A 72,089-nucleotide genomic window follows, 5' to 3' on the forward strand; every position below is an offset into this window, starting at 1 on the left:
CAAACGCAACATGAAGTCCTGTGACATTGACCACAAGTCGTGGGAGTCAGTTGCCAGTAATCGCCAGAGCTGACGGACAGCCATAAAGGCAGGGCTAAAGAGTGGCGAGTTGAAGAGACTTAGCAGTTGGCAGGAAAAAATATAGAAGCGCAAGGAGAGAGCCAACTGTGTAGCAGCCCCGATAACCAATTTTATCTGCAGCACCTGTGGAAGAGTCTGTCACTCTTGGATTGGCCTTTATAGCCACTCCAGGCACTGCTTCACAAACCACTGACCACCTCCAGGCACTTAGCCATTGTCTCTCAAGACAAAGAGGCCAAAGAAGAAGCGATAACTGTTAGCACAGTGGCATTCTATACCACTCAGGGCACTTTTTTCATTCATGGGATGTGAGCGGCGCTGGCAAGGCCATCCTAATTGCCCTTTCAGAGGCCATTTCAGAGGACAGTTAACCACATTGCTGTGGGTCTGGAGTCATATGTAAGCCAGACCAGGGAAGGATGGCAGATTTCCTTCTCTAAACGACATTCGTAAACCAGATGGGTTTTTACCATAATTAATGATAGGTTTATGGCACCATTACTGAGACGAGCTTTCAATTCCAGATTTTTATTAATTAATTGAACTTAAATTCCACCAGCTGCCTTGGTGGAATTTGAACCCATGTCCTCAGAGCATTAGCCTAGGCCTCTGGATTACTAGTTCCATGACATTACCACTGTGCCGCCATCTCCCGGTCAGATACAAGGATCCATGGAGAGGTTAGCAAAGGGACTTGTGGTGTGCTTACAGAAACTGTCTCTTTGCCACTAACACGAATGAAGTGTTGAGAGAAAACCTGAACTGAAACATAACAGTGATGACATTTTTGAAAAGAGCTTTATTGTATAAACTTATCACAGTCGAAAATTGAACTTTTCCCTCACTTTTCATCTACTGTTGCAGACATATACAGGAAATAACAAATGTTAAATCAATGAAAATACATTTCTCAAACACACAAAGACAAGTAACAAATAGACAACTTTTTTTTTTTAAATATTTCCACACAATGCTTTAAATGATCAACCAAAAAATAAACCCAGAACTGGAGAGCAACATTGGGGGAAATAGGATTTAGCAAAAGATCACATTTTGGACAGTTCATTTCTCTGCTGGAAGAGTCTACTTTATAAAAATAAATTAAAATAGTCTCCTTATATTCCAGAGTCCCTATTAAGTACAGAGAATTTTCTTATCATTCTCCCCTCTTCCTTTAATTCATGCAGCTACCATCAGCAGGTGGGTTAGATGCCCTTAACTGTCACCATTACCACTTTGTGCTTAGTTGACTGAAGGATGAAGCAACCTCAATCTCACTACTCAAAGTCCTTTGTTCTGTGAGATATCCTTTCCACTAAGCCCTTTGAAAGGTGGATGAAATGCTAACATTTGTTGATTCAAAGTTCATTCACTATTAAGCTCAAAACTGGATGAGAGGGAAGGAAGTCTGCAGCATTATTGTAACAGTGGGATACTCTCCATTTAGCAAAGTGTTCCAAACCATTACTGCTTTTGAAGGATTAATCTCTGAAGCATATTAGTAGATGGAATATGCAGATTAAGCACAGTCAAGGTCTTTACACACCTCAAATCAGAGCAAACTTAATTGGGTGCTACATTCAAAATTAGTTGATTGACCCACAAAGGAGAAGATAATTTCTTTTATAAAGTTTGCCAGATTTTAAAAACGTTATGTTTGGATGCCAACTCAAAACAATACCGTTGGCAGCATTCCAACTCTATCTCGTGATTTGACTAAAAAATGGATGAACACAAGAATTTTATGAATATGTTCAACTCTCCTCCAACTCTTTAGAATTTCTTCATTTGCATTACAGCTATAGCGAGCAAAACCGCAAGTGTACCACTTTTAAACATTGAGCGTCTGTCTACATTTTCTCAGCAAGTTTTCCATATACAAAGTCTAAGCTTTTGCTGCTGCATTTTTTCCATCCTCACTTGCCTGTACTAACCTTACAGTTCCATCATTAACTTTGGTAAGTAAGTTGTACTCCAGTTTCAAAAAAATGGCACTGGATTCCTTGCTTAGCGTAAATCTAAAAATGGAAAACAAGATAGATTTACTGCTAGACAGATATGGTATCAAAAACAAAGTCAAGTCTCAGCAGCCTTGTGATGCTTAACAGTTAAATTGTGTTTGACACATTAGACCAGGTATTTTGCTACTGCACTCCTCAAACCATCATTTTCTGCCCATTTAATCAGAGGAAAATCATGGGCTAATGAATGCAGAAGCAGAAAATCTGTACCCACTGGGTTTTCTTATGCTGAACATTTGGTTGTGCTGCGCTAAATAATACTTCATAAGATGGCACTTGTAACAAAGGCGACAAATGATGATCAGATGGTTTGAAAATTCCACTGAGAAAAAAAATTCTAACTGCAATAAGGGTTTCAATTTGGAAATCATTTTTTTGAAGATTTAGATGGACTGGCTAAATCTTCACCATATCTCTGTGGTTTTCTTTTACTAGTCTGGCATCTGTTAGTTGCTTTCAGCATTTTGTCATTTTCAGGCATTAAACAATTGTTCCATAAAGATGGTTTCTTATGATGCAGGCCAGATAAGTCAGAAGATACTGAAAGAAAAGGGGAACTAAAACTACTCTGGAAAGGCGTTTCCTCTTCTGAAGACAAGGATTCTTTTTTGATATTCAAAGCAACTGGAGGAACTATGGGCAATGAAACCGGACTTAGCCCATCATTATTTGCTATCTTATCTGTGGTATCCGAGGCAGGAGCACATAGCTGGTTTTGTCGCTTTTTTTGTTCTAGTCTTTTTTCAGCTTCATTCAAAAGTTCAGCGCACTGCACCAGATCCGACGTTAAAGACATGTCAAGGTCAGAGAGATCTTCAGATATTAGGGAGCATTGAGGATTCTTAAGGTTCTCTGTTTCATCTAACATGAAGTCCAGCTCAGATATCTTTTCCCGGTAGGCTGCATCCATTGACGTTTCACTGGATGTTCTTGAACGTACATTGCTGCTGCATTCAAGAAAACAAGAAACATCAGTAACTGGACCACCTATTAAACTTGGTATTTTGGCCTCTAATTCGGCCATGGGGTCTTCAGATTGAGAAGTCTGCAAGTTTTTCTTTAGGGTGCTTTTATGGCCACTTTCAGTAGGAAGAGGTTGACAAGTATCCCAAAATGTCAGGCCACTGGAGGTGAACTCTGCATTCGGCATACTATTGAAATCAACATTTTGCTTTGGTAATATTTGCTCTTCAGAACACACATTTCTCCAACCAGCATCATCAAAACAAAGCTTTCTTAAGTGGGTCAACTTCTTTCCTCCATTTCTCATTTTCATCAGGGGACTTACTTCATCATCTGTACTGTGAAGGTGGAGAGCACCAAGTGATGTGGATGGAGTACAAGGACTAGGAAGTTCAAATTGTATCTCACTCTCATCTTTGGGTGGGGAGTGTCGCTCTTCCTTCTCCTTAGTCTTCTGGAACACACACAAAGCATCATTCTCAACAGTTGCTGTTGTTAGAAGTCCATTATCAGCAGGGACCCTGCTTACTGGAACTGAATCAGACATTGTTCCACTTAAACTTTGCTGACAAGAGAAGCTAAAAGAGGTTGATACAGCATCATCTAACTGGTTGACTAATGGCTGCTCAATATTACTGAGGCTTCTCCTCATGGCTGCGATCCTGTTCTCCTTGGCGTCATCACGATGATTCCGGAGTTCTCTCCTTCCATTTTCTCCATCCAGTAGCGAAACAGATGGTAATTCTGGGTGGAGTTTCCCACTTTCGTTCTCTTTTTCCTCACTCTTTCTCTTCAGTTGTTCAATCTGGAACTCCATATCTTCTATGTACTTGTCACTTCGTTCCAATGCCCTTTTTAGACGTTTCATCTCACGTTCATACTGTTCCACCTTTGACTGAAGAGCAGCCACTGTGAATCTTCCAAATCTGAAATCATACAGAATTTATAGATGCGTGAATTGGTAACAAGTAGAAGAATGGCTTTGTGAGCAACCAGTTCTGAGCTGATGTCCCTGACCAGGACCTCCAGTGTAAAAAGCAAAACACATATCGGGTAGTATTGCTTATAGTCTATTTAAAAAAATCAGTAACATCATTACTGCTATCATTCCTTGATGCAACATCGAAACAAAGCATCATCACATATTAGTTTGATTACAAGATCTATGAAAATCAAAACTTTGGGTAACTATATGAGCTCAGGTCATTTAACTGAGAAGAAAGGTTTATATTTGATTTAAAAACAAAACTAAATTCAGAGATCAGGATAGCATAGTTAATTTAACAGTAAAATCTAGCAACATGTGTCTCTCTGCCAACCATAGAGCTCCTAAGTGATACGAGTTTGGAAAGTTCCAGAAACAATGCTCATCAGGAGCGTGGATTTTTTTCCTGCTTTAATATTGGCTACAAGAGATATTTTGTTGGTGAAACTTCAAGTAATAAGGCTATTCTGGAGCATGTTTCTCTAATTGCAGAACTGATAATTAAGAGCAACTTATAAGTTTAGCAATAAAAGTCTTACAGCATAATTCAAACTACTGGACTGATCACTTTTTCTGATGTTAAATCTGCATCTCAATTTTCCACTTAAATAATCACGTTAGTTGTAGTGTACTCTTTGCTTAGGATAATGGTCATTAATTGCACATTCCATCAACAAACAATTACTGCTTTAAAATGCGGTTTATAAATCAGGCTTAATACTCCACTCTGAAAGCAGAACTCAAAATTTTACTAAGAGCATTGTAAATGATTGGCATATTGCTTCACTGTAAATTGATAAAAGCCTACTTTCCTAAGCGAAGAGATGTGAATACCACCCACAAAATGAGCTCCTTATTCGATGCATTAGTGCATCTTTCCAATCAACTTGACTGATAATGAAGAGTTGCTGGGAGATTATTTTTAAAAACTAAAATGGTTATTAAATTTAAACAACTACTTTAGGATATATGTCAACACATCAGAATTCCCCGTTAAAAACAAACCCCTTGTTACCCCAAACATTTTGCAAAATGTTTTTCACCCTTCACACAGCACAGAAGTATAGCCTGGCTTGATAAATTCTGAGAAAACCTAAGCATACAGATAAAAATGTCTTGATGATTCTTCAGATAGCCAGCTCTGGTATCTTACTCCTGCATTTATATAAAGTGCCACTGAGTCAATTCATTTTGGCCAAAGCAAAATTGAAACTAGCAAACCATTTTGCATGAAACCCCAAAATTATATCCATGCCATTCTGCAGGGTTGGATGGGTGAGTCTCTGGAGGATGCACATGATTCAAGGATGAAGACCACCCTACAAAGTGGCAAATTATCTTTCATCTTCATTCCGCACTGTTCACAAACTGAAGCAGCTTAGCAAAGTAGTAAAGCTTTAGGGGCACAGTCTTGAGTAGGAGCCTTGCAGTAGCTCTCAGGAGTAATCATTCAAAGGCCCTGTTAAGTGCTGCAGCTAAATTGAGAGAGTAATTGCCAGTATGTATGCGAGGATTGCTTCATCTGGCAGCCTTACGATATTTGCTATAAATTGAAACCCACTGGAGAGATGCAAAGAAGCAATAGCAGAACAGGTGGAACAAGTGCAGGATGTTAGCAGGGCAGAAAACACTGACTTATCAATTTGGCTATGTACTCCTTCATCACCAATTTGCCTTGGGTCCTTGTAACACAAGAAACAAATGGTCAAGACTGTCTAAATTGTTTTGAAAGACTTGGGACTCTGCAGGCATTTACATATTGGAAACAGTGGCCTGGGTTTTCCCAGCCCATGGACATGGGGTTAGAGGCTAGAGAGGTAGCCAGGAAAATGGGCGCAGGGTCGTTGGGGGGGTGGGGGGGGGGGGGGTGTTGGTGGGCGAGTGCGGTGTAAGACGAGTTGGGACAACTCCCTGACGTATTCCCACTGCCAGGGAACATTTCCTAGGGGTGGGCGGGGAACCAGATCGGCTGCCCACACCACAGAGCAGTAAGTGTTTGCAGCTCAGTCATTTTCAGAGCCAAAACAACATGAAGAGTGCCTTTTTCAAGTAAGTTCAAACATTCAAAGAGGTTTGAATAGTGGATATATTAACTTGTGAAGAACACAAAATTCCAGTTGAAAACTAATTATGACTGGTCATAACTAACAGCTTGGATAATGAGATATTAATAAGTGCCCTCTTAATGATCGTAACATAAATTGGTCATAAAAGACTGAACTAGCTGCAACATGAAACCTAAATAGGTTTTAAACTAAAAGATGGGGATAATGCAGTATGTGTGATATTATATGAGGTATATATAACTAGCTCGGAATACCAGTGCACAAACACTTTCCCTTTTGTGTTATAAGCTCTCGGAATAAAGCACTCTGTAAGAATGAGACACAGACGGGACACCCTGGTCTAAGAATTTTTATCCTTCAACAGCCAGGTCAATCATTTAGTCTGCCTTAATGTTTGCATACTATATTTTTCCTTATGTGAACTGCAGTTTTGAGGAAGTAATTCTGAATGCAGCCATGTTAGTCTGCAGATCAATATACCATTTAGTACATCGGCCTAGACCTTTGTATACTGTAATGTATAGGAATATGGACACGAGAAGTTATGTAAAATGTACTTACAATACATACGAACTAGGAGCTGAAGTAGGCCATTCGGCCCCTCTAGCCTGCTCTGCCATTCAATAAGATCATGGCTGATCTGTTTGTGTCTCGAATTCCACACTCCCATCTACCCCCGGTAACCTTGGATTCCCTTCCCTAATAAGAATCTATCTACCCCCGCCTTAAAAATATTCAATGTCCCTGCCTCCACCACCTTCTGATGTAGAGAGTTCCAACATCACATAACCCTCTCAGAGAAAAAAAATTCTCCTCATCTCTGTCCTAAAAGGGTGACCCCTAATTTTAAAATAGTGCCTCCTCGTTCTGGACTCCCCCACAAGAGGAAACATCTTTTCCACATCCACCTTACCTACCTGAAGGCTGTTGAAAGGAAAACTACTCTTGGTCACAGACCTCTAGAAATACTGCACTGAGGATTGGGCAATGCTAGTACAAACACTGCATATTTGGAGCTTTACTCTTTGAATTTGCCCTTGGGTAATTCCTCATGACCTCCCTATTGCTCCTTGAGGGAATCTGGTCCTCAACCTCCAGTGAAGAGGTGTAGATTCTGGAGCAAACCCATTGCTTTCCACCGATTATGGGGTTGCATTCTGCTCCACCATGGGCAGGAGCATGGCTCTTGTTGCTGCCACATCATGGACAATTTTGCTTAATAGGTCAAGTTGGCCAAATACTCGACTTTAATTCCCTGGCATATTCTCCAGGAATGGATGCCAGATTCGTTGTATTTTCCTCAAACTTTCTTAAATGGAGTCTGGTGGTCCCAAAAGTTTAACCCCAGTACACATTGAGAATAAAGTGGTCGTATCTGTGCAAGTGCAGAAACATTACTAGTTGTTCAGAGTACAGAGCTTGGGTTATAGTCTAGAAAACTTCCCAGCGTCCCTTAAAGGGGTATTTGCAGTTTATTTGGATGATCCTTGAAGGAGTATATACCAAAAGATGATCATTGTCAAACAGCATCAAAGTTTATCCTACAGTACAGTCCTGGACAGTGCAAAGAACTCTTAGCTGAGAGTTCCCTTTCTGAGGGGAGTCCCATGTTGCTGAACCAATAGTTACTTCCTAGAATGGGGTAGGTGTAATCTGCCAGAATTCAAATAGCATTCATTACGAATAACTTCCTGATGCAAAATAAGGCTTCTGCATTGTGCAGAGTGAATGGATACTGGCCGGTGCAATTACAACATCCGCTTTGTCAGACACTGATGAGCATCATGTCAACTGAAGTTGTCAAAGCTTCGGCATGTGATGCTAGTGATTTCTCAGCACAGATCTCTGTTCGCTAACACTCCCCTTAGCAGCGGAGTCTTACTGTACTTACCACTGTCCTGAACAATGCTGGCAACACGGTTAGCTGTTCCTTTCAGCTAGGAACAGGAGTAGGCCATTCAGCCCCTCGAGCCTTTTCCACCATTCAATTAGATCACGGTTAATCCGTAACTCAACCCCATTTGCCCATCTTAGCTCCATATCCCTTGATACCCTTACCATCAAAAATCTATCAATCTTCGGTCTTGGAAGTCCCAACTGTCCCAGCATCCACAGCTTTTTTATTTATTTATTTAGAGATACAGCACTAAAACAGGCCCTTCAGCCCACCGAATCTGTGCCGACCAACAACCACCCATTTATACTAACCCTGCAGTAATCCCATATTCCTTACCACCTACCTACACTGGGGGCAATTTACAATGGCCAATTTACCTATCACCTGCAAGTCTTTGGCTGTGGGAGGAAACCGGAGCACCTGGCGAAAACCCACGCGGTCACAGGGAGAACTTGCAAACTCCACACAGGCAGTACCCAGAATTGAACCCAGGTCCCTGGAGCTGTGAGGCTGCGATGCTAACCACTGCGCCACTGTGGTAGGGGAATTGAGGGGATGTGGTAGGAATATGGGATTAATGTAGGATTAGTATAAATGGGTGGTTGATGGTCGGCACAGACTCGGTGGGCCGAAGGGCCTGTTTCAGTGCTGTATCTCTAAATAAATAAACAAACTATGAAAACACAATTTGTTTTGATGCAGACATTGTATTGCATGGAACAATCCAAAGAAGATATTTATGGCCACAGCTCAGTTGGGGCACACACTGATCACCAGGTAACATTCCACGCCATCACATGCTAATTCTTATTGTTTTTAGTTGTTTCACTTATTTTCTACAGAGCCATCAATGGTGTCACCATTTGGGTTAAAAGCATAGCTTTTCTTGTAAGCTTGTCCTGAAGAAGACAGCCTAGTACAATATTCATTAGCCAGTGATAACCACTGCAGACAACTTAGGCCTCCTGGGAAACACAAAGACACAAAAGCCTCAGAGCGGGTCAGATAAATGAACAGAAAAGCTGAATCATCCAAGCCATACCTTAAGGAGGATTTAGACTTTATTCCAAATTTTTGACAAGAGATATCATGTAAGAGCAAAGAACCGTTAGCCGGGAGAAAAGCAACTGGTACCTTGGGCAGGTCCTTTATACAGGGGTAAGAGAGGACATGCAGCACTGCCAATTCTTTAAAGACATGACTATTTTTATGTGTGTAGTCAGTGTATGGCTTTTCAAAAATTTAGACTATAATCCTATAATGTGGAGAATGCAGAAGGTATGACAATCGCCATCAGGTAGTATGTCAATGCCTTAGAATTGCTTCCTATGCCTTGATTTTGGTTCAATAAATGCACTGGGCTGACGTGCCACTCAACAGCTACGAAGAACATGGCAGAGCTCCCAGATATCAGGGGAATTTCTGCGCGCACATAAAGACAGCAGTTTAAAATTTGTTTTGCATGGACTGCTGATCAGAATAGTTCTCTCAGCAGATGTGAGCACTCCAACTAAGGAGCTAATGGGCTAATGTCCAGCCCAGTAGGGATGAGCTTAGCAAATATAAAATGCTATGGATAATAACTAGCTGCAAAATAAGAGGCAATCACAATGATCTTATACATTTTAGAGCTGTGTTTATGTTTTGACAGTAAAATAAAAATAGTTAAAGCCACACAAGGGGGATCAGATAGCACATTATCATTTTATCCCCATCAGCAGTGCCCTTTTACAAGTCTGCCCAGGCTCAGGTAAGGGTCCGAGGGTCAGAGTTACAAGCCATGGCCAATGACAGAACCAGCGAATTTTCAGTGGTGATGGCGGAAGAGCTAGAACCTCAGGGTAAATGGCTGCTTACAGACAGAGGATCTTTCAGGAAGAGGACTTGTGTTTCCCTTAAAGCACACATAAGGAAGGCAAAGCGAAACCACCTCATGTACTTTTTCCCTCAACATATTACTAATTTTGCACTGAAGTTAAAAAATGGGAAGCTCTTACAAGCAACTGAAGAGGAAAGCGCAGGACTGTGAGGCATGGAGAAAAGAGCAGAGAAACTGCCCTTGGGCACATCACCAATGCTACTCCAGGTGAAGCTCCACACGTGGGTACAAACATATAGAATGACCCTACAAATTCCATACAATTTTTTTGTGGCATCCGTCAACTAATTGTTTCCAGTGAAGCCAAAAATTTAGTCAGCTGCAGTTTCAACTGAATAAATTGAGCGACATTGGTCAGGATAGCTGAAGTACGTATGACACCTGAACTTTATGTAACTGCAGTTTCAAGGTATTTAATAGGCACTTTTTTACTGCAATCTCAGTTATGAGTTTTGGTGGTCAGGACAAAGAAGAGGGTCCCCCAATAAATATGCAGCACAAAGATTTTGGGATTATTGGTAGCATCATATTGAGAATTTAAACATTTTAAAGATTACATATTTAATTAAACTTGCTAAGCCTACATCCACACAAAATACCTCCATCCATGTTCTGCTTACTTCCATTTCACCTTAAATTACACGTTTGCTATGCTCAAATCAGGCTTAGCAAGTTGGTTTATTGGTCCCAAATTTGCTTAAGAGTTTTAGCAAACGGAACCGCTATCAGGGTGAGTAGGGTAGAGACTGGTTGGAAACCCTTTTGGCCAAGTGTCTACTCTCTTTCAGCTGCAACAGTGCTTACTACAGCAGAGGAGTTGGGTGGTTCTTGCACCAATCCCTTCAATGGTGACATCAGGGGAAGGGATGTGACTGGTGGGATGATGCCATCTGGAATTCCCACTAACTCTACTACCCGTAATGACTGTAAAGCAGCATAAAGCAGCCATGTAGTTCTTGCCAGATTACAGAAGTGGGGACCAACAAATCTGGAATGGTAGCTATCATTTTACAACAGCCTACTGTAAGGAAAGCAGCTTTCTTGAAAGAGAGTCAGTTCTTTCACATGAAGATTCTTTGGCAGAACCCAAGTCCACAGTGGCTGGCCTACACAATTTCCTTGCACCCCACCTGGTGGATATCTCCCTTGCACTGATAATGTGTAGGCTTCTTGCAAAAATCCAATACTGTGGGAATTCTAATGAACTTAGGAGTGCCTGGGGCCAGTGAGCATTAAGTCCTGGTTATGATGGCCATGCAAGCCTCAAGAGAATTCAAAGCCATTAGTTTGCAAATATTAAGTTAACTATTTAAATTTCCTAATTTCCAACTTTCCTGTTTGAAGCCTTAACCGATCAAAAACAACACATATAAAATGTGTTAAGATGATTAATGGTCACAGTCACCTTGCTAACAATTTCCATGGGATTAGAGAAAGTAGATACAGGTCACATTGTTACTTGTCTTGCTCTTTTAACACAGTAATTGTACATACTTTTGTGGAGATCTGCTAACAACCTCAGCCTTCAGATGCAAATTCTCTCTCACAAGATCACCATTTTGAACACGAAGCTTTTGGTGTGCCTGAGGAAGAAAAAAAATGTTTGAAGGCTTCAACGGTTATTATTAACGCTCAAGGGGTCTATCAAAGCAGAGCTTTTGTACTAAACATTTCAATATCAAAATAAAATTACCATGTTCGATGCCAGTGACATGCACGCACACCTTTCCAAATGTTTTTAAGACTCAATACAAGAGGCTCTGTGCCAGTAACAAAGGGACAGGATGTACTTTTAAGGCAGACTCAAAAATCACCATTTTAATTTGAACTAATTAGATTTTACAAATGAATATTTTACAGCAAGATGCAGAATATATTTTTAATACTCTATTGGTGGCTGAGAGCCAGTAGCTAGACATTAAGGGAATACTCTAATGCTGAAATCATGTTTCTTGCACAACTAACTGATTTGAGAATAGTACGCAATGACAATGCACATGCATCAACAGAATTGCTCCTCGGCAGCTATTAGGAAAGGAGGAGAAGCATTAATTTAGGTTTCATGTCACATTAGACTGAAGTTTATGCCAAAAGACAATCCCTGAAGTGTAAATACAAGTTGCACAACAGACAACCACCTTCCTTCATAAAAAGAGATGATATGTAAAGGACTTCTCAAAAGAAAATACATGTTCTAGGTCTTATTCTGAGGGTGTTTCAACTCTGGCTTAAATCTCTGCATTCCTTTATGGGCTAATAAAGATCAGCTACAAAACACCACTATTATGTGGTCCCCTTAGGATCATCAGCATTTTTCAATATCTTGGGTGGAATCTCACCATATCCACCTCTCGTTAGAAAGGAACAATGATTAACACAGTTAATGCATTTATTGATTTCTTGAATATTTTTAAACTTCTTTACTGGAATGACGTGAATTAGGTGGAAGCCTGTCAGAGTGAGCGAGATTGACTAAAGTCAGCACAACAATTGTGACTGGTTCAGCTCCCAGGTAATTTCAACTGTTTACATTTTAATGAGGATACCCTTCAACATTTGGTGCAGTTACTTCTTTCAGGCAGTGCCCTAAATAATGACCTCAACCAAGTAAAAACAGGTTTAAAATGTACACACACAAATCAAGAAGGAAAATGGCAGCTGTGTAAACTGATCGAATCTAAGATTCAACAACAGATTGCTTCAAATGCACAAAATCAAGCAGTCACCATTTGAGAAAGAGGTTAATGCTTCTTGTGGTCCAGGAACACACTCCAGTTTTTCAATAAAAGTTGGTGCAGAATTCAGTTTTCATCAACAGAACCGGATGAAAGGACAGCACAATTTACTCACTTTCTGAGAAAGCTCTAATGCTTACTTTAGAATAGAATCCTATAGGATTGTGTACTAGAAGTTTGCATGTTGTGAAACGCAATTAATCCTGGCTTTCCTGGGACCCGAACCTTGGTACCAAGGATTTTCCACATCTTAAAACCATGATGCTATAAAAGGAGAGGCTAAGAGAGGTCAAGACTATTCACATTAGAACAACAGATGACGGAGGGGAGATTTTAACTTCATGAAAAGAATCGATACAGAGTGGATGTGGAAAATCTCTGCAAGCGAAAAGACAATCAGGGGAAAAAAAATAAGCTATGGTAATTCTGATCTAAATACAACTTAAGTAACCACTTCACTCCTGGGAGTTACGAAGTTGTGAGACACAGTGCCACCTGGCGCATTCACTCAACCGAAGTGTTCAAAAGGCAAATTAATTTCCAGTTTTCATTAAGTTCTATAGGGATAAAAGCTAGGTACAGCCAGGAAAAGAAAAAGATGAGAATGGGTCTGTGCAGATACTAAACAAGGAACTAACTAATCCAGTGAATTAAAGCTCTTTCAGTGGGGGAACAATGGGCCAATTGACCACCTTCTCTGCTGTATGATTATATAATTGCTTGAATTTTGCAATAGTAATGAGAGTGAAACGTCAGTGTTTTTCCTCATTACTCCTCTGAAATTGACAGAACCTTCCGGAATCTGCACAAGTGCACTTAAACATGGAAATCCAGAAGCTGGTGTCAGTGATTTCTACAGAGGGTGCGCTGTTGCGTCCACTCCCCCAACACTTCAATCAATGGGAAATCATTAAACTGGCGAGAACGCCTACCCTTAGTCTCGCTAAAAACCTTGAAAAAGTTACTTCTTGTTGAAAGAGGTGTAACTGGGTTTTTAATGGTGCCAAAGACTTGCAGGTTGTTAGGTAAATTGGCCATTAGCAATTACCCCTAGTGTAGGTAGGTGGGAAGGAAATATAGGGACAGGTGGGGATGTGGTAGGAATATGGGATTAGCGACGCATTAGTATAAATGGGTGGTTGATGGTCGGCACAGACTCGGTGGGCCGAAGGGCCTGTTTCAGTGCTGTATCTCTAAACTAAACTAAACTACTAAGTTCAGAATTACTGATTAATAGCCTCACTAATCGTGAAAGAGTAATTTCATATTTGTTGAATATCATCTTTCTCCATTACAAGAAATTCCACTTTTTTTATTTTAAGGTTGATATTTTATCTTCTATTTTAATCCCAACTGTACATCCTAATCTTTATTTTGCCACCTGTAAAAAGATAAAAATTTAAAGAAGTGAAGGGATTCAGTACTTTAATCTTCCTGGTTTTCTGTCTGAGAGCTTACTTCAATGTGAGTGGCCTCTTCACAGAATCGTTACAGTGCAGGAGGCCATTCGGCCCATAGTGTCCGCATTGGCTCTCTGAAAGAGAAATTCCCTCAGTTCCATTCCCCTGCCTTCTCATTATAACCCTGCACTTTCTTCCTTTTCATATAATTGTCTAATTTCCTTTTGAATGCTTCAATTGAACCTGCCTCCACCACACTCTCAGGCAGCGCATTCCAGACCTTTAAAAAAATGTTCACGTCACTTCTGCTTCTCTTACCAAATACTTTAAATCAGTGTCCCCCCGTTCTCGATTCTTTCATGAGTGGGAACAGTTTCTCTCTATCTACTCTGTCCAGACCCTTCATGATTTTGAATACCTCTATCAAATCACCTCTCAGCCTTCTCTTCTCCAAGGAAAACAGTCCTAACTTCTCCAATCTATCTTCATAACTGAAATTCCTCATCTCTAGAACCATTTTCATGAATCTTTTCTGTACTCTCTCCAATGCCCTCATGTTTTTCCTAAAGTGCAGCACCCAGAACTGGATGCAATACACCAGCTGAGGCTGAACTAGTGTCTTATACAAGTTCAACATAACTTCCTTGTTTTTGTACTCTATGCCCCTATTAATAAAGCCCAGGATAATGTATGCTTTATTAACCACTCTCTCAACCTGTCCTGCCACCTTCAATGACTTATGCACATATACGCTCAGGTCCCTCTGCTCCTGCACCCCTTTTAGAATTGTACCCTTTATTCTATATTGTCTCTCCATGTTCTTCCTACCAAAATGAACTACTTCACATTTCTCTGCATTGAACTTCATCTGTCACTTGTCTATGTCTTTTTGAAGTTCTACACTAACCTCCTCAGAGTTGAGGATGCTTCCAAGTTTCGTATCAACTGCAAACTTTGAAATTGTGCCCTGTACACCAAGGTCTAGGTCATTAATAAGGATCCCAACACTGATCCCTGGGGAACTCCACGACAAACCTTCCTCCAGCCCGAAAAACATCCATTAACCTCTACTCTTTGTTTCATGTCACTCAGCCAATTTCGTATCCATATTGCTACCGTCCCTTTTATTCCATGAGCTACAAGTTTGTTCACAAGTCTGTTGTGTGGCACTGTATCAAATGCCTTTTGGAAGTCCATGTACACCACATCAACAGCATTGCCCTCATCAACCCTCTCTGTTACCTCCTCAAAAAATTCCAGCAAGTTAGTTAAACATGATTTTCTCTGAAGAAATCTCCTGCCCTGCTTGATGACCTCACTGTTACTGGAGGTGAAGAGGTCCTCTTGAATTGGCTACAGATTCACACCAACGTAGGGAAAGGGGAAATCCGCACCATAGCGATCACTCGCTCTGTGTGGGCAGCTTTCTTTAAGGTTAGTAGTGAGTGCTGTTACTTTGCCACTGACTGCAAAATCCAGCCCAATTTATTAAATAGCCTACATTAGTTACCTCAGCAAAGGCTTTTCAATGTTTTGGATTATTTTTTCCAGAGTCCATTATTCTAATCTTGTTGCACAAATATAAACAGGCCAAAAAAATGTTACTTCATCTATATACTTATAATAGTTGTATTCAAAATTGCTTCTTACTCAATAAAAGTATGTTAGCTAAAGCAAAGATCATACAGCATAATCATGATGTTCAGGCAGAAAAGATGCTGCGACTCCTGTACCTCTATGCTTAGCTGGTAGTAAAGGTTTTGCAGGCAGTGTGTTCTGCTGAATATTAGGATCATAGTTAAATACCATAGGGACTGGGTGGTATGGAGAATGGGCACTGGCCTTTCATCTTGAGCGACATGGATTCAAATGCAAGTTGGAATTACGGGATTATTAATCTCCTTCTGCTGCCAGTGGATGAAAATGAGTTTGGCATGTCTTGTTACATGGACACACAGCACAAACAACACCCTAATTTGGCACCAATTGAGAATTTTATTCCAAGAGACCACAGGACGGCTGGTATGAGAAACAGAAAAATGTCATTTGTGCATTAGAGTCACTCATCTGTGGTGTGGCTGAGACGTATTGTCATGGCAGGGTAGGGCGAAGCTTCACTCTGCGTCCAAGTCCCTGTATTTAATCCAGCAGTGCTTGAGGCTAACAGTGGGTTCTCAAAACAAAAATCCTTTCATTCCTCAGGAATGAGGCACATTAATTTTTGTCATGAACATTGATTTTAAACTGTTATTGGATGAAGAAAGGACTTGTTAAACAGATCAGCCATGGCTGGAAAAGACATTTGCATATTAACAGACGGTGATTGAAGGACAAATGGCCATTCCCTCACACATTTAACCCACAATGGACCTTGATCACCAGGTATTGTGTGTAAGATGATGCATTCCAGAGACTGCTGTAATCCAAGAAGTGGTCAGACCAGTTAGTCACATGACTAACCTGCTTGGCAACCTGGGTTTTTCTGAATTGTACAAACAGTTTGAACTCAGAGAGATCTCTCCTGTCTGTCTGCTCCCATCTCTTTCTCACAAGTCTGTGAATCCACTGAAGACACATGAACCCCAAGAGAGAAAAGTCTCCTACAGTGAACAAGGTTTAAGAAGAATACTGGGCCCCAACACAAAGCAAGATCTACCTACAATCAAGGGCTCTACAGTGAGCTCGAAGAATCGTAACAAAAACTCGAAAGATATTGCCTCAAACTTTTCCACTTTATTTTACTTCTGCTCTTTTCTGTCTCTATTTGCATGTGTGTATTGCATATGCATGTTAGTGTGGACGCGCCGTGTATCCGTAGACGTTAACCAAATTAGTTTATAAGTTTAATAAACTTCAACTTTTCTTCTTTAAACCTAAGAAAGCCTGTTTGTTCTGGTTTCTTTGTCTTATAATTGGAAAGCGGTTATCAAGGATTCACCAAGGGGGAACTAAAAACAGTGTGTTTAAAATTTAACCGTTACAGGAAGACCAGGTTCATAACATGGTCCATGTTGGAACAAACGACATAGGTAGGGGTCCTGCTGAGGGAGTATCAGGAGTTAGGGACAGAATTAAAAAGCAGGACCTCAAGGGTGGTAATTTCTGAATTATTGGCTGAGCCATGTGCAAAGTGACACAGAAACAGATAGATCATGCGAGTTAAAATGTAGCTTAAGGGATGGTGTGAGAAAGAAGGGTTCCTTTTCACTGGTCACTGGTACCAGTACACTGTCTATGGAACTATAGGGCAGTTAGCTTAACATTGGTTATAGGTAAAATAATAGAATCCTTGCTGTAGCAGAAAATAGAAAAACATCTAAGAACCAAAAATGAAATGAATAGTCAACATGGATTTCAAAAGGGAAAGTCTTACTTAACCAATCTCATTGATTTCTTTGTTACCTCTTCAAAGAGAGTAGACAACGGTAATGCAGAAGATGTCATGTGTTTAGATTTCTAAAAGGACTACAATAAAATATCAAATAATAGACTAATTAATAAGGGCAGAGTGGCCGTGGTTAGGGGACAATTAACAGAATGGATAGCTACCTTGCTGAAAGACAGAAAGCAGGGTAGGGCTTAAGAGTAGCTGTTCAGGGTGGCAGAAGGTGAGAAGTGGGGCCCCCACAAGGATCAGTGTTGGGACCACTGTTATTCACAATTTATGTGAAAGGTTCAGACTGTGGACTCAAAAACACAATTTCTAAATTTGCAATGACACCAAATTGGGAAAGACAGTCAATACTGAGGAAGCCTGCAACAAATTATAAGACAACATGAATGAACATTCAGAATGGGCATATAATTGGCAAATAAACCTCACACTTATGTTTTGAAATTCAAGAAAAATAAGGAGGTCACATATTACTTAGAAAATAGGAACCTAAATGGGGTAGTAAAATAAAAAGAAGATCTGAGAGTACAAATCACTAAAAGTTGTGACATAGGTTAATAAGACCATAAAAAAGCAAACCAAGCACAAAGGTTTATTTCTAGCAGGATAGAATTGCAAAGCAGAGAAGTTATGCTAAACTTATATTGAACCTTGGTTAGACAACACTTGGACACTGTGTGCAGCTCTAGCTGCCAAATTATAAAAGGGATTACAGAAGCACTGGAGAGGGTACAAAAAAGATTTACAGGATGATAACAGACTGCAAGGTTATGTGTGTCTGGAAAGGGTGAACAGAGAAGGCTGAGGGAGACCGAACAAGAGATTTTTAAAATTATGAAATGTTTTGATAAAGGGGACACAGAGGGCTGAATTTTACCAGCCCCTCGACGTCAAGAGTCGTGGCGGGGTGGGGGGGGGCCCGTAAAATACTTGCGGGAGCGGCCCACCACGGCCTCCGACAGCGAGAAGGCCCCGCCGCATTTTACCAGTGGCGGCAGCAAGGCTTCAGTGCGGGGCCTTCATTTAAATATTAAAACAACATGCAAATCAACTTACCCTGTCCCGACGGCCATCCCATGCCGATATTACGGTCGCCAAATGGAAGACCTGCGCTTTTGGAACTCCGTACAGCTTTCTAAGGTGTGACGCTGGTGGGGGGGGGAGGGGAGGAGTAAAAATTTCAGGGCGGGAGGAGGAAAGAAATATTGAAATTGGTTGTGGGGATGATGGGAAGGGGTTGAGGGTCAAAGGTTCTGAAGCTGGGGGGAAGTTCTGGTGAAGCGCCATCTTTAATTATTGAAATAAGATTGATGGGCTTGAAGCCCTTTAAAAATGGCACCAGTGTCTGCGCGGTGTTGCTGGACGCCATTGCCGGGGACGGAATGGCCGGCCCCTCCATGCCATTGGGGGCGGGAGCTCCGCCCCCTCCATTCAAATGAACCTCCGCGTGAAATATCGCGGAGGGTCGGCGACAGCGCATCTGCGCCTGAAATCCATTGACTTCAAAGCGTGTTGCCGCAATGTGTGGCGCGCCAATAAAATTCAGCTGAGAGAGACTGTTTCCACTTGTGGAGAAGAGCAAAACCAGAGGCTAACAATATTAGACAGACAGTCACCAAGAAATCAAATAAGGAATTCAAAAGAAATGTCTTCACCCAGAGTGGTGAGCATGTGGAATTCTCTCCCAAGGGAGTAATTAAGGCGAATAATATAGATGCATTTAAGGAGCAGCTAGATAAGCAGCGAGTGAGATGGGAATAGAGGGTAATATTAATAGAGTTAGAAGGATAGAAAGAGGCTTGAATGGAACACAAATGCCAACATGGAATGGTTAAGCCAAATGGCCTGTTTTCTTTCTATGTAATCATCACACTGCTGTTTGTGGGACTTTGTTGTGCGTAAATTGGCTGCCACCCTCCATTACAACAAGTAACTACACTTCACATGTACTTCATTAGTTATAAAGCACTTTGGGACGTGTTGAGGTTGTGAAAGGCACTAGAGAAATGCACTTTCTTTCTTTCCTTCAAAGCAACTTCGAATGGATGCTTGTGGGGGTAGAAAGTCAGCTCGGGTGGTATTGTATCCAATGCACAGTGCCCGTTATTTGGTTCCACTGCAGTCAATGGAATTAAATACAAGGCCCTGCATATAGCGGCTGGCTGATCCAATACCGCCTGTTTTGTGCCACCGTCCGAGAGGGATTTCTACCCCTCTATTTCTCCCGCCCCTATTTTATCACCAAGAACATTTAGTAAATACCTACTTCTTTAAGTTTAGCCAAATCAGCTTTTGTTTTCTCGTAGATCTCTGTAGCTGCTGTTAATTTGGCTTTCCATTCCTGCTGACTGATTAAGTCAGGGACGCTGTCCTGTCCAGTTGGGCTTTGCTTCGGATTATCAACTTTGCTGGAAGATGACTTTGTCGTTGGATCCAAGACGGTTTTCAGCTGTGATTCCAGGCTCAGGTTTTTGCCACGAAGCTCTTCAATTTCCTTCTGCAAGGATTCAATTTCCTCCTAAATATGAAAACATATTTCAGCACACAGAAATAATCATCAGGTAATTCTTCAGAACAGGCTGGCCACTTCCAGATATCCCGAAGCATCAAAATTTCTGAATGTTATTTGGATACCAAATAGGGTTCATTTGTCAGAGAAAACAAAGAACAAGTTTGCCGCAGCCAGGGGTAACTGAACTGCACCAGAATTAAAGTTTAGTAAACAAGCGAACAAAATGAACACAACGTAAGTGGTTAGGGACTAGGGGTGGCTTTGCTGCATCATGATCAGCAACCCCAAAATTAATTATACATATCAAGCAACACAATGGGCTGGATTTTATAAAAATGGCGGCTCATTTAAATAGCAGGGCGGGCTGCCCTGATCACGTGGAGGGGGCGGGTTGCCCGTCCCCAGAAATGACATAAGCTGCCTGTGCGCAGGCGCGATCACCATTTTTAAAGGGCAGTCAGCCCTACTGGCTTATTTTAATATTTAAAGAAATATTCAATAAAATCAAATAAATACATTTCTTTTGCCCCTCTCCCACCCCCCCGACAATGAAATTAATTATTTGCCCTTCCCCCCCCCCAAAAAATACTTACCTTTACCATCTGACCTTCACCCCCACCCTCAAAGTGTACAAGGTTTAAAGTACAACCCTTCCTACCAACCCCTACACCCATGAGTTTATTTGACCCAATCCCCCACCCTCTACACCAATAAACTTGCTTCCTTCCCCGCTCCCCACCATTCTTGCTCCTCTTTTCCCCGGATGGAGATCCGAAGGCGCGGGAGTGCCGGCCGGTGGGCCGAAGATCGCAGCGGGCCATCAAGATTAAGGGTAAGTACATGCAAATGTAATAATTTTATTCATTTGCATACGCTGATTGTAGTCCCACTGTCGAGCTGCGGGAGGAGGGGAGGGGGGCGGGGAACTGCCACAGTGCCCCGCAGCCACCGGGAGGATCAGGCCGAGCCCTCCCGGTGTCGGGGTCCGTGGCAGGCCTCATCCAGGATCATCTTCAGGCACCCATCCCCAACCCCACCACGGATCCCGACATCGAGGGCTCCTTAAAATCCAGCCCAATGAATTTTTCTTTAGAATTCAGACTATATTTTGGTATTAGCTATGGCTCAGTGGTAGCACTCTCACTTTGGAGTCAGGAGGTTGTGGGTTCATGTGCTGCTCCAGGGAATTGAGCGCATAATCTGGCTAACAGTACCAGTGCAGTACTGAAGGTGTTCTGTACTGAGAGAGGTTCCAATCTTTCAAATGGTACAGTAAACCAAGGCTCCACCTACCCTCTCTGCTGGACACAAAGGATCCCTTGACACTATTCAAAGAGGAGCTGGGTCGTTCCTCCCAGTGTTCAGGCAAGATTATCTGGTCATTAATCTCATTGCTGTTTGTGGGACCTTGCTGTGTTTAAATTGGTGGCTATGTTTCCTTCTTTACAATAGTGACTGCACTACAAAGGTACTCCATTGGCTGTAAGCACTTTGGGACAACCTGAGATTGTGTAAAGTGTTATATAAATGCAACTTCTTTTGTTTATTTTCATTCTGTTAGACTCATCAGGTTACTCAACTATCATAAGTTTCAATAATATATTTTCCTGCGTGACTACGAATGCAAAATAAAGTATTATGACCAAGAGTGCAAATAAAATTCTGCCAAACTGGATTGGAACTTTAATGCTTACGGAACTATTTGAATAGACAACAGATGATGGAACTGAGCTCTTCCCACTAAATACATTTCTAATATAGTAGCTAAATAGACATGAAAAATGCCAAAGGTAGCAGATGATTATAAATTATAGCTCCCGTATTGTTTACACTGTCATGCAGGCCCCCAATGAGACATCAATTTTGCCACATGAACATTGATTTTTAAACTGTTACTGGAGTAAAGAAAGAACTTGTTTTGAAAAAAAACACCAGACCCTTGACTGTAAAGACATTTGCATAGTAACAGACAGTACTTGGAAAGGACAAAGGGGCTATTCCCTGCTCCAATTTAATCCACAATGGACTTTTGATTACCAGACGTTGAAGGTGGACAGCTAGCATTCCAGGTTAACTGCTAAAATGGCAAAATACACAAACAGGCGCGGCCAGACCTATTTAGTCACATGACTAACTGGTTGTTGGAGTTTTTTGAATTTGAACTTGCCACAGAGAACTTGAACTCAGAAAGCTCTTTGCTCCTGGACTGAACATCTTTCTCCTGCCTGCTCCCATCTCCTTCTCACAGAACTCAAGACCCATGAACCCCAAGAGAGAAAAGTCTCCTACAGTGAACAAGGTTTAAGAAGAATACTGGGCCCCAACGAAAAGCAAAAATTACCTACAAGCAAGAACGTCCTACAAAAGGACTACAGTGAGCTCGAAGCACAGTAACAAGAAACTCTTCTGATATTGCCTCAAACTTCTCCACTTTATTTGTCTTCTGCTCTTTGCTGTCTCCATTTGCATGTGCGTATCGCGTATGCATGCTAGTGTGGGGCGCAGTGTGTATCCGTAGGCGTTAACCAAATTAGAGTTTAAGTTTAAGATTTTAATAAATTTCACTTTTCTTCTTTAAACCTAAGAAAGCCTGTTTATGCAAATTTCTTTACCTTATAATTGGAAAATGGTGACCAAGGATTCACCAAGGGGGAGCTCAAAACACGGTATGTTTAAAAATTAAATCCTGTTACAATAAGACCAGGAGATCCACATCATGCATGGTTGGCGTGACAAAATTTACAGAGCCTAACCCACAGATGTTTGTGTTCTCTCATGCAGATTGACTTCCACAGGAGGCTCCAGCTGAAGAGGGACCGCCATTAATTTCTGAGGAGGAGGAGCAGTCAGAGGATGCACCATCACATGATTCTCCTGCACCTTCCACCAGAGCACATATTTTCACCTCAGCGGGTTTCCGTTTGGGCTTCGAATCAGAGTCACAAGCTGATGACAGCACTGCACACGCGCCCGAGCAGCTGGCTGAGGCTGAGAGCGCCGAGGCCACTGACAGAGTAGCCACGGAGGACTGTGGGTGGTCAGGCCCATGCTGAGTCCTAGGCTGAAGAAGAGTCACTGGTGCCGACAGCACAGCGCATGCTGGAGTTGCCGAGAGAGGTAAAGGCAACTGGTGGAGCTGCCAGAGGCAAGGTGCGGCCGTGAGTCCATCCATGCCATGACTGCTGGAATGTCTCAGGCATGTGAGCTTCCTCCATCGAAAGATTGGTGACCCGCCTGGAGAGCCAGATCCCACAGACCTGCACACCATTGCCTTGGCCATAAGCTCAATGCAGCAGTGGCATGGTGAGAGAAGGATGAGGCGCTTGGAGTATTACAAAAAACACCCAGACACACTTGGGGATTCACATGTGTTTTCCATTTGCGAATTATATTGTTTTATAACATTTTGTCATCATTACAGTTTACCTTCATTGTTGTAAAACGCTTATTTTTTCATGCCTGAAATGTGAGATGCTACCTTCACCCTTATTTGGCTGTCAGTGTTGGCCACCTTTGGTAAGTGTCTCAGATGTGCCAGAGTGCATGGTTAAGCTGGGTGCTAGGCACGGAATCCAAATAGAAAAGAGGTGACAGACTGAGCCCATAGAGGCGAGTCTTTATTGAGTTCACTTTGAGAGGCCATCATGGTGGGTGGAGGTGGGTCAGTATGAAATTGTCTTTTGCCTCCCTCGCCCATTGCTCAATGTGCCTGTCCTCCAGTGCAAAGGCTTCAAGATCCAGTGTTGCCTGCTCATTAGCCTCCTTCACATCCTCCTCGTCAGTTGAGGACTGGAGATCAATCATGTCCTCTTCATACAAGGCCTCCCCCCTCTGCAGTGCTAGATTGTGCAGAGCACAGCAGACGACCATGATATGCAAGATCCTCGCTGGGGCAAACTGCAGGGCTCCACTAGATCAATCCAAGCATTGGAATCTCATCTTCAGCACCCTAATGGCTTGCTTGATGGTGGCTCTGGTGGAGCCATGGCAGATGTTGTACCTCTCCTCTGCTGCAGTGTAAGAGTTCCTCACAGTTGTCAGTAGCCATGTCTTCAATGGGTAGCCCTTGTCCCCGAGAATCCATCTCATAAGGCAAGCGGATGGCCTGAAAAGCCATGGCATCAGGGACTGTCAAACTATGTAGGCGTCGTGACTGCTTCACAGGTGATGGGCACAGGCCTGCAGGAAATGCTTTTAGTGGTTGCGGACCAGTTGAACATTGATTGAATGGAAACCCTTCCTGCTGATGAAGGTGATTGGCAGCTTCACAGAGCCTTGATGGCCACATGTGTGCAACCTATCATACCTTGCACCAGGGGAAATTCAGTGATGGCCCCGAAGCCGATGGCCCTCTTGCCCTGACTGTCAGGGACGGTCCGGTAGTGCACATAGTCGCTATCCCTCTTGAAAAGGGCATTGGTCACCTCCATGATGCAGCAGTGAGCTGCTGCCTGGGAGACCCCACCCATGTCCCTGATAGATCCCTGGAAAAAGCTGGATGTATAAAAGTCAAGTGCCATGGTGATCTTCAGGGCCACGGACATTGGATGTCCATGGAAGTCCATCGGTTGCACGTCGTCATGCAGCATGCCGCATTAAGTCGGTGAAGGCCTACCTGGAGAACTGTAGTTTTCGCTGACAATGCTGCTCAGACATTTGGAGGTTGGCAAATTGAATCCAGTACACTCTCTGGCACAGGTGGGCCCTTCTTGGCATGGCTGCCTGCTGACGCTCTCCTCTTGGAGCTTCACGGGTAGGCGCAGCTGCCTCCTGGCATTCCCTCTGTCGGAGGTGCTGCATTGCGTCACGGGATCCACAATGATAGGGTATGAGACCCAAGCCAACTGATCAGTAGCCCTCCAGAGCGCTGTACTTGCAAAGACAAACTTGCCTTGGCACCTTTGTTACACCCCTTGGTATACACGCTAATGTGCGCACCCTTGCAGAGAGCCCAGCTCCCAATACTATGGCCACCGGACCGTCACCCAAGATATAGCACACCAGACCCTCTCAACCAATACTATGGCCTCTGCACCCTCTCATCCGAGACCCCAAGCCCGTGCAGCACTGCCACCCAAGACTCAGCCCACCCAGAATTGCCACCCGAGACCAGGCCCACCCATGCAGAGTGTACAGCACTGCAGGCCAACAATGGCCTACGCTCCCCCTGTTCCCCATGGCTGCCCACCCGTGTTGGCCCTTTCAGTGGCCGGGGATCCAAAGGCACGTGAGGCCGCCCCGCCCGCCTTTGAGTTAATTCCAAATCCCCCATTGAATTGCGATCAGTTCCATGCAAATATATTACAACGAGCTGTTCGCCAATTTAAATTGCAGTCCCATCATGTCGGGGTGGCGGGCTGACTAAATCCAGAACAGACATCACATAGTCAGATTTCTGGAAGGGCACGTCCATCCCTATTCTTCGACCCCCACGCCTCCATTCCCACTCCTAATGGCCTCACTAAATTCCACCCTGGGATGCAGTCATGGTCTGACGGGAATCATAGAGTTTTACTCAAATATTTGAACAAAGTACATGTTGTTGAGGGCAGGAAAACAAGGAGTTGATCATGGCACTCATTTGGTACCAGCATCGTAAGAGTAATTCAGTAACGGTGTAACATTTTGCAACAAATTCAGATCTTAACCACCATAATCCCTTATACAATCCTACAGTTGGGAATGGCTTTGATGCTAATTGCAAGAAGTCTCAATAATTTCAAGTATACGTTCAAGTTTGTAAATCTTGATCTATATACCCACCATGGAGTTCACCAAAGTAGCGTTTTGGAGTTCAACAAAGGTAATTATCTATGCATGAGGACAGATTTGGCCCTAGTGGACTGGGCAGGAAGACTAAAAGGTAGGACAGTTGATGAGCAGTGGCAGATGTTTAAGGAGATATTCAATTTATCCCAACTAAAATATATTCCAGAGAGGAAGAAAGATACTAAGAGGGGGGAAAAAAACATCCATGGCTAAGCAAGGAAGTTAAGGAGAACATAAAGACAAAAACTAAGACATACCATATTGCAAAGGCCAATGACAGGCTGGAAGATTGGGAAACTTTTAAAGATCAACAAAGGGTTACTAAAAAAGTCATAAAAAGAGCAAAGGAGGTAAATTATGAAAGAAAACTAGCGCAAAATATAAAAACGGATAGCAAAAGCTTCTATAAGTATATAAAAGGGAAGAGAGTAGCTCAAGTGAATGTTGATCCTTTGGAGGATGAGACAGGGGAGTTAATAGAAGGGAACACAGAAATGGCAGAGACACTAAATCAGTATTTTGCCTCAGTTTTCACGGTGGAGGACACTAGTACCATCCTGATAGTATCAGATAATGCAGAGGTTATAGAAAGGGGAGGAACTTAGAACAATCATCACCACTAGGGAAAAAGTACTTAGCAAACTATTGAGGTTGAAGGCAGACAAGTCCCCGGGGCCTGATGGTCTACATCCTAGGGTCTTAAAGGAAGTGCAGTGGAGATAGTGGATCCATTGGTTATAATATTCCAAAATTCTCTGGATACGGGAAAGGTTTGGATTGGAAAATAGCTAATGTAACGCCGTTATTCAAAAAGTGAGGGAGGCAGAAAGTAGGAAACTATAGACCAGTTAGTTTAACATCAGTCATTGGGAAATTGTTAGAATCCATTATTAAGGAAGTTATAACAGGACATTTAGAAAGCCAAAACACAATCATTCAGAGTCAGCATGGTTTTATGAAGGGTAAATTGTGTTTGACTAATTTGCTAGAGTTCTTTGAAGCTGTAACAAGCAAAGTGGATAATGGGGATCCTGTAGATGTAGTTTATCTGGAGTTCCAGAAGGCATTTGATAAGGTGCCGCACAAAAGGTTAATACACAAGGTAAGTTCAAAAGGGGTTAGGGGCAATTTATTAGCTTGGATAGAGGATTGGCTAACCAACAGAAAACAGAGAGTCGGGATAAATGGGTCTTTTTCTGGTTGGTAAGATGTAACTAGTGGGGTGCCAAAGGGTTCGGTCCTCGGGCCCCAACTATTTACAATCTATATTAATGACTTGGATGCAGGGATAGAAGGTACTATAGCCAAATTTGCAGATGACACTAAAATAGGTGGGACAGTAAATTGCAATAAAGAAATAAGGAATCTACAAATGGATATGGATAGATTAGATAAATGGACCAAAATCTGGCAGATGGATTTTAACATGGATAAGTGTGAGGTTATCCATTTTGGTTGGAAGAATAGAAAGGCAAATTATCTAAATGGAGACAAACTTCAGAGGGCTTCAGTGCAGAGGGATCTGGGTGTCGTCGTGCATGGATTGCAGAAAACCAGTTTACAGGTACAGCAGGTAATAAGGAAGGCAAATGGAATTTTGGCATTTATTGCTAAAGGAATAGAGTCTAAAAGTAGGGAAGTGTTGCTGCAACTGTACAAGGCATTAGTGAGACTGCACTTGGAGTATTGCGTACAGTTTTGGTCCCCTTACTTGAGAAAGGATGTAGTTGCATTGGAGGCAGTTCAGAGGAGGTTCACTAGATTGATTCCAGAGATGGGGGGCTTGCCTTATGGAGAGATTGAGCAGTTTAGGCCTTTACTCTCTAGAGTTTAGAAGAATGAGAGGAGATCTAATTGAGGTATATAAGATGATTAAGGGGATTGACAAAGTAGACATAGAGAGGATGTTTCCTCTTGTGGGTCAATCAAGAACGAGAGGTCATAGTTTTAGGATAGGGGATAGCAGAATTAAAACAGAGATGAGGAGAAATTACTTCTCTCAAAGGGTCGTGAATCTATGGAATTCACTACCCCAGAGTACGGTGGATGCCGGTACACTGGGTAAATTTAAGGAGGAGATAGGCAGATCTTTAATTAGAAATGGGTTGAAGGGTTATAGAGAACAGGCAGGAAAGTGGAGTTGAGGCCGAGATGAGATCAGCCATGATCATATTGAATGGCGGAGCAGGCTCGAGGGGCTGAATTGCCTACTCCTGCTCCCAGTGCTTATGTTCTAACATGCATCAACATAAAAAGAATATTAAACTGCATGACTGATAATGTAGTTAAAAATGTCTCAGGATACTTATTAATTGTTGTTTAGCAAAGCCAAATGAAGTTTTTAATTATAATTTGAACATGTGCAGTTTTTAAAGTGTAGGGAAATTGTTATATGGAAAGTATATCAAAGCATTGGTAAAGTACAGTACAGATTCAGTGAAACGGGAAACAGAATGAGTAATTACAGTAATAGAGATTTGAAAAGTCAGTTGAGAAGTTAAAGGAGCAATCAAAGCCTTCAACAATATAATTTACGGCAGAGAAACAGGCCATTCGGTCCAACTGGTCTATGCCAGTGTTTATGCTCCACACAAGCCTCCTCCCACCCTACTACTTCAATATATCCCTCTACTCCTTTCACCCTCATGTTAGAGTAGGATTTCCATTCCGGAGCTTGGAATTACCACATATCGTTCATGTAAGGTCATTGTTCATATGGAATGAGGGATTGCTAATGGAAGTGGGCAGTTTTAAACAGGTGGGAGGGATACTAAGTAAGAGTAGAGAATGAGGATCAATTGTTGCCACTGATCATAGTCATGCAGTCATTTACGATAAAGATGGGGCCATCCGGCTCATCGAGACAGTAACAATTTTAAGATAATGATTAAAGCTGGGATTAGAAATCATTTCTTTACACAGAGGATGGAGCCGTAACCTGCAGGGCTACGGACCAGATTCGGGAAAGTGGGATTAGGCTGGGTGGCTCGTCTTTCGGCCGGCACAGACACAATGGGCAAGCAGCCTCTTTCTGAGCCAAAAACTTTCTGTGATTTTATAATGTGAAATTCCCTGCCACAAATCATTGATGAAGCAGAGTAGAGTCCATTTTTATTTTATAAAAGGGTAACTAAATAGTTGCTGAAAAAGAGGAATATTACAGGGTATGGAAGCAAGCAGGAGAATGGGACTGAGAAAAACTCGAGGGCAAACTAGGTAGTTTAAATGGCCTGTTCCCAGCCCATTATATTCCATAATTTGGAGATCTGACCTTGTTCCCAATTTCTGTGGCCTTACTGTATCAACTAATGCCAAACACAAGCACTATATGGGACAAAATTAAAATCACATGACAGCTAACAGCATCTTCAATTACAGTTCTGAAAGATTATGTAACACCACAGGGAAGGAAAGTTGAAATGCAAGAGGAGAGAGAGAGAGCGACAGTGTGAGAGCACAGACAGTGAAAATGCGCATCTGACAGCACAGGAGTGAGAACAAGAAAGCACATACAAGAGAAAACATCAATGGAGAGAGAAAAAGGTGGAACTGACAATGACAGGGAAAAACAAAGAGCAATAGAGAGAAACAAACTGAAAGACAAAGAGAGAGCGTGTGCACAGAATGAGAAAAGATAGTGGAACAGAGCAGAAAGAACGAGGAAAAGTTTGAGAGAAGGAGAAGCAGAGATGACGGAGAGGAAGAGGATAAGGACAGTAACAAAGATGAAAAAAACATGGGATCATCATGCTCTAAATATAGAACACAATTTTTGCAAGTGTCACTCGTTTCATCTTGCACTCTCCCCGTCAACCCTTTCACACTTTGTAAAATAAAACTGCTACAAAACAGAACTGCAAAGTAGGGAATGTAGTGAGGAAATCTAGAAACTGCTGAGCAAATAAGATGACAACTAAATCTGAATAACCAGTCGGGCACCCAATGAAAAAAAATATTGTTTGATATTTTATATACTGAAATTTCTAGTGTCTAAAATATGAAATGAAAAAAATTACATATAGTACAACAAAAGTTAATCATCGAATAGTCACCGTGTCCTTTAATACCTTCAGTAAATGTTTTTCTTTCAAGGCCTCAGCTCATCTCAAAATTTGGGCATTGACTGGATATTTGGCCCCCAGTTAATTTGAAGCCCATTAGCACCTACATCATGGATTCGTAGTATGTGCAGGATTCAGAAATTCCAGGCTTCTCGGAGTTAAAAGTAGAAAGGTGTCTTCTTAAACCTGAAGAGCATTTATGAGTTTCTTTGCTTTTTTCTAAGACTTCAAAACAAGTTGGTGACTTAATTCTCAAAGCTTAATTTCAGGCAGGTTTCACATTTAGGAAAGGGACAGGTGCTTTATTTACAACTGCCTTGTTTCTATTAAGCGCTGAATATTTACATCATATAGATCACCTTTAAGTTTTTTTTGATAGTATTTAGAAAGCAAAACAGGGTTTATCGAAAATGGATTTCTTTCTCTCAATGTAAAAATTGAAGCAGCATTTCAATTAGTTTTACAAGGTGATTTCAACCTAGCTAGAGTAATTTGGACTCCTGATTGGCTGTTGTTCCTTTCTTCTTCGTTATGGCTTTCAATTTAGTTCTAACTTTTGGGGATTAGAAGTTTTTTTTTTGAAAAGATATAAAAATTTGGAAACAGTAAAATATGGAATTTTGAGTATGAGTGGTTTTTGCGAATGGAAGTACATGTTTATTAAAAGACTGTGTAAATCAGCAAATACTCTAGGGCTTTAAAGTATGAACAAGCTAAAGACAAGGAATATGTTTAGAGTGGGACATGTTGACGGCGGGGATGGCTGGGGGGAGGTGGTTAAGGATGACAAATTTGAAAATGGCCAGGGAAAGAGGCAAGGCACTTCTCCTGGATCCCTGCAAGGCTGCCGGACATTGCCCCTTCCTCCCTGATAGTAGCACAACTCAGTAACCACTCCTCCCCAATACTGTCAAATCCTGGTCTGACAATCCCCCATCCACAACCCAGTACTATTCCTCTGTGCACCTTCCCCCTCCTCACGGGACATCAAATATATAACACACATGCATGTATAAATCCAAGTAATGGAGAACTCTTGATTGCTTGCAATATTTTTCCAAAAGTTAGATTTTTCAAGGGATACATCATGTTAAGCCATTAAAATCTTTTGTCATTTGCTGCTTTTTGACTCATCTCCTATTCAGGCTAATACTGAAAAATCTTGGTTTAATAGTAAACGTATTACCTCATATTCTTTATGTAACAGTTCCAACCTAGTTTTCCGAAGGTGTCGCTTGACGGATGGACTGTCATAATTTTCCGTACCATCTGTTCCACCTGAATGGAAATTAAATAATTAGTAACAATGTCTTTATAATATTTCAGCATGTGACTTAGAGTTTGTAATATTTCTTTTCCTACATATGCCCAAAGAAAATGAGTAATTCCAAATTCTGTTTTAACAATCTGCCTTTATTAAGTTTGTGTTCAGTGAGATCTGTACCTATTCATTGCTACATTTACCTTACCTGTAACTGTACAAAGTATCAAATCTAATCTCATACCCACCTGAATGAAATCTGGTGGCATTACAACATTTCAGAAATTGGATAGCAGCAGTCAAAATGAATCTTGAATATACTGCATCGCAGACTTGCAGTGGTAATTCACAGAATCACAGAATAATACAGTGCAGAAGAGGCCCTTCGGCCCATCGGGTCTGCACCGATGCATTAAAAACACCTGGCCTGTCTACTTAATCCCATTTGCCAGCACTTGGTCCATAGCCTTGAATGTTATGACGTGCCACGTGCTCATCCAGGTACTTTTTAAAGGATGTGAGGCAACCAGCATCTACCACCCTCCCAGGCAGGGCATTCCAGACCGTCACCACCCTCTGGGTAAAAAGGTTCTTCCTCAAGTCCCCCTTAAACCTCCCGCCCCTCACTTTAAACTTGTGACCCCTTCAACTAAGGGGAACAGCTGCTCCCTATCCACCCTCCTCATAATCTTGTACACCTCGATCAGGTCACCCCTCAGTCATCTCTGCTCCAGTGAAAACAACCCAAGCCTATCCAACCTCTCTTCATAGCGTAAATGTTCCATCCCAGGCAACATCCTGGTGAAACGCCTCTGCACCCCCTCCAATGCAATCACATCCTTCCTATAATGTGGCGACCAGAATTGCACACAGTACTCCAGCCTTACCTAAGTTCTGTACAACTCCAACATGACCTCCCTGCTTTTGTAATCTATGCCTCGATTGATAAAGGCAAGTGTCCCATATGCCTTTTTCACCACCCTATTAACCTGCCCTTCTGCCTTCATAGATCTATGGACAAACACACCAAGGTCCCTTTGTTCCTCTGAACTTCCCAGTGTCAGGCCATTCATTGAATACTTCCGTGTCACATTACTCCTTCCAAAGTGCATCACCTCACACTTTTCAGTGTTAAATTCCATCTGCCACTTTTCTGCCCATTTGACCATCCCGTCTATATCTCCCTGTAATCCTAAGACACTCCACCTCACTGGTAACCACCCGGCCAATCGTTGTGTCATCCGCGAACTTATTGATCCTACCCCCCCATAGTCATCTATGTTGTTTATATAAATGACAAACAACAGGGGACCCAGCACAGATCCCTGTGGTACGCCACTGGACACTGGCTTCCAGTCACTAAAACAGCTGTCTGTCATCACTCTCTGTCTCCTACAGCTAAGCCAATTTTGAATCCACCTTATCAAGTTACCTTGTATCCCACGTGCATTTGCTTTCTTGATAAGTCTCCCATGTGGGACCTTGTCAAAGGCTTTGCTGAAATCCATGTAAACTACATCAACTGCACTACCCTCAGTGACACACCTGGTCACATGCTCAAAAAATTCAATCTAATTTGTTAGGCATGACCTCCCTCTGACAAAGCTATGCTGACTATTCCTAATCAAATTTTGCCTCTCCAAGTGGAGATAGATTCTCTCCTTCAGAATTTTCTCCAATAGTTTCCCTACCACTGATGGGAAACTCACTGGTCTGTAGTTCCCTGGCTTATCTCTACAACCTTTCTTAAATAGTGGGACCACATTAGCTGTTCTCCAGTCCTCTGGCACCTCCCCTGCAGCCAGAGAGGAATTAAAATTCATCTGTGCTGAGGAGGCCAGGGTGCAGCAGGTATGATGAATCCATTATACGAATAGTAAACCAGCCTATATTAAATGTTAGCCGCTCGCTATATCTGGTTAATTGAGAATCTAGACTTGGTTAACTGAACTTTTATGATTAGTAAACAGAAAATGAAAACATGCCATTGTTGGGCAGGTGATCTTAATAGTCATATTTGCACAATGTATGCATATGTATTTTAACCATTTTGTGCGTTTGTTGGCAAGATGTAAAGTCGAGTGTCCAAATGATTTTTGATCGTTGTGCATGCTTTCCTTCCTTGGTTAGTGCTGATCTAAAAAGGTATGTATCACGGGTAAAAACACCAGATTTCAGCAGCCTGGAAAAACCAGCAACATTGTGTGGAGATGGAATGGTCATCATGGTGAGTCTGACCAATCAGAAAAACTGCACCAGGCCAGCAGAAGAAAGTCCAACTAATAATGAGCAGCTACAGCAGGATAGGTCATGGAAAAGGGCAGTTTCCCGTGACGTTCTGGATGGAGAACGAGGGCAGGTCTGGTGCATTTCACTTTGATGAGGTCAGAGTACCACTCGCAATTGCTGGATGAAAACCTAGAAGCTGCACTATGAAATGCTGTGTCTGATAAATCCATGCCAAGATTTGAAGCCTTTGGCAAAAGAGAAAGATTGTAAACGTTTTTGCACAAAATGGTAGATGTTTGTCAAGTGAATACACTTGTAAAGTACATTTACCTTTACTGTGTGTAAGGCATTTTCTACTAAAATTCATGCATGTGGTTAAAATGCTACACATGTAGCTAGTCAGTGATTTCTACTGCACAACACTGGTTTATACAAATGTAGGATTCAGATTTAAGTTAGCCCTGGCCTTTTTATTTTCTTCCTGTTATAAAATGACAGGCTTCAGAATTCAAGGACAATTGAAGAAAGTTGCGCTCTGTGGTGGGTGAACAGGGGAACTAAATTCAGTTCCATACAAGTAAAGAATACACAAACCAAAACCTCTTTCCCTCTTTTACAGAATCATCAAATCACCTTGGCTTGCGCCGCAAATCACAAAATAGTTATCCCACCAACAATGTTCAACAGTCCTGACTGGAATTGTCATACATGTCAAGTGTATGCAGCAACCTCAACCTTTCTGAGAAAGTTCACCAGTTGAGTCACTTATTATAGTGATCTCTTGGCCTGCACTGAATCCAGAGAGCTTATCTTAATCTGAAATATATCCTAAAAATAGGAAGGAGGTAATGTTTAATATAACTGCATACCTTTTGTTATATAAGGGCAGTACTGTTGATATCTATATAGAGTATTCACTATCCTAGGTAATTTGTTCATTTAAAGGAATAATACTCTTGGTAAACCCATAAATAAGTCAGCAAATAATTCTGTAGAATACCATTCCATGTTACTCTCTAGGCAACTAGATGCCACCAGGTAAAATCAGAACCTACTCTATCAATTCTAGGGCAACACGATGCAGGGTTATCACCAGGATTTCAAACTCTACACCTTGCAGCTACATATTCCGTGTGAAAATGAAAGATGACATCTGTTTACTTTGTGTTTGTGTTGGCTTAAAAAACCCAACCATTTTCAAATATACACCCTTAACAAGATTACTTATTCCTTTAAAAATGCATGAGAAAGGTATTACTTGGCAAACACTCTGGTAGTTTTTCGATCAATCTTTTGCTACTTATTGTATGCATGATAATTGCCAAGCCAAGCCCCTCCAGTTTATCTTTCAATGCTGTGTTTCCCTCTTGGATTAAGACCAGAAAGGCTTGTAAACTCGGAGCTGTTTAGCACAGCTGCGAGTTCGCAGATACTAGTATGCAGGACGTCCTTTTAGACTGCTCTGTCTGAAATCTGTAGAATTCTTTGTCTCAATAAAATGCATGAATACAAGTCTGGACAGCAAGTCACACAAAACATAGCTGTGCAAAAGAAAGCAGCTCATTTAAACATATCGGCCATTTCGCTTGTTCGCTTTACATCAGCCTCAATGTGCTTTAAATGCCTGATGCCAAAACTATCAGTCAATTTGTAAGGGAAGCAACTTAAGTGTATTAGTGTATTGATCTGGCATGTCACAATAAGTAATTCAGTGCTTTAATGGTGAAACTGGTCTACATGCTGCGGTCCCCAAAGTTTCATCTCTGCAGTATGTGCTACCTTGATACATTTCTATATACATCCAAAGTTAAACGAGGAAGTATGTTAAGACAGTTCAGCACTGAACTATCAGTTTCTATCTTGATAAAGCAATAGTGGGTGGAATTTCTGCCCCCCCCCCCCCCACCAGCGAATTCAGGAACAGAGTCTGAGGGGGCCTGAAAATATAAGTGCCAGGCTGCGTGTCAATTTCAAGCCGTCAATCCTAGTGCCAGCAATAATCACCAGGGCGGGGGAGGGTAGTACAGGAATCTTGCTCTCCTCCCAACTGTGGAGAATTAAACCAGTTAAAAAGCTTGTTAAGTCACTCGACTGATACCTGGGATTGGGGGGGAGGTGGTAGGGGGGTTATCTTAAGAAAGGTTGGGTCTGTGTCTATGGAGTTTAAAAGAATGAGAGGTTATCATATTGTAACATATAAGATCCTCAGGGGACCTGAAAGGGTGGATGCTGAAAGGATGTTTTCCCTTGTGGGAGAGACTAGAACTGGGGGACACAGTTTACAAATAAGGGATCACCCATTTAAGACAGAGATGAGGAGAATTTCTTTCTCTCAGAGAGTTGCAAGTCTTTGGAACTCTCTTCCCCAGAGAGTGGTGAAGGGAGGGTCACCGAATATTTTTAAGACAGAGGTCGATAAATTCTTGACTAACAAGAGTATCGGGGGTCAAAATTCGATCAGCCATGATCTTATTAAATGGCGGAGCAAGCTCGAAGGGACCGAATGGCCTACTCCTGCTCCTAATTCAGATGTTTGTGCGCAAGAGCTTGTTGAAGGGGGAGGGTGCAATATTTAAAGCAGCGCATGGGTTTTAGGTGTTGAGAGTTTCTGAACAGCTGAGGGGAGGCGGGTACACAATGGGGAGCCAGTAAAAGCTCCCCCAGGGCATCACTCCAGCCCCATACGAGGGGCAAAAGGGGATTTGGCACTTGGTAAGTAGGTGCCCTTGGCACTGTGGAGGTGACAGGGAGTGGGTTCTCAGTACTCAGGCATCAAACAGGATCGTCACTCCACCAACCACCCACCACCCCCGACATTGTGGGGGTAGAAGAGCAGGAGGCAAGGCTGCTATTCACAATAGGATGGCCACCTGTCCAAAAGGAAGGCTGCAGCTGGCATTGGGGGCACAAATATCAGACTCTGGGCCCAGTGGTGATGAGGGTCAACACCCTCAACAGGAAGGGTGGAACCCCAGGTATCAGGAGGGTGCGCGAGAGGAAAAAAGGGCAGGAAGGCAACAGAAGCCACACCCTCAACAGCTGACCTACCTACCCCCAAAGATGGAGCTACCTGGAGATGACCGAGACCCAGTGCACAGGAGACTGTGACTTTAAAAGGCACAGGTTTCTGATATCTGTACCCTCATCATCGAAGATCTCATACCTCCCAGCAATGGTCACCATGCCCTGCCAGTAGCCATCAAATCACTGTGGCCTTGAATTTCTTTACTTCTGGCTCTTTCCAAGCATCAGCTGCAGACTTTGGTGGCATCTTGCAAACGGCTGCACAACACTGCAACTTTCTAGTCAATAATGCCCTCTGTGTCAGAGTGGGCAGCACATTCGTTTGACAATGGACAGGGCCCTGCAGGGATAGAAGGCACTGGGTTTCGCCCACACAGCTGGATTCCCCCAGGCATAGGGCATCATTGATTGCAATTATGTGGCCATCATGGCACCCAGTGACCGGCCAGTAAGATTCATCATCAGGAAGGGCTTGCATTCCCTCAATGTCCAACTGGTCTGTGGCCACAAGAAGAGCTGCTTCCACGTGTGCGCTTGCTTTCCTGGCAGCTGCCGTGACTCCTTCATCTTTCGCCAGTCCAGGTTCCTCAGGTCTTCACACCAACCTCCAAAAGGAAGTGGATGGATCCTAGAGGACAAGGGAAACCCCTGTTGAGATGGCTACTGACCACTTTGAGGGAACCCCAGACAGAGGTACAGAGGCAATGTCACCAGCTCAGCAGGCCATCCTTTCAGCAGGCCATTGAGCTACTCAAGATGCGCTTCCAGTGCTTGTATTGGTCAGACGGTGCCCTCCAATATCCTCCTGCAAGGGTCTTGATCATTATGGTGGTCTGCTGCACTCTCCATTACGTGGCCCTCCAGAGAGGTGTGGACCGTGAGGGTGGTGAGGCCCTGGAAGGATAGCTCATCAGGGGAGGAGCAGGAGGTAAGAGAGGAGGAAGAGGAGATGGAATGAGATGACACTGAAAAGGGAGGTGTCCCTGCTGCATCAAGAGGTGGCATCCTCCTGCTACCCTCTGGAAAGATGACCACTCTCCTCTCCCTCACGGCCTCCAGAATTAGATCCAGGTTGGCATCGATGAAGCGAGGGGCTGCCCTGCCAGGTGCCAGGCCTCCGACTCCCCTGTAACATCTTGCTTCCCTCTGGTATAGTGGACGGCTTTGCCACAAACCACAAATCTCTCCCTCCGGACAACCAGCAGCCTCAGCGATAGCTGCTGTGGGAGTCTAAATGAGTCTCAAACTTCATCAAGCCCTCCCCACAGGCTCTAATTGGACAGGGAACCTATGTCCATATCAATTAAGGGCTCACCCCCATGAAAATCTGAACTTCAATCAGTTTCCCACCACAGGCAAGTTTCTGACCCGAACACAGACCCAGCTCCCGTTTCCCACCGCCATAGCAAAAATTCATCCGAGCATTGCTACTCTTTTAAAACATAAACTGAATTAAGCCTTTTATAGCTGAACTGAGAAAAAGCCATCCTAAAGAAGCCTTACCCAGTACTTCCTTGAAAGGATTTTCAGATGTGATTGGAACTCTACAGGTTGGGCACTGGGTGCTGTTTTTCAGCCAAGACTGCATGCACATGAAGCAGAAGACATGGTTGTTTGAACAGATAACTGGTTGACGTACCTAAAACATTTGCAAAATTGGTATTAATTGAGGTTAACGCATCCACACAACTGGCTTTTAAATGAGCCTGATCACATATTATTGTCAATCACTTAGTTTCATTGAATTCCCCTCTTCTGACCAGTCATCTCTGTGTCTAAGCTCGCACAGGTGTACTTATTTACATTTGTACAGACACAATTATAGCACTTAAAGTCCATTTCATCAAATAAAAATATTTGAGTTTGTCTCTTGCCAGAGTCAGAAGGTGGTGGTTTCAAGTCCAGACACTTGAGCCCATAAATCTAGGCTGGCACTTCAGTGCAGGACAGAGGCAGTTCTGCACTGTTGCAAGTGTCGTCCTTCGAATGAGATGTTAAGCCGAGGCCCCACTAGCCTCAAGTGAACACAGACATATTCAAAGAGAAGGTGCATTCTGTTGGTCCTGGCCAATATTCATCCTTCAACCAATACCTGAATCAGACTATCTTATTTATTTCATTGCTGTATGTACTTTGTACAAACTGATTGCTGCACTTCCTACATGACAACAATGATTACACTTCAAAAATACAGCATTAGCTGCAAAAACACTTTGGGATGTCATGACGTTGTGAAAGGTACTATATAAATAAAAGTCTTCATTTACATATTCGAATTCACGTAAATTTGTATAAGCAAAAATAATCATAAAACGCAATCTTTTGCAATACTCAATGTCCTTTTTGATGTCACGTGCCATGATCAGCGTTTACAATAATTACAAACAGTATGACATGAATAACATAAGGCTACTTTTCCTAATTCAAAAATGTTTGAAAGCGAATCCAGGCAATTTAGGTTAAGTGTTAAGTTTAATGAAAAAAAGATGCAAAACACACAAAGAAAAGCACTCTGGAAACATGTAAAAAGTAAAACTTTATGAAAGTGTTCGCTGCTCTGAACAGACTGACAATTGTCAGGCGTTTCAGCTGCCATTAAACAACACTTTCCTTTGACGGTTCAACAAAAATGATGCGGAAGTGAGAGTCTAACCCACAGAGAGAGAGAGAGAGAGCGAGTTCACAAGTTCCCTTCCTTTCTAAACTTCAACTGACACATAACGTCTGCAATGCCAAGTTTGTTTTGAGTTAAAGAAACGAACAGACTCTTTAAAAAAAAATGGGTCTGTGTCCCCAAAATTCACGATTACTTCCCGGCGTAGCAGTCGAAATTGCATTTAACCAGAGGAGAAATCTTTTTTTAAATCCGCCTTAGAAAGAAAGACTGCAGTGGAAAGAGAAGTTTGGAAGGAGAAAAAAATGCATCTTGTCGAGTGGTTTGGTCGCAGTGCTGCAAAGATTGACCCCCCCCCCGGTCCTCAATGCTCTGCAATGACCGTACCTCCCCGCTCTCTCTCTCTGCGCGAACACAGTACCTTCCCCAGGCAGATCTGGCACGAGATGGGCAGGGTGAGGCTCAGTGTAACATTCTGAACGTTCTGTAGCGCCGGCTTCTGCATTGTTGCTGGAATTCCAGCCCGGAGCACGCGGCCTGGACACAGAGAAACCCCTGGGGCGCGCAACGATCCTGGCTCCGCCTCCCTCCGCGCGCCTCAAAGCCAGTTGCTACAGTCGCAGTAGCAGCAGTAATGCAAAGGAATTAATGCTCTCTCTTCCAACCCAAGCGCTTTCCTTTGTTGATATTGTATCACAAATTCACAATGGTGTTGTTTCAAACAATAAACTCTGCGGCTGATCTCTGCTGTACAAATCACCCACTTCCCACTGAGAATTAAAACAAATGCTGCAAACGCTCAGTTAATGGTTCAGGTCAAAGACCTTTCATCAGAAGTGGAAAATCATCTTTTTTTAAAAAAGGCGACTGCAATGTTGGCCTTTATCTCAAGAGGGCTGGAATACAAAGTGGAGGAAGTTAAAGCTGTACAGACCTCTGCTGTGATTCAGTGTGGAGCACTGCATTCAGTTCTGGGCACCACACCTCAGGAAGGATATATTGGCCTACAGGCTGCAGAGCAAATGCACCAGAATGATACCGGGGCTCGACGGTTTAAACTAGGAGGACAGATCGCATAGACTAGGCTTGTCTTCCCTTGAATATAACAACAATTTATATTTATACAGCGCCTTAAACGTAACAAAACATCCCAAGATGTTTCACAGGAGCATTATAAAACAAAGTATGACACTGAGCCACATAAAGAGATATTAGGTCAGATGACCAAAAGCTTGGTCAAAGACATAGGTTTTAAGGAGTATCTTATAGGAGGAAAGTGAGGCAGAGAGGTGTAGGGAGCATATTCCAGAGCTTGGACCCCAGGCAACTGAAGGTGTATCCACCAATGGTGGAGTGATTAAAATCAGGAATGCACAAGAGGCCAGGATTAGAGAAGCGCAGATATCTTGGAGGGTTGTGGGGCTGAAGGACGTTACAGAGATAGGGAGGGGCAAGGCCAAAGAGTGATTTGAAAACAAGGATGAGAGTTTTAAAATCAAGACATTGCTTGACTGAGAGCCAGCACAGGAGTGATAAGGGTATGGGTCTTGGTCCGAGTTAAGACATGGGCAGCAGAGCTTTGGATGACCTCAAGTTTACAGAGAGTAGAATTTGGACCAGCCAAGAATCCATTGGAATAGGCAAGTCTAGAGGTATCAAAGGCATGAATGAGGGTTTCAGCAGCAGATAAGCTGAGACAGGGGCGAAGTCGGGCAATGTTATGGAGATGGAAATAGGTGGTCTTAGTGAAAGCGCAAATATGAGGTCGGAAGCTTATCTCGGGGTCAAATGTGACACCGAGGTTGCAAACAGACTGGCTTAATCTCAGACTGGTGTCAGGGAGAAGAATGGAGTTGGTAGCTAGGGTTTGGAGTTTGGAGTAGGGACCGAAAACAATGGCTTCAGTCTTCCCAATATTTAATTGGAGGAAATTTTTGCTCATCCAATACTGGATAACGGATAAGCAATCCGATAATTTAGCAACAGTGGAGGAGTCGAGAGAAGTGGTAGTGAGGTGGAGCTGAGTGTCATCATTGTACATGTAAAAAGTAATACCATGCTTTTGCATGATATTGCTGAGGGGCAGCATGGAGATGAGAAATAGGAGATTAAGGAATGAACTAACTGAGATGTTTAAGATGATTAAAGGTGTTGGTAGGTGTTGATAGAGAGAATCTATTTCCTCTCGTGGGGGAGTCCAGAACATGGGGGCATCACCTTAAAGTTAGAGCTAGGCCATTCAACCATGATGTAACTGAATGGCTGAAGAATGGCCTGCCCATGTTACTATCTTAATATGAGATGAACAGCTTTTAAACAAGGGCAGAGCTAGGGAAAGGTGTCAGGTAAAGATATGGGTGGATGACAGGAGTGATTAAATGACAAAAGTAAAGATGGTGTAAGGCAAAAGAAGGTGATAATGAATCAGCACCATACAGCAAAGAAGGAGGCCATTTGGTCCATTTTGGCTGTGCTGGCTGTTTGAAAGTTCTATCCAAATAGTTCTACTCCCCTGCTCTTTTCCCATAGCCCTGCATTTTATTTCCTTTTCAGGTATATACCCAATTCCCTTTCAAAAGTCACTATTGAATCTCCTCCCATGACCTTTTCAGGAAGTGCATTTCAGATCATAACAACTCACTGCGTGAAAAGTATAGAAACAAAGTGCTGGATTTTACGTCGGGCAGACGGGAACTGGCCACCAACGTAAAAGTCGGTGGCGAACCTGCTTTCACCAAGCCCGGGGATCCATCCCACATTTTACAGGTCCCCGGGCTTTAATTGTTCCGAGGCGGGACTTCCATCAGCTTGAGGGAGAAAGTCCTGCCTCACTGAGCTGCCGGCCAATGATTGGGTGGGCAGCTCTTAGTCCTAGTGCCGCCACTGGGAGCGGTGGCCACTGCTGGGACTGCAGCCCAGCCGAGGACATGGAGCAGGTAAGTTTGGGTTGCCTCGCCGGGGTTATTGGCTGGGCCCCGGCAAGGAAAGGATGGTCGTTTGGGCGAATGGTGGGGGGGGGGGGGGGGGCGTCATGGGTCCTGGGGATGGTTAGGGAAGCAGAAATGGCCCTCAATTGGGCACCCTCCCGGAGTCTCCCGCTCAATTTTACGCCACCACCCCACCACCAGATGTATCTCGGAGTTCGTGGCTGAAGACATTTTATTAAACAGGACTAGGGTTGTGCGGAAGAAGCTGCAGTGAGACAAGAGTCATGCTGGGAGGGGGTTGGGACCATGCAGGGAAAGAAAATGTCTAAAGAGTTGGAGATTGGGAGTCTGCAAGTGGCACATTTTTAATTGGGACCGGGAACCTGCAGGGTGGGGAAATCTCACAAGGCGGGCAGCAGTTCTGAAGAAGGGGCAAAGACAAAGAAGCATATGCATGATGGAACGAATGGCCTCCTTCTGTGCTGTATCAGTCTATGATCCCAGGAGTTTAAGTTTAAAACTCCAAATTTGCAGATGACACAAAACTGGGTGGGAGGGTGAGTTGTGAGGAGGATGCAGAGAGGCTTCAGGGTGATTTAGACAAGTTGAGTGAGTAGGCTAATGCATGACAGATGCAGTATAATGTGGATAAATGTGAGGTTATCCACTTTGGTAGCAAAAACAGGAAGGCAGATTATTATCTGAATGGCTATAAACTGAGAGAGGGGAATACGCAGCGAGGCCTGGGCGTTCTCGTACACCAGTTGCTGAAGGTAAGCATGCAGGTGCAACAGGCAGTAAAAAAGACAAATGGTATGTTGGCCCTCATAGCGAGAGGATTTGAGTATATGAGCAGGGCCTTGGTGAGGCCACACCTGGAATATGCAGGGCAGGGAGGAAGAAATCTTTTAAAGAATTACAGCCAAGAAGCTGCAGGGTGACAAAACAGAGAATATACAAGGAGAAATGTGAAATCCAGTAAAGTCAACGCTTGGCGTGCAAAGGCAAAGAAGTTGGAGCTGTTGTGGAGTTGCGTTTTGTGGTTGTAGGCGTCCAAATATTTTTTAAAAACAAACATTACGGGCCAAGAGAATAAGAAAGGAGATAAAACTCGTAAGTTTAGTCATGGGATTGAGAAGATGTACAATGCCACCAGTGGTTGGAGGCATGGAATTTCACAGGAACATGAAAGTGTTTATGTAAGGCAATGCCATTATAAATGATTAAATAAACAGTTTCCATTGTAAATGTTAATATAAAAAGCATTTCTCAATATGAGAACAGGAAATATGTCCATACATAAGACTTTTAATAATGAATTTTAATATATCGCTGGCAATAAGAATTAATTAATTTCAACAAAAGCTTTTTTGTCAACTGGAAGCAAAAGATGTATTGGAGAAAGAGGATTTTTTCAATGGTCTAGCATCACTTTATTCACAAACAGGCAAGCAGCAGGATGGTAATTCTTAATGTATCTATATTGTTTAACTGTGGAATAAAATGAGTTTAAGTTTCGAGGTATCACAATTATAATTTTAAAATCCCTCTGAAAAGCCTATCTGAGGTGACAACACTACAAATTGAAAAATTCCATTAAACAAACCACAGATTAAATTTATTTATAATGAAGAAATACCATTATTGGCATATCCTTAGCAGTTGAATGGCACAACAGCATTTTCAGGCTTCCAAATTGGGGTGGGAGGCATTTTTGACAGTCTTTCACCTCTGAATTAATGCCCTCCAGCATGTAATGGTTGTTAGGCCCTACCCACAATCTGCCAACTATAGCTTTACTATAGAGATTATTATTTTTCTTCATGCTTATCTTTTGGCTTTTCACCTGGACAGGACTTGCCCCTGACAACCCCGAGGGTTGTGAGACCACCAAAATATTTTTGACTCCACCCACAGTGGGAGATTATAAGGACCAGATCAATGGATATTCTTCTGTTTACTATTATAATAGGTGAGAAGGAGAGGAGGAAGGAAAGTAGAGTGAGGAGACATTGCCCGACAGAGTTCCTATCTCATAGACTAAGTGCGCGGGGGGGGGGAGGGGGGGGTGGACAGTTCAAATTAGGGCAGTCTCTATTTTTCACTCACAGAGTATCTGATGTTGGTACCCAGCAGAGAAAGACTATGTATTTCAAGTCTGAACCATCTTGACTTCTAAACGTTAAACTAGAGAAGATAATCTTCTGCCTTTGAGCCAGTTACAACATGACATTGGAAGACATCCTACAATAATTCCATATAATAAGAAGTTGTAACTTTATATATGGGAGAGGGAAATTCATTTGTTCTCACTTTGAAAACTATAAGCTGTTCATTTACAAGCAAAGTATTGTGGACACTGGAAATCTGAGATGAAAATAAAGATGCTGGAAATACTCAGCAGGTCTGGCAGCATCTGTGGAGATAGAAACAGAGTTACCGTTTCAGGCCGATGACTTTTCATCAGAACTGGAAAATGTTAGAGAAGTAGTAGGTTTTAAGCAACTTCAGAGGCAAGAAAAGTGGGGAGGGGGCAAAGAACAAAAGGAAAGGCCTGTGATAGGGTCAAAGGCAAGAGAGATTAAATGATAAAAGGGATGAGGTTCATGGCAAAAGGAGATGATAAAGGGACATATAAAGAAACAAAAGATGGGTCAAGAGGAGGTGTAAGCAGGAAAAGCAGAATCATCACCAACTGCTGCCATCTGAAAAATTGGGGCAGAGGTTATGATCTGGAAATGTTGAACTCAATGTTGAGTCTGGAAGGCTGTAAAGTGTCTCATCAAAAGATGAGGTGCCATTTCTTGAGCTTAAGTTGAGCTTCATTGGAACAAAGTCGGAGGCCGAGGTCAGATAGGCCAGGTCTCCTAGATCTCCTATACCATATATAAAGTTACAACCTATTATCTGGAATTACTGTGGGATTTCTTCCAATGTCATGCTGTAGCTTCAGTGGCAGAAAAATGGCTCTAAGGCAGAAGATCATCTGCTCTGGCTTAATGTTTGCTCCTTTACTTATCTCATGACCATCTCCTTTTATCTTGTGCCATTTAATCTCTCCCGCCTTCCACCCTATCACAGACATTCCCTTTTGTTCTTTCCCCACTTCCCTGCACAATGTCCCACTCACTCATATCCCATTCTTGCTGAATTACATTGAATCCTGATCCTCCGACATCTCCTATTTAAAATTTTCATTCTCATGCCCAAATCTATTCTGGTGCAGCCTCTCCCTATCTCTGTAATTTATTTGATCCCAACCATCCCTCCATAACTGTCTGTTCCTCTGACTCTGACTTGTGTGCCCCTTCTCCTGTCACTCCACCATTGGAAGCAAGGGCATCAGCCACATATTCTGGAATTCCCTCCCCGAGCACCTTCATTGCTTCAACTCCCTTTCCTGCTTTATAACCTTCCTTTTTGAAGAAGTCTTTTCTCACCCCTTCTGTTACCTCCTTCTTTGGCTCAGCACCTATGTTTTTTTATGCACTCATGTGAACCACTTTGGTGTGTTTTCTACTTTAGAAATGCTGTATAAATACAAGCTGTTGTTACTATTGTGGTCCTCCTACATTGAGAGTGTGCACAGCAGGAGCAGAGATTTCATGGAAAAATTGCTTTCCCACAGACAAGCTGCCCACAGGATTGTTTTTCCAGGCCAGGAAGCAGATATCTATCCCTAACAGAGAAAGCAGTGCATGCAAAGCATCAGGCTATCCAAGGAGATAGTTTATGGTCCAAACACCTCCAGAATATGAGCTGCAGAAACAGTGAGTGCTGCTCTCCCGGTCAAGCTCTATGTCACTTTATTGGTCATCACAGGGTTGAAGAGCTATTTGTCCCACAGAACCATTAAAAAGGTGACCATTGCAGTATTTGGCCATGCCCACCAGTACTTTAACCTTGGACAGAGGAGCACCTGCAATCCCAAAGAATCAGTATTTCTACAGCTGGTGTTGTACTCTTAAGGTTCAGAGAATAATCCGTTGTGCATGCACTGCTGTTCAAGTAGCAATGGCACTTTCACTCTCTTACCAGGAAGTAGGAACATCATTCCTGAATAAGGATCATGGATGTTAGTGCCCTTCCTGTACCAATCTGAGTTCTCAAGCGCTTGCAAAGAAGCAGAGGCTAGTTGTTGGAAAATATGAAATACCTGTTATAAGCATGGCTCATGGTGTCTCTGGACAGCTCATGCTCCTGCCCATGTCAGGGTGCTGATTGAATTGATCTTTTATATGTCCAAGTGTTTTAAGTACCTGGATTACTCTGGCTGCTGCCATATATATATCCCTGAATGTTAGCCAAAATATTGTCCGTCCAATACTGCCATTGATAGATGCATCAGCATAAGGTTAACCAATTATGAAGACCATGGTTTTTAGAGAAAATTGGTACAATCACATATGCAATTCTTGAATCCCGTGTAATGAAATAGAATTTTATTAATAGAAATGGAATTTGATTTATTCTTTCACTGTAAATCAGTTGCCATGCCAGTGATCGGCAGGCACTCGGGAATGAGGATAGCAATAACATCTGCCCTGAGGAAGATGAACCACAGCCAGCACAAGAGCAGTAACAGCTGATTGATGGCTTCCTCACCTGAGTTGCTGTATTGAAACAATTGTCTTGTATTGGCTGCAATGATGTCTGTCTTTTGTGGTCGGTTACTTTTGTGCTACAACGTACCAGTAATTCAGAATATGCTCTGATATTCCTTTATGATCATAGAGTAGGTAAAGGTATCATATTATAATTAGCGGCATATTTATTTAACTGCAGCATACATTACTGTCCATTATATATATATTCTTCTTTTGGGCCTCCTTATCTCGAGAGACAATGGATACGCGCCTGGAGGTGGTCAGTGGTTTGTGAAGCAGCGCCTGGAGTGGCTATAAAGGCCAATTCTGGAGTGACAGGCTCTTCCACAGGTGCTGCAGAGAAATTTGTTTGTTGGGGCTGTTGCACAGTTGGCTCTCCCCTTGCGCCTCTGTCTTTTTTCCTGCCAACTACTAAGTCTCTTCGACTCGCCACAATTTAGCCCTGTCTTTATGGCTGCCCGCCAGCTCTGGCGAATGCTGGCAACTGACTCCCACGACTTGTGATCAATGTCACACGATTTCATGTCGCGTTTGCAGACGTCTTTATAACGGAGACATGGACGGCCGGTGGGTCTGATACCAGTGGCGAGCTCGCTGTACAATGTGTCTTTGGGGATCCTGCCATCTTCCATGCGGCTCACATGGCCAAGCCATCTCAAGCGCCGCTGACTCAGTAGTGTGTATAAGCTGGGGATGTTGGCCGCTTCAAGGACTTCTGTGTTGGAGATATAGTCCTGCCACCTGATGCCAAGTATTCTCCGAAGGCAGCGAAGATGGAATGAATTGAGACGTCGCTCTTGGCTGGCATACGTTGTCCAGGCCTCGCTGCCGTAGAGCAAGGTACTGAGGACACAGGCCTGATACACTCGGACTTTTGTGTTCCGTGTCAGTGCGCCATTTTCCCACACTCTCTTGGCCAGTCTGAACATAGCAGTGGAAGCCTTACCCATGCGCTTGTTGATTTCTGCATCTAGAGACAGGTTACTGGTGATAGTTGAGCCTAGGTAGGTGAACTCTTGAACCACTTCCAGAGCGTGGTCGCCAATATTGATGGATGGAGCATTTCTGACATCCTGCCCCATGATGTTCGTTTTCTTGAGGCTGATGGTTAGGCCAAATTCATTGCAGGCAGACGCAAACCTGTCGATGAGACTCTGCAGGCATTCTTCAGTGTGAGATGTTAAAGCAGCATCGTCAGCAAAGAGGAGTTCTCTGATGAGGACTTTCCGTACTTTGGACTTCGCTCTTAGACGGGCAAGGTTGAACAACCTGCCCCCTGATCTTGTGTGGAGGAAAATTCCTTCTTCAGAGGATTTGAACGCATGTGAAAGCAGCAGGGAGAAGAAAATCCCAAAAAGTGTGGGTGCGAGAACACAGCCCTGTTTCACACCACTCAGGATAGGAAAGGGCTCTGATGAGGAGCCACCATGTTGAATTGTGCCTTTCATATTGTCATGGAATGAGGTGATGATACTTAGTAGCTTTGGTGGACATCCGATCTTTTCTAGTAGTCTGAAGAGACCACGTCTGCTGACGAGGTCAAAGGCTTTGGTGAGATCAATGAAAGCAATGTAGAGGGGCATCTGTTGTTCACGGCATTTCTCCTGTATCTGACGAAGGGAGAACAGCATGTCAATAGTCGATCTCTCTGCACGAAAGCCACACTGTGCCTCAGGGTAGACGCGCTCGGCCAGCTTCTGGAGCCTGTTCAGAGCGACTCGAGCAAAGACTTTCCCCACTATGCTGAGCAGGGAGATTCCACGGTAGTTGTTGCAGTCACCGCGGTCACCTTTGTTTTTATAGAGGGTGATGATGTTGGCATCGCGCATGTCCTGGGGTACTGCTCCCTCGTCCCAGCACAGGCATAGCAGTTCATGTAGTGCTGAGAGTATAGCAGGCTTGGCACTCTTGATTATTTCAGGGGTAATGCTGTCCTTCCCAGGGGCTTTTCCGCTGGCTAGGGAATCAATGGCATCACTGAGTTCCGATTTGGTTGGCTGTATGTCCAGCTCATCCATGACTGGTAGAGGCTGGGCTGCATTGAGGGCAGTCTCAGTGACAGCATTCTCCCTGGAGTACAGTTCTAGGTAGTGCTCAACCCAACGGTCCATCTGTTTGCGTTGGTCAGTGATTATGTCCCCCGATTTAGATTTGAGGGGGGTGATCTTCTTGATGGTTGGCCCAAGAGCTCTCTTCATGCCATCATACATTCCTCTGATGTTTCCGGTGTCTGAGGCCAGCTGAATATGGCTGCATAGGTGTTGCCAGTAGTCGTTTGCGCAACGCCTAGCTGTTCTTTGTGCAGTACTTCTGGCTGCTTTAAGTGCTGCGGATGTTAAATCGCTGGGGGCTTTCTTGTAGTTCAAAAGTGCAATGCGCTTAGCGGCTATGACAGGTTCCAGCTCTTCATTATGAGATTGAAACCAGTCTGCATTTCTCTTCGCACTTTTGCCATAGGTGGTCAAAGCTGACTCATAGATGGCGTCTCTGATGTGGGCCCACTTGGTCTCAGCATCCCCTGTGGGAGTGTTTTGAAGGGCTGTTACAAGTGAATTTAGAAATTTTTGTAACAGCTGTGGGTGAGAAATTCTGCTCGTGTTGATGCGCGGGTGGCCCTTCTGCTTGGAATGATGCAACTTCTTTGGTCTGAGTCTAACCTTGCTGCACACCAGGGAGTGGTCGGTGTCGCAGTCCGCACTGTGGAAGCTGCGTGTGATTTGAACACTGTTTAAGGCGGCTCGCCTTGTGACAATGAGGTCTAGCTGGTGCCAACGACGTGATCTTGGGTGCCTCCATGAAACCTGGTGACAGGGTTTAGTGTGAAAGAACGAGTTGGTGATGCAGAGGTTATGATAGGTACACAACTCAAGCAGTCTCTGCCCATTCTCATTCATCCTTCCAACGCCATAGCGCCCAAGGCAGGAGGGCCATGAGTCATGGTCGGCCCCAACCCTGGCATTAAAGTCCCCCAGCAGGAATAGGTGTTCGGTGTTGGGGATGCTACTAATGATGTTATGGAGTTGTTCATAGAACTGGTCTTTAGCTTCAGGTGCGGAACAGAGTGTTGGAGCATAGATGCTGAGTAGGTGTACTGGACCAGAGGTGGTGAGCAGTCGGATGGACAGTATGCGTTCCGAGCCATTTGAGGGAGGCTCTATCATGCTGAGCAAGGAGTTTCTGATGGCGAAGCCCACTCCATGCTGTCTTGGTTCTTCAGGATCCCTGCCCTGCCAGAAGAAGGTGTAGTCTTGCTCTGCTAGAGAGCCACTCGCGGGGAGGCGAGTCTCCTGAAGTGCTGCAATGTCCACATTGAGTCTACTGAGCTCGTTGTTAATGATGGCGGTCTTCCGAGAATCGTTGATTTGTGTAAGGTCTTCCGACAGGCCAGGACACATAGTTCTGACGTTCCAGCTTGCAAAGCGAAGGGCTGGTACCTTCTTTCCTTTTTTCATGTTGTTTGGTGCGGTGTATCAGTCCACCTTTCGGGCAATGACCCTGAGCTCCAAGCACCCATTGAAGCAGGCAGACTGTGGCGGGACAGAACCTTATTGACCGGGGGCTGCCCGGTTTGAGGCGGGCGGTAGCTGTCCAGTGAGGTGCAATGACCTCTCCCACCGACAAAGGCAACCCGTGGCGCCCAGTTTCTACGCCAATTTATCTGGACTTATAACCCGTAACTGCTGCCTTCCGTGTTGTTTCAGTCGCTGTGAGGCAACTATGGAGTGACCTCTCCATGGTGCATGCCTGGGCAAATTTATGGAGGTTGAGAGTTGCCCAGTCGTCAAAACCCCCCTCTCAGCCTTTCTGGTGGGGTCCAAAGGAGTGCAGGACACGACGTTTGGCACCAGTTATATATATATATAATTTGTATATGCATGTAGTTTGTGATGGAAAGCACACCTGCCAAATGGAAACATGTTAATTTTGTCACATGGGACACTACTTAAAACTTTTTTACCAGACATTGTAAAGAACTTGTTTAAAAAAAGCAGACCTGAGCAGCTGATAACATGGTTGCATATTTGCATTCTGAGATACGGTTGAATAGAGAGGCAATGGGAGTGCTCACTGATTCAATTAACAAGCTTGGTCTGGGCAATAGTGGTGATACACATCCTTTGACTGTGTAAGGGCCAAAACTCCATCCCCACAAAGTGTGTCTGGAAAGCTTTGAAATCCAACAACCCTCCCAGAAGCTGCTGTTCCAAACAAAGAGATGGTCACATGACCTACCTGCTGGCCAGACTGGGGCTTTTTTGAACTGTGCCTCACAGAAAGGAATCAGACTGCAATTTGAACAGAAAGGAGAAAGACTGCCACTGGACTAGCAGAAGGAAGATCTCTCTCTCTCTCTCTGTCCAGCAAAGTCGTAGTGGCAACTTCTACGCTTCAAGACTACCAACAAAGCCTCTCTTTGGCCTTCTGGTACTGGAGAAGCAAGCTTGAAATTGTGCACTGAGACCCAGTGAGGACTCCAAGCACTTAACTTCAATCAAGGACATTGTATCAAGGACATTACTACCCAGTAACTGAATTGTATTTATTACAAACTCTACTTCAACACCCCCCCACCCCCGACCCGTCCCCCAATTCCTTCTTCCCCTCTGTATCTATTTGTGTGTGTGTGTTTCTCTCGTATGCATGCGAGCATGGTTGCGTCACGTATTTTAGTAATCTTAACCGAGTTAGAGTGATAAGGCTAATAAACTTACATCTTTCTTGTTTAAAACTAAGAAAACCTGTCTGATTGGTTCATTTGCAATTACAATTAGAGTGCAATGAGCCAGGGCTCACTGAAGACTTAAGCTAAAGTCACTGTGTTTTTAAAAGGCAGCCAAAAGTGTCCTGTTATGGCCAAACCAGGAAAGGGGCAAGAGGGGAGCCTGAGGCCCCTTCCTCAACCAGTCATAACAAGTTATATATAGCCATGCTCTTGTGATCCTAATGGTTATTCTCAAACTCAGCATCAGTCACAAGAGCTTTTTGAGATGTTGTTGCCCTTCTATCCAAGTGGTCAGAAATGTGTTTCACTGATACCTTAATTGGGGTTGGTGTTTGCAGAGGGCTACTACCAATCTGAGAGCCAACCCATAAAACTCTGTACATTGACCTGCCTCATACTGCACAAAAGTGCTCACATGGGACACTAGTCTGCTGGATTCAACTGTATGAGTTACTGCAATCCCACCTGTAGAGTGGCCAACGTCCTTGCAAGTCAAAGTCAACCCTCACAGCTTCCTGTGTTTTGTCACCCAAAGCTCCTCTGGTTGCATGTTGAGAATCCATGTGAGATGGACACACTGGCCTCATTTTCTGAGGCAGCTATAGCATGTGGCAGTTGTTACTGCAGTTCTCAGGCTGGAGAAGCCTCCATGTTCTTCAGCTGACTATTAATGGCAATGCATGCAGGACACTTTCAGCTGCCTTTCAGGGATGTATATAGGGCAGCTGCAAAAAGAGTCCAGGGGCTGAATTTTTAGCACCTTGTTGGGGGCAGGCACAGAGGTAGGCGGGCGTGGAATTTTGCACTGCCAGCCAGCATGCTGTTAATTAGAATGCTTTTGTCAATGTTGGTCATCAAAAGCCATTAACACCCCTTGACTTTGGAAGAGCCAAACCCTCCAACCAAGTATGTTTGCACAGCTTGAGAGGAGAACTTTGAATTTCAAAAAGACCTTCTGGAAACTTCTGTTTCAAACAAAGAGGTGGGCACATGTCATGCCTGCCTGTGTAACTCTGAGAGAGTGGATTGTGCCTCAGAAGGCAGACAGTAACTGAACTCCAAGGGAGAAAGCATCTCTCTCGCTTCCTCTCCAGCAAAGTCCCAGGGGAGCCTTGGCTGCAGCTAAACCTCAAATCTACAGCTCCTCACAGTCAGCAAAAGAGGACGGACAAAGCCTCTCTTCAGCCTTCTGTAACCAGAGAAGCAAACCCGAATTGTGCACATGACCCAGCAAAGACTTCAAGACTTCAATTTCACCTAAGGACACTGGGACTATAATTCCGTATTTAAATTCCATTTTTATTAACGATTCTACTCCAACTCCCCACTCTGCCTTTTCCCCTCTGTATCAATTTGTGTGTGTGTGCCTCTTGTATGAATGTGAGTGTGGGTGCATCGCATGTTTTAGTAATTTTAACCAGTTTAGAGTGATAAGGTTAATAAACGTACATACTTCTTGTTTAAACTCAAGAAAACCTGTCTAATTGGTTCATGTACAATCATAATTAGAGGAGCAGGAGCAAGTGCTCACTGAGGTGGTAAGTTAAATCACTGTGTTAAAAGGGTAAACCCTGTTGCGGTCAAACCAGAGAAGGGGCGAAAGGAGAGCCTGAGACCCCTTCCTCACCTGGTCATAACAACACATAAAGGATCTATTCAATCAGCACCTAGGATGGGCATGGGTTATGCAGAGACATCATGAACTACAGTTATAAACGTAAACCATATTTCCCAGTAGCTATTGACATTGGAAGAACTTGAGAACACAGATTGGTGTAGGATGTATGAGGCATGCAAACTCCTGGGGAAAAGACAGCAACATGCATGATCCTAAGTCAGGAATGACACGCCATTTGCCTGTTAAGGGAGTGAAAGGGGCATTGGGATCCAGACCCATTCAGAAATTCTTGATCTTGCTACATAAAACTCCATCGGAGCCAAATGAAACAGAAATACAATGCTCACAGGCCAGCCTCCTCTGCTCAAGGATGTCCACTGAGGTGCCTACTTCCTCAGATGTAATCTGGAAAGAATTCTGAGTGGCTGTGTCTCCACAGAACAATATCTTGGGGATCTTCTCCAATGATCGTCAGCAGCAGTATTATTACCTTTACTGAGTGCTGTACCTTTCTATCCTGTGACTTAGGTGATTCCATGCTGCTAAAATAAATGGACTGCTTCCTGCCAGTCTGTCTCTTGTTTTTGGAAGATGCCATTGAAAAGTGCATATGGGACAGCGGCAGAATGTCAATATTCATTTTTCAGTCTTGCTACCTGAACATGTTTATTGCAGGGTTGCTTTGATACATGTCCAACAAATAGGAAGTGGACCTCTCAAACATGGAAAACATAGAAACATAGAAAGATGTATGGCACAGAAGGAGGCTGTCTGACCCATCATGTCTTGCCAGCCGAAAAAGAGCTATCCAGCCAAATCCCAACTTCCAGCTCTTGGTCCATAGCCCTGTAGGTTATGACACATAAGGGTGTCTGCCTCTACCACCCTTTCAAGCAGTGAGTTCCAGACACCCCCACCACCTCTCGGTGATTAAATTTCTCAATTCCTCCCTAATCGTTCTACCAATTATTTCTTACCAATTATTCCCCCTGGTTATGACTTCTCTGCTAATGCAAATAGGCCCTTACTATCCATGCAATCTAGGCCCCTCATAGTTTTATACTTCTCAATTAAATCTCCCCTCAGTCTCCTCTGTTCCAAAGAAAACAAACCGAACTTATCCAATCTTTCGTCATAGCTGAAGTTCTCCATCCCTGGCAACATCTGCGTAAATCTCCTATGTACCCTCTCCAGTGTGATCACATCCTTCCTGTAATGCGGTGACCAGAACTGTATGCAGTACTCTAGCTGTGGTCCAAGTAGTATTTTATATTGTTCTAGCCTGAGCTCCCTGCTCTTATATTCTAGGCCTCAGCCAATGAAGGAAAGTATCCCATATGCCTTCTTGGCCAGCTTTTCTGCTTGTCCTGCTACCTTCAGTGATCTGTAGACATGCACTCCAAGTTCCCTGTGTTCCTCTACATTTCTCAAGAATCCTACCATTTATTGTCAGTGAATCACAGAATTGTTACAGTGTAGAAGGAGGCCATTTGGCCCATAATGTCTGCACCAGCTCTCTGAAAGAGCATTTCCTTCAGTCCCATTCCCCTGCCTTCTCCCCATAATTCTGCACATTCTTCCTTTTCATATAACTGTCTAATTCCCTTTTGAATGCTTCAGTTGAACCTGCCTCCACCACGTTCTCAGGCAGTGCATTCCAGACCTTAACCACTCGCTGCGTGAAAAAGTTTTTCCTCATGTCACTTTTGCTTCTCTTACCAAATACTTTAAATCTGTGCCCTCTCGTTCTCGATCCTTTCACAAGTGGGAATTGTGCATTGTCCTGCTTTGTTGGTCCTCCCCAAATGCATTACCTCACACTTCTCTGGATTGAATTCCATTTGCCATTTTTCTGCCCACTTAGCCAGTCCTTTGATATCTTCCCGCAGTCTATAACTTACAATACAAACTACAAACTCTGGAGTTTACTCCTAGCAGGATATCACAGCTGAAGACATCATCTGGGCAGACTACTCAGATTCTGCTAGAAACTTCCAATGCCATTTCTGACTTTGGAATTATAAGTGATCCTCCTTTGAAAAAAGTAAAAATTTCGTTTTAGCAAATGATGCTGATTAAGGAAGGTGCACAGATGTAGTTTTTTATTTGAATGTGTCTGCCAGGAGTAGAACTTTTGAATCCAAGGTAACTTATGCCATTCATACCTTGCTGTGCCAATTCATGTAGAGGACCAACTTATTCACATTAATTTCATCACAGAATGTAAATGTCAGTGCAAATGCATATTTCTTGCTCATATAATGCTTCCTTCTCTATTTACAGAGAACCAGATATCTTTATTGAACAGTCGTTCCCTTTCTTACAAATACAAACTTACAATAGCAGTGGGGTTGAAGTTTTCCTCTATTTGGGGATCTACACTATTTGCAACCCATTTGTTTATTTTAGACCTTTTTTTACACTTCTTTCTGCAATTATCGTCTTACTTCACTTCTCACTCATTAAATTCAATTTCTCCATTTTGTGGCCAGTCTGTTTTTCCCACCTTTCCCCTTCCCCAATTTTCTTCTCCCATCTCTGAAGGTGCTGACTCCTGGATGAATACCATGGACAGTGGATGCCCTCCATTCTTTATGCGGCACACTAGACAATGAGTTGGAAGTGTGATCTGTCTTAGAGCTTTGATATCCATTTTTTAAAAGTTTACTAATGCTAAGAAGAAGTAGGAGCAGGTGGAGGCCATATCGGTTGAGTCTGCTCCACCATTCAATAAGATCATGGCTTATCTTTATCTTCAAGCAAACTTTCCCGCCCAATCCCCATATCCCTTGATTCCCTGAATATTCAGGGATTTCCAGCCCCAAGGCTGGAACTTTACGCATTCTTTAGCTTTCCTAATTACTTGCTGTACCTGCAAACTAACCTTTTGTGATTCACGCACTAGGACACCCAGATCCTTCTGCATTTCAGAGCTCTGCAATCTCTCACCATTTAGATAATATGCTTCTTTTTTATTCTTCCTGCCAAAATGGACAATTTCACATTTTCCCACATTATCCTCCATTTGCCAGATCTTTGCCCACTCACTTAACCTATCTCTATCCCTTTGTAGCCTCCTTATGCCCTCGTCACAACTTAGTTTCCTCCCTATCTTTGTCTCATCAGCAAATTTAGCAACCTAACCTTCAGTCCCTTCATCTAAGTCATTGATATAAATTGTAAAAAATTGAGGCCCCAGCACTGATCCTTGGGGCGCACCATTCGTTACATCTTGCCAACCTGAAAATGACGCATTTATGTCTCTCTGTTTCCTGTTAGCTAGCTAATCTTCTATCCATGCCAAAATGTTATCTCCTACACCATGAGCTTTTATTTTCCGCAATAACCTTCGATGTGGCACCTTAACAAGTTTCCTCATGAAAATCTCAGTACAGTACATGCACTGGTTCCCCCTTATTCACAGTGCATGTTACTTCTTCAAAGAACTCCAATAAGTTGGTTGAACATGATTTCCCTTTCACAAAACCATGTTGACTGTGCCTGATTAACTTGAATTTTTCTAAGTGCCCTGCTATAACATCTTTAACAATAGCTTCTAATAATTTCCCTATCTCAGATGTTAAGCTAACTGGCCTGTAGTTTCCTGCTTTCTGTCTCCCTCCCTTTGTGACTAAAGGAGTTACATTGACTATTTTCCAATCCAATGGAATCTTCCCCGAATCTAGGGAATTTTGGAAAATTAAAATCAACACATCAATTAACTCACTAACCACTTCTTTTAATACCCTAGGATGAAGTCCATCCAGATCCGAGTATTTGTCAGCCCGCAGCTCCAACAATTTGCTCAATACCACTTTCCTAGTGATTATAGTTTTCTTGAGTCCCTCCCTTCCATTTCCTGATTTACTGCTATTTCTGGGATGTTACTTGTCTCCTCTATGGTGAAGACAAATGCAAAATACTTGTTCCATTCATTTGCCATCTCCTTATTTTCTCTTATTAATTCTGCAGACTCACTTTCTACAGGACCAATGCTCACTTTGTTAACTCTCCTTTTTTAAATATCTATAGAAACTCTGACTATCTGTTTTTATATTTCTATCCAACTTTCTCTCATAGTCTCATTTTTCCCTCCTTTATAATCTTTTAGTCATTCTTTGCTACTATTTATATTCTGTCCAATCTTCTGACCTGCCACTCAAGTTTCCACAATTATATGCTTTTTCTTTAAGTTTGATACTATCTTTAACTTTTTTTGTTAACCGTGGATGGTGGGTCCTCCCCTTGGAATTTTTCTTTCTCATTGGAATGTATCTATTCTGTGTATTTTGAAATATCCCTTTAAATGTCTGCCACTGCATCTCTATTGACCTAACCTTAACCTGCTTTTCCAATTCACTCTTGCTAGCTATACGTTCATGCCCTCATAATTGCCCTTATTTAAGTTTAAAATACTCATCTTAGACCCACTCTTCTCTCCGCCAAACTGAATGTAAAATTCAACCATATTATGATCGCTGCTGCCGAGGGGCACCTTCACTATGAAGTCATTAATTACTCTTATATTGGCTCCAGAACATGCTGTTCTAAGAAACTATCCAGAAAGTATTCTATGTACTCCTCATCTAGGCTACCTTTGCCCATCTGATTTTTCCAGTCTATATTTAGATTGAAAATCCCCCTTGATTATCGCCGTACCTTTCTATCAAGCACCCATTATTTCTTCCTTTATACCCCGTCCTACCATGTGGTTATTGTTAGGGGGCCTGTACACCACTTCCACAAGTGAATTCATTTCTCATCTCGACCCAAACCACTTTTCCATCCTGGTTTTCGGAACTTAGGTCATCCCTCTCTATTGTGCTAATACCATCATTAATTAGCAGAGCCACCCCTACACCTTTTCCTTGCTTCCTGTCCTTCCTAAATGTCATGTACCCTTCAATAATCAGGTCCCAATCTATGTCATCCTGCATCCATGTCTCTGTAATGACTATCAGATTGTACTTACTTGTTTCTATTTGTGCTACAGATCATCTGTTTTATTTTGAATGCTATGTGCATTCAGATCCAGAGCCTTTAGTTTTGTCCTTTTATTATTTTTGTCACCTCTAGCCTTGTCTGCTGATTTACTCTTAGATTTGTACTCACTGTCCCTTCCCGTCACAGTCTGTTTATCTTTTCCCATATTAATACCTTTCTCTCTTGCCTTGTCTCTACTCTTTGATTTATCACATCTTCCCAAATTTGATCCCTTGCCCCCAATATTTAGTTTAAAACCCTCTCTACTTCCCTCGTCATGCAGCTCGCTAGAACACTGGTCCCAACATGGTTCAGGTGTAAACCATCCCAACGGTATAGCCCCCACTTTTCCCAGTACTGGTGCTAGTGCCCCACGAACCAGAACCCACTTCTACTACACCAGTCTTTGATCCATGCATTCATTTCTCTAATCTTATTTGCCCTACTCCAATTTGCACGTGGTTCAGGTAGTAATCCAGAGATTATTACCTTTGAGGTTTTGCTTCTTAATTTGGTGCCTAGTTCCTCATACTGACTATGCAGAACCTCTTTCCTTGTCCTGCCTATGTCGCTGGTACCTACATGGACCACAACGACTGGATCCTCCCCCTCCCACTGTAAGTTCCTCTCCAGCCGTTTGGACTCTCACTCTTTGTTGCAGAGAACAGTGTCAATCCCCCTGACTATAATGCCCCTTATTACCACTGCATTCCTTTTTGCTCCCCCGCTTGAACGGCTTCCTATACCATAGTGCCATGATCAGTCTGCTCATCCACACTACAGCCCTTGCTTTTGTCCGTACAAGCTGTAAGAACCTTGAACTTGTTGCTCAATTGCAAGTGTTGAGGCTGCTCCATTCCCAACTACGCAATCCCCTTACCTGCCTGACTCGCAAACAGTCCCTCCTGTCCCTGACCACTGACCAAAACAGATGACCCTATCCTAAGAGGTGTGACCGCCTTCTGGAACAAAGTGTCCAGGTAATCTCCCCCTCCCTGATGCATTGTAGTGTCTGAAGCTCGGCCTCTAGTTCAATGACACTGAGCCGAAGCTCCTCAAGCCGCGGACACTTACTACAGACGTGGTTGCCTTGGGTTACCATGGCATCCAGGATGTCCCACATACTGCAACCATGACACATCATTGTCCTGACAACTTTATTGTGTTAATTTAATTAAAATTATTTTTTCTTAATTTATAGTTTCCCTCCTTACCAAACTCCCTCACTTACCAAACTCGCTTCTTCACTTTTGGTGCCCACCAGCAGCACTCAGAGCAGCCAAGCAGCACTGCGAGTCTCCTGAATTTATACTCTCTGAAAACAATGATGTGTCAGCTTTGCTAGAGCTCAGAAACCAGTTTAAGCCAGTTACCTAATTCACTAGCTACAGATACTCTCAGAGAACTTGTTTAAAACTATAAGGAACTTAATTTGCTGAGACATAGTTCTAACACTCTAGCCAAGGGAAACATTCTCTCAGCACCTATTTTATCAAGCTCTCTCAAAATCTTACATGTTTCAACCTCATTCTTCTAAACTCCAGAGAGTATAGACCTATTCTATGCAATCTCTTCTCATAGGACTTTCATCCCAGGAATCAGTGTAGTGAACCTTCATTGCACCACCTCTAAGGCAAATATATTTCCTTAGGTATCGAGAACTCCAGATGTGGTCTCACCAAAGCCCTGTTCAATTGCAATAAGACATCCCTACACTTATAGTCCAACTCGCTTGCAATAAAGGCCAATATACCATTTGCCTTTTTAATCTCTTGCTGTACCTGCATGTTAACTTTCTGACGTTTTTGCACAAGAACACCCAAATCTCACTGAACAACAACATTTAATAGCTTCTCACCATTTAAAAAATATTCTATATTTCTATTCTTCCCACCAAAGTGAATAACCTCACATTATACTCCATCTGTCCTCTTCCTGTCCACTCACTTAACCTGCTTTATCCATTTGCAGACTGCTTACGTCCCCACCTAGCTTTATATCATCAGTAATCTTGGATATATTACACTCGGTCCCTTCGTCTAATTCATTGATAGCTGATATAAATAGCTGAGGTTGCAGCACCGATCCTTGCAGTACCCCACCAGTAACAGCCTGATAACCTGAAAATGACCCATTTATTCTTGCTTTCTGTTTTTGTCATTTAATCAATCCTCCATCCATGCTAATATATTACCCCCAACTCCATGAGCCCTTTATTTGTGCAAAATCTTTTAGTGTGACACCTTATCAAATGCCTTTTGAAAATCCAAATATATGGCATCCAATGGTTCCCCTTTATCTACACTAGTTACGTCCTTAAAAAACTCCAATAGATTTGTCAAACACGATTTCCCTTTCATAAAACCATGATGACTCTTTCTCATCGTATTATGATTTTCTATGTGCCCTGTTACCACTTCCTCAATAATGAATTCCAGCATTTTCCCGATGACTGATGTCAGGCTAACTTGCTTGTAGTTCCCTCTTTTTTCTCTCCCTCCTGTCCTGAATAGTGATCTTACATTTACTTCCTTTCAATCCACTGGAACCATTCTAGAATTTAAGGAATTCTGGAAGATGCATCCACTATCTTTGCCCAGCTTCTTTTAGAACTCTAGAATGTAGGTGGTCAGGTCCAGGTGATTTGTCAGCTTTTCGTCCCATTAAATGCTCCAGTACTTTCTCTTTACTAATATGAATTACTTCTCGCTCTTATTAGACCCTTGATTCTCCACTATTTCTGGTGTGTTTTTTGTGTCTTCTAATGTGAAGACAGACACAAAATATTTGTTTAATGCCTCTGCCATTTCCTTATTCCCCATTATAATTTCTCCTGTCTCAGCCTTTAAGGGATCCACATTTACTTTCGCTACTCTTTTTTTTGCATACTTGTAGAAGCTCTGACAATCTGTTTTTATATTTCTTTCCAGTTTACTCTGATATTCTATTTTCTGGCTGCATTTTGCCGATTGAATAAAAAGTAAAAAGATGACATTTATATGAACTGTGTAAACTGTCAACTTCGTCAGGATCAAAATTAAAAGTTATGGAACAGTTACAGGTGGAATCCTAAGCATTTAGAGGAAAGCACCATCTCAGTGAAGATTATGGCCCTTCATCAACTTTTGCTCGCAACATTTTAATTCAATCTATTTAAATGTTGATGATGTTCCTACATTTTGACAATCCACTAATTTGGCCCCCTTGATTGCTGGTCCCCAAAAGATTACTTTTGTTTCTTTGCTAGCAAAAACTGAAGCTGACCTTCGATAAAATGAGTGAGAAGAATCACGAGCACAGCTTCTGGAACCAGTGCTTGTATCTGTATTGTGTTGAGCAAATTCTAGGCCAAGATTTTCCTTTACATGTGTAATGTCATCATTAGTTTGACCAGACGGTATATAATGACCAGGTAACTATAGTCACAATAAATTCAAATGAACCATTTTCCTAGGGCATAGTAACTTCACAAGTAAACTCTGTGATGAAAACTGATTTGAAAAATTAATACAGGTTCCATCTTAACTTTTGCATATTTTATGAATTGTCTGGGCACTTGGCATTGATTGTATGATTGGCATTAATCTGTTACATTTTTAATTTAGCCAGGAATATCAGTGTAGCAGTGTGTTATGGGACTTTACGCACAAAATAAAAACAAATTCATCTGGCAGCAAAGTGCATCAATGGCATGAGTTCTAACAGGTGTTTGATTAGGCATTTTACAAATCAGGCTGAATATATGTAATACTAGATTAAAAATTTAGATAAAGACAGTCTGGTTGCATAGTGATTTGGCGTGCTGCATCAGGGACTGGAAGGCCTGTTTTGAATTCCAGGCTCAGTCCAGATTTGGATTTGGCCCACTCTCTCCCATTCCAGACATCAGGCTTCCAGTGTTATTGGCCATGGCAGCAAGAAAAGGCGAGCTGAAGTTCAGAGTGCATGGCCTATGAGTTCACCAAGAGAAGAATGGAGGGTAAAAATAATAGAATGCAGATTAAAGGAAATAGCTGCTCATAATGTGAAAAACAACAGAAAGTTAGTAATGACACGTATAACAAAGTATTTACAGCACCCTTCAGCCTAATAGGTCCACTCTGGTGTTTATGCTCCACATGTGCTGCCTCCCACCCATCTTCGTCTAACTCCATCAACTTATCCTTCTATTCCTTTCTACCTTACATGCTTATCTAGCTTCCCCTTGAATGCATTTATGCTATTTGTCTCAACTACTTTCTGTGGTCATGAGTTTCATATTCTAACTACTTTCTGGGTAAAGATGTTTCATCTGAAGTCCGTATTTGATTTTTAGTGACTATCTTATATTTATGTATTTATGACCCCTAGTGCTGGTCTCATTTGCAAGTGGAGACATCTTTCCTACATCTAGCCAATCAAACTATTTCATAATCTTGAAGACCAATATCACATCACCCTTCAGTCTTCTCTTCTCCAAAGGAAACAGTTCAATCTTTCCCAATTTGTATAATATCTCCGTTCTGCTGTTGTTCCAGAAAATCTTTTCTGCAAAAGCAAAATACTGCAGATGCTGGAAATCTGAAACAAAAACAGAAAATGCTGGAAATACTCAGCAGATCAGACAGCATCTGTGGAGAGAAAAACAGAATTAATGTTTCAGGTCTATGTGATCTTTACCTGAAATGTTAACTCTGTTTTTCTCTTCACGAGTCCTTTTCGCATCCTCTCTAGCACCTCTATATTGTTTTCATAATATGGAGACCAGAATTGTTTACAGTACTCTGAGAGTGATCTAACCAAGATTTAAGGATCGATACAAGTTTAACATAACCTTTCTGTTTTTCAATTCTATCCCTCTAGAATTTTCTTTTATTTGTTCATGGGATGTGGGCATGTAACTGGCAAATGAACTTCAATATAGATAAGTGCAAGGTAATATATTTCTGTTTTTCTCTCCACAGATGCTGTCTGATCTGGCAGGCCAGCATTTATTGCCCATCCATAATTGCCCTTGGGAAAGTGGTGGTGAGCTGCTTTCTTGAACCTCTGCAGTCTTTGGGGTGTAGGTCACCCACAGTGCTGTTAGGAAGGGAATTCCAGGATTTTGACCCAGCGACAGTGACGGAATGGCGATATAGTTCCAAGTCAGGATTGTGTGTGGCTTGGAGGGGAACTTGCAGGTGGTGGTGTTCCCATGCTGCCCTTGTCTTTCTAGGTGGTAGAGGTCACAGGTTTGGAAGCTGCTGTCGAAGGTGCCTTGATGAATCCCAAAGCTTTGTTTACTCTTTTTTATGGCCTTGTTAACCTGAGTCACTACTTTTAGTGATCTGTGTATCTATACCCCAGATCCCTCTGTTCCTCTACCCCATTTAGAATCTTATTTTACTAGGAGTATGTGACTTCTTTATTCTTCTTATCAAAATATATTACCTTGCACTTATCTATATTGAAGTTCTTTTGCCAGTTACATGCCCATTCTGCAAGTTTATTAATGTCTTCCTGAATTTTGTTGCAGTTCTTGTTGTGTAGTATAAAGACATGTAAGGGTTAATGCTGGAGACAGTGAGAGCAACCCCTCCCACTGTAAGCATGATGATGTAACAGGCACAACGTAATGGGCTGGAAAAGAAGACTGTGGCTGCTCAAAGGATGTTAGCGAAGGATGATTGAGGAGAAGGTAAATAGGGATGTGTAAATAATAAAAGAGTTATTAGTTGATCTTATCCAGACTGTGAGACTTTCTCAATAACACCCTAGCTATGCTGCAACTACAACAACAGACAACACTCTGCACTACCTTGATCCCCCAGTTTGTGTTATCTGCAAATTTTAAATTTGTACTTCAGATTTCCAAGTTCAAATCGTTTATATAAATAGTGAACAACAATAGTCCAGTACCGAACCTTGTGGAACACCTCTTCTCACCATTTGCCAATCCAAGTAACTACCTTTAACCTGTACTCTTTGTTTTCTGTTTTGTAGCCAGTTTGCTACAAGAAGTTGATCTCTTTTTGTGCTGCACATGGGGAGTCAAAATGTATTGCAGTATTCAAAAAATCAGGGTTAGAGGCCATGGGATTTGATCTGGGAGGGAGAGGAGGCAGCTGGGATGGTTGAGGGGAGAGGGTGAGGAGGGAAGGTAAAGGGATATGGGGCACGAATGGTGAGAGGAGGAAGAAGGGGGTGAGGAAGAGTGGGACAGGGAGATAGACTCGAGTGTTGGTGCTGAGATAGGGGTGCAAAGACAGTGGTACTTTACAGCAAGGGGACTGAGCTGGCGATGGCAGGAAAGAAAGTGTGTCATTGTTGGGGGCTGGTTAGACAGGGAAAAATAGCTTGACAAATTATTGATCGCTAATTGAACTGCTGCTACCCAGGGGAGCAGCGATGATGGTGCAGATGGCTGGGGTTGTATAACTCTTTCAATGTGGGGGCTCTGCAGGCTGACAGAAAGAAAGAAAATTGCAGACACAAAGCTCTCCCCAACAGTGTTCAGGATGGCACAGATTTTGCTGAAACAACAACAACACTGCATGCCATTATTAATGCGCAAATCGGCCAGTAAATTGTAGCAAGGAACAGATATTCCATGAATTGCGAATCACCACAAGTTGTTGGCTGATTTGTACCACTCCACCATTAGCTTTGTGAAGATGGCATCTCATATGTAACTTCATGAAGTTGCTGGATTCGCATATTAATTGCCTATTAAACTCGCCAGAGAAAATTAAGCCTCATTAACAACAACATAATCAGCCTTTTAATAATGTGATAATTGTTAATGACTATCAATTAACCTCAATTTCCCAGAAACTGAACAATTATAAGTGTAAAGCCTCATTCGTTCAGGTTGTAAATTGTATTAGGAAATTTTAAAAATGTAAAATTTTTAATTTTTAATTTAATTTAATTTTTCTTTCTGTCTCTTTTTTTCTTTTTCTTAATCCAATCTTTCAATTCCCCTTTTTCATTTCTCTTTCTGTTTCTGATTTGATATTGGATTCACCCACTCCATTTTATCCTCCTTCTCAGTTCTTCCAGTGTTTATTTCTCAATCCTTAAATCTCATTGGTTTAAGGAGCTACACTGTTGGTCCTGTTGTTAACCAAGATCCCAGATAGCCTGTTGCCTTTGTTACACCGTTATCATTTCACACTTCCAGTAACTTTGTGGGCAAACAATGTTGTAACCTAAACATTCACGAATAGGTTGAACTAATGGGGCATGCTACGAGATGCCCTGCTCCAGCAAGATGTGGCCGAATGTCATTTTTCTTTAAAGGAAATCCGTTGTACACCTATTATTTGACTTGGGAAGAAAAGTGCAAAAGTGGCTTCTAGGAACTTGAAATGACTTTCGTCATCTTGGAATACAGCCCTAAAATGGCATAAGGCCATGCTACTGTGGGAGCCTGGTCCTGTCCAGGTTCTCATACGTATAGCCATTAATTTGGGGTTGTGGGGGGGGGGGGGTGGGGTGTACAGATCTGCCATAAACTGACCAGTCAAGAAGGAATTCTCCCCCCACTTTAAAGAGGGATCTAGCTGCATCCATGCTCCCGTGCGCCTTTGGGATGCTTTAAAATGTAAAAGAATGTTCCCCTCAATTCAATCTTTGGGGTTCCAGGCTCCAACTTAGGAAGTCCCTTTCCCCTTACATTAATGGCTTTGTAGGAACTGCCCCTATAAAACCGTACAGGAAATTCACGCTTAAGACCAGAAACCAGCATATGGATTTACAGCTGTCCCAGTGTACTCCCACTGGACATAAAGCAGGAGACCTCTGGAACAGCTGAACAATTTCAGGGCCTACGTGTTCAATAAGGGTATGTGCTTTTATAATAAAAAGAAACAAATAGTAGTTAATGCTACCTGTTGTTAAAAAAAAAACCTAATACTACTTTATGGAAACAACCCTAGGTATAATCAGCCTCTATCGGGTTAGCCTGTGAAATAAGTAGCAAAGTGACAGAGTGATACTCGAGGCTGACCCAACAATCATACAGTAGCCACCAAAGTAGGCCTGATTGGTAACTTCTCTGAGTTGTATGAAGAGGGTGACAAGTGGTAGTTTAATGTAAGGACCATACTTTAGGCCTCGAGAGAATTTGGAATACTAGTCGGGCACGCTCCACATAGTTTATCACACATTTTGCAGAAGGACCCTTTTTGCATACCCTAATTAATCGAACGCTGATTTTTGGCAGCTGCCATGTCTGCATTTAAGCAACTGGCACATATTAGGTGCAGGACCTGACATCCTGAAGTTGGTGAACATTGTGCCCATTTTGTGACCAAAAATAGGCGAAACATATACCAATTTCCATCTACGGCATCCACCCATCCACCCCCCATCAACTCTGATGTGTTCAAATAGGCTTTGCTGAATGTGTTGTAAGCCAAGTGACAGAATGTTGGATCAGACCCAAGATGTAAATTGAATTTGACACCTCTGGTGTAGTTTGAGGACTCAGGTAAATCTGTTCAGCTACTCTATCCAGCCAACTTGCATACTATAGTGCAGCGCCTGTATGCCATTGGCGAAAACCAATCTGCTGTATCAACATTTTTGTTACCTTGAACTCTCGAGGAACTCACCGACTTCTGCGACCTCATATTATGGGGAGAGAGATACTGAAGGGGTAACTATTTATTTCTGTGGCTGAAAGGTTGTTTCTTTCTTTTGCAGGTACAAGCAATAATGGTCTTTTCTTTCACTACAACACGCCAAAGTACCTGTGGTATCCAGACGTACCGTCCTCCCTCCTTTTCCTCTGGCTGCTTGTCTACAAGGATGGAAACCCATGGGGGTCATGTGCCTGAATTCCCAGTATGCAGTCCCAGTGAGCAAGATTCTGCATTGGGAGTGCACTTACAGAAAATCACTTCTATAAGATTGATAACTTCTTCAAGGCCATTAAGGAAAGGTTTAGAATGTTCATCTGTGTAGTTATGAAAATATAATTTTTGATCCTGGAGCTTCACCTTTATGTAGGTGCCTTTTTAAAATACTGCAGTGTAAGAAAATAAATTATAGGGGCAACTTTCTTACTTTGTGCTCCAAACTGAGACCTTTCTCATCGTGGATGCATATTCAAAATTTGAGCATAACTTTCCATCAAGAATACAGATGGAAAATTGTCTCTTTCTTAGCTGTTTTATAGAATATAGATGATAGTAGACAACAACTGTTAGATTTTATACACAATTTTGATATTTGTTAAAATGATCTGTAATGTATTTTTGGCATCCAACTCATAGTAGCATGATTTAAATGTAGTCAACGTTGTCACATGGTGACCAGATTAACAATCTTACAATCTATTTATAAAATGGTACATGGTTCATGTAATGCTTTGATGTCACACTTTTTGATTGTCTGAAATAAAAAAAATCACAATTCCCGACTATCCAATATCAACTGTAACTATGCAGACTTGTGAAAATCTTCTCAACCTAACATTCAATCAATTGATTTGTTCCAAAGAAATTAAGATCTTTTCAGATGCAATTTTTCTCAGTAAATAACATTTTTGTTGTTAAAAAAGATTAGTGCCATAATAAACTGCAGAACATTATACATTTCAGAATATGATTAAATGTTAAAAATAATTCTCTCATATGTATCTTTGAATACCATCATTTAGATTGTTACTTGAAGTTCTGAACCCCCCCCTCTTGCAATTAAGACATTTTCCCAAGGATTCCCAAAGTGATGGTGCAGGATCAGTGGGGTGTATCATCGCTGATCGGATACTAATAGTGAAACAAAATGAGCTGGGTAATTGAGGATAGACATTGGAAGAGAATGGTGTGGCCAACTGTGCCAAGGGCTGCAGAGAGGACAAGGATGGATAATGCACCATGGTTATAGCCAGAGAATGTTTTTCATGACTTTGGTAACGAATGTGGTGTTACCCTGAGGACACCTTCTTTATCTTTCCAGTTGGACACCTAGAAAGAAGATGTTTCTGTATATTAACAGTGAGACCACTCGAAACAGAACTTACATAAAAAGATATTTGTAGTGTGTTATGCTGCAGTGCTGCTAGTGTGTGAAGGAGTGCATGAATGAGTGATTGAATAAGGAGACTGAGCAAAAATGATAATAGCCATGAGATCAGGGAAACCTCTGACTCACTCTTCTATGTTCATAATCTCTCATTCTTCTCCATATCAGAAGATAAGGTTCATAGGTTGGCTGTACCCACTCTTGTTTGCATGAGTTACATCCTGTTAAGTACAACCATCTCCTGTAAGCGAGTATGAAAGGAACAGATGATAGTAAGAGGAATATGAAGGAAGAAGTTTGCCACCAAATTATCCAGAATGCTTGTCACATTATGTGAATGTGTTAACATGGAGTATAGAGGAACATTGTGCAGCTATTGTGCTAGGTGTTTGCTACTTGGGTGATTCATATTTCATACTAATATGGTTACATTATGCAGTGCCATGGAGCAACTTAGCATGCCTGTGCATTCAGAAAGATGAGGAGCTGGCAAAGTGCACTGCATTCTTCTTCTGTGATTAAACACCAAGTTCACATTGCATGGCAATAGAGATGTTTCAACTAAACTCCTCTTTTGGTGAAAATTCACCTAATAGCCCATTTGTATTGCATAGTGAGTGTAGCTAGCAGGGGGAATCCGTGTTCAGAGTCTTTGATATAAAATAAATGAGCTAATATACATGTCTCAAAAGGTAGGGAACACCACCTTGCAAAGTGGTTTAATTCCTGATTCTGGAACCAAAGTGGTGATAATGGTAAGGTCGTTGCTAGGACTTCATATTCTAACTGAACTTTCCGCCCAGCCATACAGGCTATCTGATTTTAACGTTGCTCTCCCTGACACTGGGGAAAGTCCATAAGCAGGAATCAGGAATGTGACTGTCAAGCAACTGCACATGCACCAATCTGGCATTGCAGCTGGCATCAGAACGTTCCCTGCAGTATAAATGAGTAAACTCAGAATTCAGTGAAGCAGATCTTATTATTAAACTATGTACTTATAAAGCAAAAGCTGTAGCCAACCTGACAATATAGGACTAACACGCATTTACTTTAAAGTATTTTCAAGTACAGGCCAGAGATGTTTAGGCAACTTAAAGAAGTATAATATAACTGCACAAAGACAGACTTGCATTTACAGTTACCTTGTTGCATTTGTCAGAATCATCACAGTTCTTCACATTAAATGAATTACAGTTACCATTATTATATAGGCTGTTATCTTTGGCACAGAAAGATCCCACAAGCAGCATTGAAATTAATAAAAAAATGAATTCCGTTTTTGGTTGTTTTAGTTGAAGAATGCTGGCCAGGCCACAAGGGGAACTAATGCTCTTCTTCAAATAGTGCTATATGATCTTCAGCAGCCAACTAAACCACAGGAACAGCCTTGTTGAGGTCCCCAGTTTAACATCTCATCCAAGCAATGCTACCTCTGGCAATGCAGTCTTCCTTCTCATATTGTACTAGAGTGTCATTCTAGCTTATATACTCAGGTCCTGGGATGGAGCTTGAAACCACAACCTTCTGACTTAAGAGTCAAAAGTATTAACAACTGAGTCATATATAAGTAAATACAAGGTGTTCGCTTGAATTTAGAAGAAAATTGCCAAGGAAATATAAAAGAATAAAACAGAACCAACTCATTGAGGACATATTACAAGGATGGGAATCAGTGCATCACAAAGGAAGCTGGAACTGTTTTGATATAGCAGTTAAATCATTTCCTGACAAAAAATGTTCTTATATTTTCAAATTAACATCATTCAGGAAAAGTGATGGAAGCAGATTCAATAGTGACTTTCAAAATGGAATTGGATATATACTTGACCAGGAGAAATGTGCAGGGCTATGGGCAAAGCAAGGGAATCGGACTAATTGGATATCTTTTTCAAAGGGCTGGCATTAACACGATGGGCCAAATGGCTTCCTTCTCTGCTGTATCATTCTATGATTCCACGATGCTAGATGATAGGGATAGACTTTCTTGAATTGCACGTATGCAGAAATTATGCCAAAATATACACTGGCTATCGGGCTAATCTTGCCAACCAGGACCAATGCAAAGATTTCCTACGGCGCATAGTTGCAAAAATCAGCGTGTAAAAAGGGCAATTGCAGTGTCACAAATAAAGGAAATATATCAGGCTTCTGTCTCATTTCACACACCTCACTCTTAGAGCCTCTGGGCTGGATTTTCAAAGCCCACTGAGTGCAGGAATGGAGGTGAGCATGATTTGAAGATCGCGTTCACAGAGGTCGTCACTGGGACCCGCTGCCTCCAGAATGTGATGCCGTTTGTAAAAGGACGCGGCCAGCAAGGGAACAGGTCTAGTGCGCATTTCCAATTAAGTGCCTGTTGAGCTCATTAACGGACTTGTTAGTATCAGTTCACTATCTTTGAAGGTTGGGAACAGGGAAGGTGTCATGGGGAGAATTTGACAGGGTTGTGTAGACATGAACAGTGTGAAGGGCCATGAGGGATATGGGAAGGGCTGATTGAAATAAAGCAGAGGCAGCAAATGAAGCTCAGCTGCTTCAGATGTGCCTCAGTGCAGCCATTGCTGCAGCTGGAAGAGTTGAATTTCTCATTGGCAAGTGGCAGGAAACCAGAGAGGGACATGAACCTGCTTGCATCACAGGTGCAGTTAGGGTTGGCAGGAGAAGACCTGGTGAACGTACCAAGCCCGGCTGAGGGAGTTCAGGTACTCTGACATTGGACAGAGCAGCCAGGATGAGCTGTGGCAAATGCAGTCTCCTGGACAACAGGAGGCTGGAGGAGCACAGCGGGGCTGCAAGGTGAGGAAGGCACTACCCAAGACATAGGGTGCACAGCCCAAGAGTCAGCTACCTGCAAATGACAGAACGCCACTGCTGTAGGAGTCTGCGCCTTTCCAGGAAGATGGTCTCGGTCATCTTTTCTTTTCATGGTCTGAAGTCGTCAAGGTCTCCATCGCCCTGAACTTCTGTGCAACTGGGTTGTTCCAGGGAACAGCTGTGGACCTAGGCTGCATCTCGCAGTCAGCATCTCATTAGACCATCAGGCAGGTCATGGATGCCCTTTACAGGAGGGCAGGGACCACACTCACTTTGACACAGATGGGCCTGTGCAAGCACAGAGGGAATTGGGTTCAGCTTCCATCGCTGGATTCCTCCAGATGCAGGACATCATCACTTGCCCCCATGTGGCCATTAAGGCACCCAGTGACTGGCCAGTGAGATCCAGTAACAGGATGGGCTTCCATTCCCTCAATGGCCAACTGGTCTGCGACCACAACAAGAGCTTCATCCATGTGTGCACTCACTTTCCTGGCACCTGCCATGACTCCTTCATCCTCTGCCAGTCCAGGCTGCCTTGGTCCTTCACTCCATCCCTCAAAGTGCATGGCTGGCTCCAAGGGGACAAGGGAAATCCCTTGAAGAGATGGCTTCTGACCCCTCTTCGGCAGCCACAAACAGAGACACAGAGGTGATACAGCCAACACCACCTGCTCGGCAGGCCAATCAATTAGCAGGCCTTCGGGTTTTGAAGATACAACTCTGGTGCCTGGAGCGGTGGGGTGTCACCCTCCAATACCCTCTTGTAAGAGTTTCAGTCATTGTGGTGGTCTGCTGTGCTCTCCATAACATGGCCTTCCAGAGAAGTGTGGAACTTGATGACAGTGAGGCTCTGGAAGGAGATAGCTCATTGGGGGAGGAGCAGGAGGTAAGAGAGGAGGAGGAAGAAGAGGTGGAGGGGGATAACACTGAACAGAGAGGTACCCCTGCTGCATGATGAGGTGGCTGCCGCCTGCCACCATCTGGGAAGAGGACCTCCCTCCTCTCCCTCACGGCCTCCAGCATCAGATACAGTTGGGCATCGATGTAGCAAGGGTCAGCCCTGCCCCTAGTCCCAGACCTCCATCACCCCTGAGACATCTTGCTTCCCTCTGGTGCTGTAGAAGGCAGATCTCTCCCTCAGGACAACCAGCAGCCTCAGTCATAGCTGCTGTGGAAGTCTACATGAGCCCCACACTTGATCTGACCCACTGCCATTTTCAATCCACTGGCTCTAAGAGGACAGGAAACCCGTCTCCATATTAATTAAGGGCTTACCCATTTGGAAATTGCAATCTGAATCAGCTTCCCACTGGAGGCAGGTTTCTGACCCAAAACTAGACCCTGTCCCTGTTTCCCGCCTCCAGAATGAAACTCCAGCCCTCTTTCTTCTGTTGCAGCCCTTTATTTCCATTATTATGCAGAACAGGCAAATGCTCATTGAGAGGCCACTTCAGCTGTATAGTCTTTCTGAACACATGGGAGAAATAGGGGAGTCTGAAAAAATTTCAGATGCTCTGAGACTGACAA

General features: G+C 42.8%; 1 protein-coding gene across 1 annotated transcript; it reads right to left on the reverse strand.

The window, feature by feature from the left end:
• Positions 1-860: 860 nt before the first annotated feature.
• On the reverse strand, positions 861-39,473 carry obi1 (ORC ubiquitin ligase 1). Its single transcript, XM_068034356.1, has 6 exons — positions 39,313-39,473; positions 37,781-37,916; positions 30,950-31,041; positions 19,688-19,939; positions 11,387-11,475; positions 861-3,991 (listed from the first exon to the last, which is right to left on the reverse strand). Exons 1-6 carry the CDS (start codon positions 39,394-39,396, stop codon positions 2,470-2,472), a joined length of 2,175 nt encoding a protein of 724 aa, XP_067890457.1. The 5' UTR covers positions 39,397-39,473; the 3' UTR covers positions 861-2,469.
• Positions 39,474-72,089: the final 32,616 nt, after the last annotated feature.

The sequence above is a fragment of the Heterodontus francisci genome, chromosome 6 (assembly GCF_036365525.1).
Source record: "Heterodontus francisci isolate sHetFra1 chromosome 6, sHetFra1.hap1, whole genome shotgun sequence".
Classification (NCBI taxonomy): Eukaryota; Metazoa; Chordata; class Chondrichthyes; order Heterodontiformes; family Heterodontidae; genus Heterodontus; species Heterodontus francisci.

What these genes read in the sequence shown, in the direction of transcription:
- obi1 (XM_068034356.1), bottom strand. Translation starts at nt 39,396, where the DNA reads ATGCAGAAGCCGGCGCTACAGAACGTTCAGAATGTTACACTGAGCCTC. An exon ending in TCCTTTCAAGGAAGTACTGG is followed by an intron (nt 31,042 to 37,780) that starts GTAAGGCTTCTT and finishes ATTTCCATTCAG; the next exon opens with GTGGAACAGATGGTACGGAA. An exon ending in ATTTGGCTAAACTTAAAGAA is followed by an intron (nt 11,476 to 19,687) that starts GTAGGTATTTAC and finishes TTTCTTCCTCAG; the next exon opens with GCACACCAAAAGCTTCGTGT.